Here is a 72,089-nt window from a genome sequence, read left to right on the forward strand (position 1 = left end):
CCGAAGTGGGGCTAACTTATCAGACTTTTACAGAGCCCGAATTACATGAGAAGCGGAGAGAGACCCTTGAAAAAATCTCTGGAGGGCTAACTTACTAAACCATCGAGAAGATCTCAGTGACTCTGAGGTGGGGCTAACTTACCAGACCCCTACAGAGCTCGAGTCACACGAGAAGCGAAGGGAGACCTTTGAAGGAACCTCCAAAGGGATAACTTATCAGACCCTCGAGAAGATCTCGACGACTACGAGATGGGGTTAACTTACTAGACCCTTGCAGAACCCGAGTCGCATGAGAAGTAGAGGGAGACCCTTGAGAAAATCTTCGGAAGAATAACTAATTAAACCCTCAGAATACCATCGAGAGCATAAGATTCCATAGGCACAAGCTCGCTGCTAGCACACACTGCCTCTTGCGTGAAGATGAGAAGTGCTGGATGCCGTAGACATAAGATCACCGTAGACACATAATGCCACTCGTAAGGTATAACTAATAAGACCCTCAAAATGCCACTGAAAAGCTCTGGGTGCCATAGGCACAAAAGTACCACCGACACATACTGTCTCTTTAGAAGAAGAATAAAAAGACGGACAACATATGGTCAGAGGCATTACCTCAACAGTACTCCTTCTATCTGAGGCATTATCTCAGACTCAGGAGTAGGGGGTAGTGTTGAGATGCTTATTATGATGCCTTAGATTCATGGACAGCTGGATTACATTCAAGTTATTCCAAACTACTTTAAATATATTCACTCCAATCGAAGTTATCCTAAATATATCTATGCTAAAGTTGAGCTATCTAGAATCTTACTCGTGCTGAGCTAAGCACTGAGCATTTTCTTATGTTGATCTAAGCATCTACTTGTGCCATTCTCTACGAGCCAAGCAAAATTCACAAAATCTACAGATGTAAATTTAAAGTTAGAAACAAAGCAACGACTTTCAAAATAATTTTTTTTTTTATTTATTAAAGTTTTTACAAAGAAAAAATTGGTGCTTTAAGCACTACAAAGAAAAAGTTGGTGTTTCGAACACTTTACGAGGATGGTTGCTCTAGGCACCATCTTACGAACAAGAAAAGAAAATAAAGAAGAAAAGAAGAAGAGGAGGATAGCAGAAGAAGGAGAAGAAAATAAGATAAGGAGATGAGAAGGGACGTCCCGCTACAATTGACGGAATATCAGATCGATCAAGTGAGCTGGTTCGATCTTCATCCATTAAGGACTTCACCTCCTTACCGTTCGAATGAGCAGATTCAATCTTCATCTAGCGGGATCTCCACCTCTTCATCGGTACCGCCAGCCTGTATGCCATGAAGTTCTAGATATAGCATTATCCTCAGCAGACAGATCTTACAATCATCGAAGTCCTGAATGAAGGTGGCAGCGGTGATGTCGAGCATTTTCCTCCTGAATGCCGTAGAATCCCAGAACTCTGCAATGTAGCACTCTCTAATTGCAGGCAGGATGTGCTCAAGCTGAGGAGGGAGCCTAGTCACAGGAGGTAGAGAAGGGGAGATCCTATGAGAAGAGGATGCGCCGGCCCACCTAGCTCTCTCCCTTTCATAAGCAAAATACCTTCGATGGCCATTCCTTGCAAAGACATTCTGCTCTCTCATCTGATGCTTAATTAACTCCAAGGGTGGCAGATTCGAAGGCAACGACATGGCAACAGACGAAGAAGGAGATTTCTTATCACAGAAGGAGAAGTAGAGATCCCTTTGCTCTCTAGTTTCCTATTTATAAGCACTAGCAGCCACATCAATCGTCAATCGAAGCTTCCCAGGAATTAATGGCCAAGCAGTTAATGACGCGCTTTCTCTGGAATGGGAATAAATCCTTACAATGCTTCACAAAATGAAGTATGCCCACATGCCGCATCTTCATAGGCCCCATACCATTTCTCAGGCGTGGTCTTATCGGATGAGTCATCGACCGTCATTCTCCATAATTATCCATATTTAAAGGAGCAAAATGAGGTTGCCATTCAATTAAATTGCCTCAGATCGGCATGAGTAAGTTCACGTAGCAGAATTTGACAAAGGATTCTACTCATTTTATTCTTTTCAAAATTTTCTTACAATGACCCTAAAGCACAAAAAAGAGAAATACAGAAATTACAAGGTGGTGTCAGGAGCTGAGGTGCTGACCGCTGAGACATCTGCCATGGTAGGATCCTAGATTTCATCTTAAAAATTTAAATCCAGACCTGAATATTTGGCAGCAATTCGAGCTCAAATAGACTATCTTCCGACGTCATAGGCATCGGCAAAATACTCAACTCTTTCTTCCTCATATTCTTTTGAGGTCCAAAAGTCCTCCACAGCCTTAGAAGCGGCCTCGGCTATTCGCTTCTCCTCAACCCCCAGTTGGACCTTCAGCTCTTTTATTTCTTTTTGTAGGTGAGAGTTCTCCTCATTAGCGGCCACGTTCCTCTTCATCTGAGCTTCGAACTCTGCTGTCTTGCCCAGTAACAGAGAATTCTCCTTAACAGCCTTCCTCAACGCCGCCTCAGCATCTTCAACTCTCCTCTCAGTGGCGTCAGCTTTTATGGAGACTTCTCCAACCTCTTTCTCGGCCTTCTCTTTCATTCTTTTGAGCATCTCAACTTCAAGCCCAGACTTCTTCACCTCTTTGGCCAGCTCACGGGAGCTTTCAATGTGTCCGTTCAAGTAATGGATAAGCTGGCAAATGAAGAAAAATTTATAAGTGAGAAATGAGCATACAGTAAGTGCTAAATAGAAAAGTCCCAACATATCCGGATGAGGCAATCCACGGCTCCTCTCCTCATCTTCCTCTGAGGAATGCTTAGCAGCTCGTTCGCATTGGCAGGGAGTAGTTCAGAAAGTAGCTGGCTCGCCAGCGGGGGATCCCTCAGCATTGAAGCCTCAAGCTTCAGCTTGACTGGTGTAATTCCAGACGTGCTGGCAACCTCGGCTAGTGCCTCATCCGAGGAGGATTCGATAGTGGGTGAGGCTGGTCGGATCGCTGAGTTGAGAGGAGCAGGTAGGCTCAAAATCACCTCCTCCAGATCTTGGTCTGCACAATCCACCCAGCAGTCTACGGTAGCTGAGGTGGTAGGCAAGCCGCTTTTTACCCATCTAATCTCATAGTCTTCCAAATGGGAAGGTTCAAACTCTCTGGCCTTCGAGGTCGGTTGTGCGGAATCTCCGACTCTGGCCCGAAGGCTCCGTCCGGTGGTGGGCTTGACAACTCTTTTTCACATAATTTTTTTCTCCTTCTTTAGTGGGCTCGAGTTCTGTCCAGCATCCAGCTCTGCGATCATGGTGATCAAATTGTAAAATGAATAGAGCTAGAAGATTTAAGGCCAGAACAACTGACTCGCGTACCTTGAGAAGCGACTTGACTGATACTGGCATTAAACAATACTTGAGCCGATAGCAGCTCTTTCAACTCTAAAACCCTAAAGCTCCGTAGAGCTGCCATCTCCTACTCCAGGTTCTCATTCATCGAAGGTTCCTTTAGTGTAGTCTTTCGGGGTTCACCCCAAATGGTAAAATTTCAGTCTTCGTCTGATGTCTGCGAGACGAAGAAAAACCTTAACTTCCAACCATACATGGTGGAAGGCAAACTCGAAAATATCAGGTGGAAGTTATCCTTCTTCTTCCATGGAGTCATGTACCACCATCCACGTGAGTCTGGATGCCACTTAAGGTTGAAAAAAAAATAGAAAAATGTGACATTTGGCACAACCCGAGCTAGCACGCATACAGCGATGAAGCCACAGATATGCCACCATGCATTTGGCACCACCATATATTGATGATATTTCAAAGTATTGGAGGAGTGCCACAAAAAACAGGTGAAGAGGAAGCCTTAATCCAGCTCAAAAGTACTCCTCGTAGAAGCCCATATGTCCTGAAGGTAGATGGCAGACTCGATCATCTGATCCGGGACTTCAAGTTGGAATGCAGGAGGTATTTGATATTGCTCATGCAGCACAACTATGTCCCGCTCTGTCAACTCTGATCTGAAGCCCAATGGTGCAAAGTCAGACTCCATGGTGGCCATCTCTCCCTCGTGCAGGAAAGCCATGAAAGGATGAAGAAGAGAGGAACTCACAGTAAAAGGAGAAGACAACCAAAACTTTGCGAGGTCTGCATCTCGTTCTATCTAGAGATTTTAAATAACCTTAGACTTCAGCGGGACCTCCAAAAGCCACCTCCCATCGGCGTATAAATTGCAGGTGACGTGCATTGATAGAAGATTAGCGTACGCGCAACACATGGAGACTGAAAATAGATGTGATTGTTTCGTTGATATTGTAGTTAATGCCAATGGCAGGCAAATCATACTTTATGCTACTTTCAAAGGAATGTGTGCAGACGTGCACCAATTTCTCTCATGCGGATGCAATTCGAATTTCAATCCTTTCAAAATCTATATGATATATATAGAATTTTATCCAGATTGGAATGAGAATTATAATCTCTACTATATTTGCAATTCTAACTATAGCTGGAGCCAGCTCGGATTTTCATCCTAACTTCAACTCGGCTCATGCCTTGCTTAAAGCACAACACAAGCTAAGTATTCGCCTAGGCTATTACTCTAATCAAGTTTTGTAGTTACAGTTAGGGGTCGAGCATATGTTAAAGGACTTTAATTTACATATTTAAAAGTATGATTCATATTCATCAAAAAAAGAGAAATATAACTGTTCCTATGGAGATTCTATTACAAGACCAGGAGCCTCAGACACAGAGAATAAAAGAAGAAGAGGGTGTAAATCACTCCTCGGGGGATCGTCGGGACAGTCATCTGCGGGATGGTATTCCTTAGCATCGATGATGCCTTCGGTCTGGATAGCTACGTCAATCTTGTCCACCTCATCTGAAAAGTGGGACATCATTATAAACCTCGATCAGTTATCGACGACGCACCTGTAAATCTTCATCCAGACAATCGATTTGAAGATACTTGATGAAGTTAGAAAGAAGGTGCATCTAGGCAATAGACTTGCACTTCTTCAAGCCCACGAAGAGCGCCGCCTTGCAAGCTTGGGCTATGATCTTAGCCCCTTCCTTCTCCAGCTACTTTTTCCTCCTTTCAGCACATTTGAGTAAAATTTTTTTATCTATAAATTTGCCTCAGAGAAGTTTATGATTTATATTTCTCTCTTTCAACCTCTTCTTCAGGTGCTCCACCACCGATCTGATCTTCTGGATTCCCAAGAACGGCTCTCGGGAGACCTGAACCTCCTTAGAAGTGGAGTGTTCGTCTCCTCGAGGAGCTCTCTCCCCATGGCTTGTCCCTTCGGAGATTCTAGCCCTCTTGGATAGACCACCACTAGAGCTCTTTTGAGAGTGAGTTTCAAGATAAGGAGAACCTCTTCTCGCTTCAAGTATCCTCCTCAGGTGCTCCAAATCATCACGGGTCTGGTGACAGTCTCTTTCAGCTTCAGACCTCTATCTCTTAAGGGTTTTAATCATCCCTTCAAGGTCTTCAACTTTTCTGTTGGCTCTAGATTTCTATTATTCGAGGCCTCAATCTGTCTTTCGACCTACCGTAGTTCTTCGTTCCGACAGAGAATCAACTCTTAGACCTCTTGAAGAGCCTCCTCTATAAAGCTGAGCTCCTTGGCTAGCTCAGTATTATCCCTTTCTAGATGCTCTAATTGATACTTCAGCAAGTCGATCTTCTCCTTCTCTATTGTCGAAATATCGAGGTTGGAACTAGTAGGCTCATCAGACATTGGCCCACATATGCAAGGGATCTTAAAGTGTCAGTAAATCACTTCACCCCCTTTTATTCGTCGAGAAACAATCTCTCGACTGACGGTTGAAGGTTCCTTAAGTATTCCATCGCAGATTGGAGGCTTTCTACTGTGGATGGAGCACGAGGGATCGAATTTGAGGGTTCTACATGAGAAGCGAATGCAAGAAAGCGCCAAGCAGGAGTTACCATTTCTAGAGATCCCTCAGTCTTCATCATCGTCACCAGATCTTTCTCCGAATTGTTGACCATCTTTTCTATCCGTGCTACCTCAGTCGGATCTTTTTCAGAGTATCTCTCGACGCTCATTTTCGATGCCGTCTTCATCGGTGCCCCATCGATCGAAATTTTTTCTGAAAAATCTTGCATCACGGCTTCCAGTGGTAGGACCATGGCTCACGAAAAGAGTGGTATGTTCTTCTTCTCCGATCATGGGTCTCGTTTCAGCAAATAAAACCATGATCTGCCTCCTACGAGGTAGAATTTGCTCAAGTCTTTTCACGCACTGTGAATCCATCTTGCTCCTAAGAATCATGATGAGTAATCAGTACAAAAAGATTTGTGGCTACTTCTGCAGATCTATGGCTGCCTGTGCCTTCCAAAGCGCAAATTTAAAGAAAAAGAAAATGAAAAGCCACCGTAAAGTAATTAAAACCTCGAAGGGACTGTCATCTGGATAATCCCATCAGTTATGCCCATCTACGTCAATTGCATTAGGCTGACGTCACACGCTTTAAATACAGAAGGCAGGCATGAAGACAGAAGCGCGTGGTATTGGATCCAAGGTATTTTTGGAGTACTTCTTTCATCTGATTTTCAGACTCAAAAGTAGGAGGGTAGTGTTACGGTGGTTTACCTTGAACGCTTCGGATCAGTGCTACATCATTAGGACATTTCAAGTTTTAGGATCATCAACACGACCGCTGACCGTCATATGAATTGAGTCCATCTCCATGCTGAGCTGAAGTATTTTCAAGGTATAATCTGTGTATGAGCTGCTCAGCCGACTTATCTCTTCAATGTGTGTGACAGCTGTCTATCCCGAATAAAATGAAATTTGGTGTAACCGTCTCCCCTTATCTTGCGGGAGTGATTAAGGGCTGAATTATCTCACTCAGTTTGACATATCCCACAGTCCGACAATTTCAGGATCGTGCAATCTCATAGCTAACAATCAAGCTGTCCAGCATCCTTCTATATAAATAACCAGAGCTCCGATGACTCAGGTAAGTTCAATCAAATCACTCTCAGAGAATCCGTTGCTGCTTTTTTGTTCTATGCTTTTCTGACTTGAGCGTCGGAAGGTCTCCGCTAAAACCACAATATTCGGTTTGGGACTTATCTTGCAGATCACTCTAGCATCAGCATCCCTGCATGAGGACCAGATATCCATCTTCTGATCCTGACCGATTTAAGCAGCAATAGTTACTATAGCACATATCAAGGTGGAGGAAAAATCAGAAAAGTATTGGGTTCAGATAGGTCTTTTTTTTTTAAAAAAAATTTGTTGATGGATATTTTCTCCTTTCTGATAAATAAAAAGAAACATAGCAAAACCTACTTGCAATCCAAAATGGATCTCGAGGCATCCAAAAGGATTGTTTAAGTGATGCTATTATAACTACTATGTAAATTGTCATTACCAAAAATACTAACATGTGCAAATAGAATTATGGACAATTGTGGAACAAACCAGTAGTAGGCGAGCTCCACACCACACGCCCCCACCCCCCGGGCCCCACAAAATCAAAAAAAAAAAAAAAAAGGTATTCCTTTTTGTCTCATTAAATTATAAACTTTTGATGTTAAATATAGTAAGTGAAAAGAATTTAGTAAAAAAATATTTTTTTTAAAAAAATGAAACGTAGAACGGAGAAGAAAATGAAGAGATCTCAACAATGTGATCTGTCTTCAAACAAAAGTAAGGCCTGAAAGAATGGATGACTGGTCAATTTTGCTTTCATCCTTGGAGAAAACAATGTCGTGGAGTCCTCTGCCCAACATGGCTTTCACAAGAAATGGAAGGCTTTGTTTTGGTTTCTTATCTTGCGCTTGTCACACCAACGTACGAGGAACGGACGGAGAAACAAAGTGGCACCGTCTAGCCTTTCTTTTTCTTTTTTTTTTTTTTTTTTCCTTTTGTTTTGACACCTACTTTTGTCTTCTTATTATGGTATAATCAATTCGCCAATCCCCATTGCTGACTGCAAACCTAGAGTTTTATTTACAAATGCATGACAACGATATTTAATATATATATATATATATATATATCTCCGTTCTTGCGATGCAAACTTAGATAACGACAAGAGAGAACTGATTTGGATGCTGTGTAACAATGCATTTTGGTCCTTTGTATCGTGTATTACGTTTTTTTTTTTTGAATAGAAAGTCGTGTATGACGTCTAAAAAATCAATCCAATAGTCAAATATATTTATTATATTATTTTTATATTTTTATATTTTAGGTGATGTTTCTTTCTCTGCCATATAATAAGCACCTACCATATATTGCTAGTACATAATATATATCTTGATGATATATATTAGATAAACTTTGAATACATAATTTAAATTTTTTTAATATATACATAGTAGTAATTCAATACATAATTTTAGATAAATTGATGTATAATTTTTAAAATATTATATTTATCAATATATAATCCATAATCATGTGATATATACTTAAGACCAATAAATTTGTGGGGAAGAAGATTGGAAGGAAGAAAAAGGAACTTGGAGAAGAGAAGAAAAGTCTTATGGATGAATGCAGAGGAAAGCTTGACAAAGAAAAAAAAGGATACAAATAAAGGTGCTCTATTTTTTTTTTAAGTTATTGAATAGATGAACATGATTAATAAAAAAAAATTTTGTTCTACGTTGATTCTTTAATATATATATATATATATAAAGAAGATGAGAAAAAAAGGAAGGAATGAAACTGCTCTCAGCGGACGATTTTTGTTCACCACTCCCTCTCTTTCGTAAATAAACCAGATCGGTTTTGACAACAACAACAAAATGGACGGCAGAGTTGTTTCCAGCCGCGGCAGGAGCATCCATCACCATTATTTTGCCCACTCACACATGACTGTCGTAAATTCGTTAAAAACATAATTAATAATAAGACTGAACAAATCAGGAGACGCCGCGTCATCAGCTTTGGACCGCGACATGACGAGCGGGGAATATAGCGGGGTAGGCCCGCTCTCCGGTTTCAAAAATCCCCAAAAAAATTGGCCGCCGACGGCTAACGGCAAAACGTGCCCTTTGTCTAATTTTCTCTCTAACCAGTCCAACGGGGACCTAACGTTCGACAATCCCGGATCTCACGCGTATTTCCTCTGTCTCCAGATCCATGCCGTACGATCCCACGCGCATCAGCTCACGTGCCGCCATCCCAGCAGGCCCTCCCTCTCCTGTCGGCAAGCAGCAAATCCGCGACCGCACACACAAATATCTTCGCGGAACCACACGGTACGACGAGAGATGATGCCCGTGAAGCTTCCACGTGTATGGTCAAGAAGGCCGGGCGCGTCCTGTCAATGTCAGTGGGCGGTGGGGGCACGCTGACATCACGCGGTGGGGACCAGCCTCGCGCGCCGGTAACAGTAACGCGTACGGGAGTCCGTTTTAAGAAGGGAGCCGAAAAAAGATTTAGAGACCAGAGAGCGAGAGGGTTCTCTGTGAGAGATTTTGATTAGAAATTTTTCTCCTTTGTTCCTTGAGATCATCTCTCTCTATCGTCTCCTCGCGTAGGCTGTCGGAATTCGGAAGAGAGGGAGGGATTTGGGAGGGATGGATTGCTGGTGGGATCGGGTGGTGATTCCGATGAGGCGAGTCTGGATCAACGTGACTACTCGCGTCGGCGCTCGGAAAAACGGTAAGCTTCCGATGACACTTCTCTCCAACGATCAGAACCCTCGGAGTCGCATTCGACGGGAGTTGATTGGATTAGATTCATTTATTCGTCTATATCTCTGCTATAGGGTTGTGGAAGCTGAGGAAGGAGGTGAGGACGTGCGAGTATGAGGACGTGCACGTGATGTGGGAGATGCTGCAGAAGACGGAGTCCGAGATCGGGCGGTATCCGCCGGTGGGAATTGGTGGTGATAGCAAGATCCAACGGCGGCGGAGGAGGCATCACCGGATGGGGAAGGCGAGGGGAAGGAGCGGCGTGTGGTCGGCGGTGCTCGCATACGCTCCTTATAACTTCTGCCGTACCTTCTAATGAGATCGGAATATCGGACGAGTGCGATAAGAAAGAGCTGGTCTCGGCAATGGCGTAGCCGTCTTTTCCCACTTTTGTCATCTCCGTCGCATCTGGTAGTCTCTTTTGTGATTCCTATTTTCTCTTGTACATAGATCAAAGCAATCGATGAGGCGGGCTTGTTCCACCCCTGCTTTGTTTTAGAAAGGCACCAGAATGCCCCTCTTTTTATTTCTATATTCTTCTTCTAAAGCTTGTTATAATGCTTTGCTATTGGCAATCAACTTTATCTGCAAGTCTGCAACTCCTGGCTTCTCACTATTAGGTCACGCCCTACATGATGAACCTTATTACAAACTAAATCAACATGGTGAGCTTTCAATGGAATCATCCAATGGAGTTGCATGCTATGGCCTTTCTAGGCAAGCCAGGACTTTCAGCTTTCAGTAGCTTCGAGTTTTGCTGAGGGAATTTCTAATTTTTCATGATGGATGGATAAGATGGGATTTCCATCAAATCATTCAAATATCATTACCAAGACAAACCTGTCATAGAGATAAGACTCTTCTTGGTCTTGGGCAGAGAGGATCAGCACACAGTTCTAAGCCAAACTAGAGTAATTTTCAGTATCTGGATTCCTTTCATAGACCTTACACGTGTCCTTAGGCCTATAATTGCTTGTAGAAGGATCATCACACATTAGACTGTGGACACAACACCCGGGCTAAAAGTTGGTTGATACCGTAGTCCTCCGCCGACAAGGTCTCTGTCTCTATTACCGCTCGTAGCGTACGGGAGTGGCGCGTTAGGCTTTCACCAACACCAACTCTTCACTCTGTCAGTAATTCTCTACTGAAAGATTGAATTATATATTTGTCATTCTACAACAGCGTATCACATTCAGTGCATCCCTGGTCGGGTATAGCATTGTATAATTATAAACATACATTGATGGTGTATTAACAATAATAAATTTCTCATTTGCCCACAAATTTCGTCGGGGGCACCGCAGATTCTACTCCCAGTATATAGATCGTGACTGATAAAAAATTTATAAGGTCGAACCATTTTAAATTTATCAAATCTCAAAATCATGTATCATCACAATATGATATGCCATCATAGAATGATATGCCAATTATGGAGGGCCCTCAAGTTTAGGAAACACCATAGTGATTCATTAACCTTCACTTTGATCTATATGATGATACAACTAGATCATTACCCTCCACGAAGGTTCACCTTTGCTCATATATAACCAAATACTGCATTACCGAGAGTAAATGGAGTCATATTTTTTCCAGGCATTGCTTTCATAGGCATTGAAGTGGTAGCGTCTTCTGAATAAAATCAAATAAAATACAAAAAAGTATAAAAAAGGCATAATTAAACATTACATCGATTTACTATAATTCTCTACCATCGTGATGGCAGTTTGTACGGAACGGATTTTGATTTTCAATTAAATGAGCTAAGTTCGAGTCTCAATGGATGTCGGGATTTTGATTAAATGTCAGACGAAAGTGCCCTGGGCATGGGTCTGAAAGCAGTTTAGCATCATCATATAATGCCTCCCCACTAAGCATGACGGAGAGAAACTATGCAAGCGGTTTAGCATCATCATATAATGCCTCCCCACGAAGCATGACTGAGAGAAACTATGCAACTTCTCATAGCATCTTCTCCTATAACAGTACAATGACAAAAGCCGCTTCCACCGTCTAAAGCCCATAAACAATCTAACCTTCCATCAACCTCAGATCGCGCCTTCAAACAGAAACTTAAATACTTCCCTTATTTACCAAAAAAAAAAAAAAAACAGAAACACGACTTCAAACAAAAACTTAAATACTTCCCTTATTTACCAAAAAAAAAAAAAACAGAAACACAAATTTCACAGTTAGACCGATGCAAATCATATAAATTCCGTTCTCTTTTATTTATTCTTTTGCTCACATCTTACGTCTTAAGACACTTTTTCTCTCTAACCAATCCGTTTTGCTTTCTCCTTTACCTTTCACAGTCATTTCTCACGAAATAGCCGTTCCAGTGCACGAAGATACTCATTGATAATTTGATTCAATGACTCGAAAAACACGGAATAGCTCCTTAAAGTTACCTAGGGTGAGTACATGCTGGAGACCTTGCTCAACTACCTCATTTTGTATATCAGCTCATGTTTTTTGGCATAAATTCTAATTGGAAACTCAATTTATTGCTCAAATATTACATGATACTTAAATTTTGAACACATCTTCAATCGTTGATTTTTTTTTTTTTTCGTTTTCCACGTTTCTTTTTTCACATAATAGGAATGTGTGGAACACAATTCAGCAGAACAATTGAAACATATTGTAGTCAATCTAGAAAAATATTTATTTTTTGGTACTATTTTCTGTAAAACATGATACAAATTTACCAATGAAAAATCAGTATCCACTAGAGGTTTAACTTCATTGCAGTTCTATTTTGAGAAAGTAATATGTTACCACCCCAGAAGGCTCGTTTAGAAGGAAGAAATCCCATATTTCCGTTGTTTTCAAATACACCCCCTGCCCTCATCATGCTGGCAGTGACTTGCGTTGACAGATCAAACAATACATAGACGATCAGTTAACAACAAATTTATAAAGGTTTTAACCATTCAGAAGTCTAAGGAGTTAATGAACAGAATCCAAAAACAAATCAAACTGATGTCAGCAAAGCTAAACTTACACTTTAAGATCATTGAAATTTATGCTTGCTTTCATATTTTCCACACTGGGGAATTTTCAGCAGCACGGAATCACATTCACTGAACGAGGCAAAGGAGAGTGAGAATGCACACAAATAAAAACAAACTATGCAAGTCACATTCTCCAGAAAACATTCTATGTGCATAACAACAGGTTGAACAATTCCTAAGCAAAAGCATTGACCCAGATTGAAATAAAATTTAATGCTTTTTATCTGAAAAGTTCCAGTTGTGTATTAATTTAAGGCCAACTTGTAAAGGATGCAGTTAGTCTAAGTCAGGCAGCAGCATTGTCTTATTGTCCCGAGTATGGAGCACCTAAACCTGAATTTTGCGGAAACAGTGTGCTAACTGCCATTGTGCCCTTAGCTCAAACACGTGGGTAAGGCAATAAAGGAAAGGTAAGTAGATGAAAAAAAAAAAAAAAAAAAAAAAAAAAAAAAAAAAAAAAAAAAAAAAAAAAAAAAAAAAAAAAGGCAATGATAAAGTTTTTGTACACCGCAGGCGGTGCATAACGCGCACACCATTCACGGTGATTGGCTCATGCACGGAGCTAGAACACGGCATGTGAAAAAAAAAAATTTCTTTCAACCCCGCGCATGAGCCAATCACTGCGGATGGTGCGTGCGATTCTGCACCACCCGCAGTGCACAAAGAATTTCACAAAGGTGATATATACATCTAAAATGGGCTGGAATATGCCATCAAGGAGCGGCCTTCAAGCCTAACCAAAGAAGGTAAGGAGATAATTGCAAGCATGAAACGCTAAAACAATCTCAAACCGGACTATTCAAAGTATTCTAAACCCAGTTCGGCCGAGAAAAATGGCACATCAAAAGATGAGGGAAAGAGAGGGGGGGAGAGAGAGAGAGAGGATGGGAGGAAGAGACGCCACAATGCCACCAAAGGCCGACAGTGGCTCATTGAGGCCCCCAGAGGGCCGTAGAGGCCTCTACGACTCGATGTCGCTTGATAAGATATTTAATTGAGTAAGAAAGAGAGAGAAAGGAGGAAGCGACCATACCAGAGGGAGAAGCAGCAAACGAGGAGAATACTAGAAAATGTCGGACGACCACCATGGCCACTGCATGGCCGAAAACACACGAATGGAGCCACGACCACAAAACAGGAGCAACCACCCTAATCACTCATCAAGTTTTTTTTTAAAAAAAGATGAATAGTGAAACCAGCAAATCCATTACGAACTTCACTGTTTAAGAATTTTTTTTAAAAAAATCTAAGAAATAATAAAGCCGGTAATAGAATTGTCCACTTCACTGTAATCAAGATTTTAGAAAAAAAAACTCCATAAAATAGGGACGATTGCCCCTATGCCATGCTTGGATGCTGGAGGCTGCAATTACGCCATTCGATACCACGATGGCCAACTAAAGACCCTCTGATGGCCTCTCTGATAGCTTTTCCTCCCTCCTTTTTTTTCCCTCCCCCCTCTCTCTTTCTCTCGACCAAAGATCGATGAATAAAGCGCAGCCTTGGTGGGCCTCGGAACGCACCAACAGCCCACCTATGGCCACCACCGACATCTCCTCCAGTTGCACTCTCCCTCCCTCCCCCTTCCCCCTACCCTTCCCTCCCCTCTTCTCTTTCTCTATTTTCCTCCCCCCAGTTTGCTTCTTTTCCTCCATGTCGATTTGCGCCAGTTTGATCCGATATAAATCCGTAACCATACCCAACCAACCAATAGGTTTGATACCAAATTCGCGAACTTTGATTGCAAATATTTTTCAAATAGAAGTTCAACATTACTTCATCCATTACAAGATCAAACTGTGCGGTTTTCAAATAAACGATTAAGATTAGAATCAATAATAACTTGAGTTAGATAATGACTTAGATTAGGGAAAAGTGCAGTTTATCAATATTTAATCCTAGAAAGAGTATAATGTGAGAAACATGTTTGTTTTATATACACAAAATAAATGAGGCTATTTTGTCAACATAAAAATTAAATGTGGTCAATAAGTCACGGGAAATTTCAACAAGCAAATCTTTCACAAGTTCAAACACACCAAACAACTTTTTTTGAGTGATTACATGGTTGCCATGAAGAATCCATTGATGTGAACTCATGACAAAAACAGGAAGAAAATTTAGCAAACAAATTATTCACAAGTTTAAACACATGACAATTTTTTTGCTTGATTACTTTGTTGCTACGGAGAATATTTATATTGAGTGATTACTTGGTTACTTGCTCTCGCGCCCCGCCCCCGCCCCACCCCCCAATCCCCCCCAAGCCAATAGATATCCAACGTGATCAATATAAACCAAATATCCATTCATCTAAAAGTTTACTGTATGACATGATTAAAAATAAATTTTTTATATGTATATTCTCTCAAATATTCAAATTTATATAAATATCTTTTTAAAATTAATATCTACATGTATATTTTCATAAAATATTTTTTTTACATATATACCCATATCATCTAATACCATTAAAAATTAATGATTTAAAATTAAAATAACTAAAATATTTTATGGATAGATATGCAAAAAAAAATTATAAGAATATATATACAAATAGCAATTTTATGAGAATATTCACACAAATCTGAATATTTGAAAGGATATACATGAAAATTTTTTAATATAAATACATCTCTCTTAGCTCGTTAATTCTTTCCTTATTATAATAAAAAAATTAATATATATAATTAAAATAATAAATTTATTTAATTTATTAATTTATATAGATAAAATAATTTTTTATCAAATAATAGATCAAAATTATTTTATTTAGAAGTTAAACATATCGTGACCATCCATATTTTCTCTAATACATAATAATATACTCTAAAAAAAATATCTAAATCTGATATTAGATGAATAACTTGTTCATTTATATAGAATGGATATAGTTGTGGATTTGAACATTATGTAACAATAAAAATTTATAATTTTATTATATTTTATTTTAAAAATTTTTATTAAAAATATTTTTATGAAGTGTGTAAGATATATCATATTATTATAAGATAGATATAATCATCCATCTTACATAAAAATAAAATAAAATATAATTATTTAATATATAAAATATTATATAATATCGTCATCGTGTTGTTATATTATATAATATGTTACTACATTATCAAATAAGAGAGTCTGAATTCATCTAGATGAAATACTAAAAATTAAATTAAAATTTTTTACATATATATCCTTCTAAACATTCAAATTTGCATGAATATCCTTATAAAATTGCTATTTGTATATACACCTTTATAAATTTTCTTTTTGCACATCTATCCATAAGAATATTTTAATCATTTAAATTTTAAACTATTAATTTTTTAACGAAACTAAATGATGCGGATACATATGCAAAAAAATAAAAAAAAAAATATACATACAAATATTAATTTTTAAAAAATATTCATACAAATTTGAATGTTTAGAAGGATATATATGCAAGAAACCCTTAAAACATTCTATCTAAAAACTTGAGGTTTAAAAAATATACAGCTAGAAAAAGAATCGTTGCAGTGGTAAAGTGAGGTTTTTTCCCCTTTCAGGGGGTGGGACTGAAATTTTTTTTTGATTTTGAAATTCTTTGAAAAATAAAATTTGAAACAAAAGAGAAGAATGTCAAATGGTTGATATATTATTATTGAGAACATTTGGAACAATAAATATAAGAGGCAATACCAGGAACATGACAGAAAAGAATCAAAACATCAATCGATAAACAAAGCAAGGAACAAATGATATTTTTAATGATTATTTGTGATTATTCTGCATAAATATTTGAAAAGTAAAAGATAGTATAATGGATAAAAGATCAAATGAAGTACTTATTAATAAAATGAGGAGAACCAAAAACAATACTGATGGTATGGACATTCCATTTGCTGCAGCTTCAATCTTAGCCCTCTAAGACAAATACTTGCCAGTATTGCAGCCATCAAACTTATACTGCCCTAGCAGCTTCTAGTCACAATACAGTTATTTGAAACAGTGAAGTCATGGAATATTTTTGAAATAGCTTTGCCCTTCCCAAACTTATCCTGTTTTCATTCTTCAGGTTGCAGAACAAGCGCAAGTTCCGGTCATTTCAAGTAAAACAGACTAAAGCCTCTCTAAATCAAGATTGAGGCTGCAATGGTAGCAAAGTGTCCCTTGTTCCATACTAGTAGAGCTGCCATACATGAGCACCAATTGGCTGCGCCTATCTAGAAGTTTCAAATAGGCCTACTGCCTTACCCCAACACCAAACTCAAACCCAACAAGCTGTTGCAACTAGAACATTAAATTAGGGGACTTGATGTAACCAATCCATCAGAATCCAATATGGTCCGAAGAAAGCAGCCTTTTAAAAGAACAAATGAGCCATGCCAGCATCCATATAACCTGAAGTGCCCGAGAAGACATGCATAACTATAATTATGTTGGGGAGAAAGGTAGTTCTGCCAAGGAAAATCAGATGCATTTGACACCCATATAGACAGCTTTTCTTCAAGTATGAAAGGAATATTATAGGACTTGGTTTTGGTTTTTAATACAACAGAAACTTATTCTCTCGCACCACTCAAGTACATACTAGTTCAGCATTTGAGAAATATCAGCCAGGGAGAGTCAAGGAAATGTGAAAAGATTGTCAATATTTCACAAGAAATTACAAAAAAAGTAATTCACAAAATTTTCTAAAGAGGAGCAAGGTTTAAAACAATGACATGTCCTTGTATTAATATATTCATAGACATCAGAGAAAAAAGTGTAGCTGATAGGTTAGTTAACAAAGACCCATCTCTTTCCAATTTTTTTTAACGTAATAAATCCTGAGATCCAGCTTACGAGTCGGGGGAAAAATATATGTATGTACGGATACACATGCACATATACACATATCTACTATTTATAAAAAAAGAACAAAACAGTTGGACATGCAAATGTGAAGCCTCTGCAGCATATAACACTTGTATCTCACAGGGACCCCATATGACTCCTTTTTTTCTCATGCCAATCCTCCCCCATGAAAATGTAATACATATGCATATACATGTATGTGTGCTTGCATCCATGCAAATACATGTATGTATGATTAGTGGAAGCGCATGGATGCATTTACATTTATGTTTAGCTTACAGTCACTAACCTTAGAACTACATCACAAGTATTAGTGTAAATAAATCATAAAGACAGAATTTTGTTGATAACATGATTAACAGGTAACAAATTTTACTGCAACCTTATATTCATTTCTATTTCAATAAGAACAGCATTACATATGCTTTCACTCATGCTGATTTTTTCAAGCAATTATCATCCAAGCCTTCTATCATAACTATGGATATTTGTAGTGAATCTTAATCTTAGAACATCAACTAATATCATACTACCTTTAAATTACATAACCATGGAAATCCACCTGGATATCAATAGTTGGTTCCCCTATAACTAATCTAAAATAATTTGGTCTTTAATATAGGCCCCCAGAATTTAAAACCATATGCTTCTCATGACAATACAACACTCCATACATTTCTGTAAATAATTATATATAGTGTGTTGTATACCTTCTCAGTTCTGACCAGTGTAATTTCTGCAGTACTTTGCAGTATGCTTCCTCCATGACAATAAAAACCATTAATGATTATTTTGCTTATCCCCAAATATACATCATTTTGGGTAAGAAAATTACCTTCATGATAGACCTACCAGACAAAAAGCCAACATGATTCCATACTGTTGGCATTTGCATTGATCATTTTTCCATCACCATCTTCAATAAATCTGTAATATAAACAATATATTAACTTCACAGCAATAGTGTAATTTAGCATATCACATTTTCTTACAAAAAGGAATCACAATGCCCATTCTAATCATTTAGGACATCTTTATTTTCAAGACTGCATTACACAAGCTGGCCAACCAGATTAATTTATTGGTTTCATGATTTCATCAGTCTTCAAAGATCATATCACCCTCACTTTTAAAGAATCTAACCAGAACACATCAAATTGCTCAATAAGTATGCTTTTCGCCTTCAAATTCCACAGAATCTTCCCGGCAATTCTTTAACAAAATCTGTTATCTGACTCAACATAATAAATGTCTTTCAATTTCAATTTCTTTCCTTCAGTCATCTCTAATGAATGTTAGGTTTTCCATTTCTTTTAAACTCCACTAACTTATTTTTGGGGGTCTTATGATTTCCTTGCTTTTCTCTATACATACATATGCACATACATACCTATACATATGTATGTATACACATCCATAGGTACCGGCCTATATTATCAGTCAATGAATGTTGAAATTATCATTTCTTAACTGTACAACCAAATTGGTACATTTAGAAGATGTGATAGCAAGAATTGAGTATATAAAACATTGCTAATCAGAGGCCCAATTTAAACCATAAATTTAGTGCTGCCAAAGGAACAACTAAATTTATCATATTGTTTTTCAAGGGCTAGTCTAGAGCCACAAAAATTAGTGTGGGTCAAAATAAGAATAATAACCAAAAAACCAAAGAACCCCTAAAAGGGGTTTACCACATCACTGAAAAAGCACCACAACACATGTAACACTGATACAGAACAAGAACTTAGATCAAGAAGTCCTTGCATCATAACTGGACCATGTAAATTGTCCATGATACTCGAGAAACATCCTACACTTGGTTATCTATTTCTTGAATATGAGTGGCCATAAAACTCAAAGATACATGGACATAACAAAAAAGCTGTTTGCAAATTAATGGTCCACAGAAAATAAAAATATTGTTTTCTGATAATAGTGGTCCTCACCAACATGTTAGTCATGAACATTTTATTTGGTTTCACTAACATCTAATGCAATAGGGTTCATCAAATCCTCTCAACCGTGGCACCACCCATTCCATGTGAAGAAGCCATGATATGCTCTTAGTAGCTATACTAGTTTCAGCTTGATGAACCACGCTGACTACCAAACTTAAAAATACTGTACCACAGATACTCGTGATTTGCATGATGTCCACAAGTAAAAATGTCTATTAAGGTGACATTTGTCGATGACATGTTGTCAATTTATGAGAGTAAGGTCAAATGTTGATAAATGAAGAAAAACTTTAAGGACCTAACAATCAGCAAAATATTAAGTGTACACAGATGTCTTCAATTAAATTGAAAATATTTGAAGGACACCCAAGTGAAAAAAAAAAAAAGCTGATGGAAAAAGAGATACCATATCGTGATCGATATTAACCCGTGACTTGGACAAACAAATCTATATAATAGAAATAAGGCTTTAAGAAATGCTAGGCAATAAGAGAGTCCAAGTAGATGAAGAACAAAGGAGAAGATGAGGATTTTCATTTGGATATGTTAGTTAGTTAGAAAGGATAATAGGATAGGAGTTAAGAAGAAGCATATATAACAAAGATGTGAGTTGGCCCAACAAAACTTAGTGCTTAATTTTGTGTCTAAGTTCAGGAATGAAGGAAAAAGCTTAGGAAACTTGGATAGAACTTGCTTGAAGTTGGAAAAAGTTGCTCATAAAATCAAGGGCACTTTTAATACAAATTCTTTTGGTAGCAGATTCAGTACAAATCATAAATGAATAAGGATTTATGATGCCAACTCCTGATAGCTCGGATAATAATTCATGGATATATTTATGGTAACAAATTTCTAGAATATTATGAATATCTTAGAGTCCATTCACAAAGCGTTACTTAAATTAATAATGAGAGTACAATGAGATCATGCTGTCTATGAGTCTTAAGTTTCCGTAGAGATTTAACACATGAATCTCAATATAGAACCCTGTAACCAATTGAAGATTATTATATTAATCAATAATATTTTTCAGAAAAAGATATGAGACCTCCAGGTTCTTTGGTAGTGCAAAAAAGATTGCAGTCAACATTGTTGGCTAGGAACTCAGAGATCAATGCATTCAATGCCGTAGGCCATTGTTAAGCAAATCTGCAAACATAAAGCATTGAAACAATATTTACCACTTGGAACATGGAAAGTGGACAATCGCTATAAAACAAATGGAAAAAGAATTGATGGGTGTGTGTGTATCTATGTCTTTATATGACCAAATCTTCTAATCAGAACATCGAGATCATACTCCGGAATGCTTATGGATGAACTTAACAGGTCAATGATGGTCTTCCACCTACCTGGAATTAGACATTCCTAAACTTTCAACTGACTAAAACCTACTCTCGATCACGTACAAGACAATAAGCTACATAAACCAATTGCTCTGAGCTCTGACATTTAGAAAAGAGAGAATTGGTGCCTTCAACTACAACAGATTTGGCTTTTTAAAAGATCACACCTTTTGAAAATTAATTAAAATAAGAAGTTTGCAGAACGAAGTCTAAAAGTTCAGGTGCAAACTAAAAGGCTTGTACAATATGTTCTGATATTGAGAACAACCTCAGCTAAAAAATAATCAGGCAAAACCCACAGTTTATCAAGTTAACCCATCCCAGATCAATATGAATACATGGTTTCAATTAAAAAAAAAACATACGAACTAAATTATTAAAAGCTGTACCTCATGACTCCAGAAAAATATTAACCATTTCTGCACAACTAAGAGTACAATAGACATAGTTATGAAAAGTAAACTGATTTTTTCCAAATTCTTATTTGCTTATTTCTTGCTGTTATATTGCTAATTGCATCTAAATTGAAGACGGCTAAAACCTTGAGATGAGCATGCTTGTTATTAATGGATTATAATCTCAAAAACTGTGCTGAAGGCAAGTAAATGAAACTTAAGCATAAGCCCACATCTGCTGCCAGCAAGCAGAAATTGATCAAACCAACGGATATTGCTTTTCAGCACTGTGTCCAATAAAAAGAAATAGGAGAGAAGAATACCTAAATACTTGGAGTAAAATGAGCAAAGCCTCGAAAAGTCACCCTTTGAAGAGGCAATTTATAGGACTGAGTCCATTGAATGCAGATCGTACCAGCTAGAAAGGTACTTTTCAGACTTTTACACTCCAATACAAATTGCAATATTCTCTAAGACTTGCATGTCTAATCAGCAAATTGTATGCCGTGTTATGTTGTTGGGACAATTTTTTCCATGTTACTAATGTTTTGTTAGTTGCAGATTACAAACAAACAAAAACAAATTTAGAATATAATTAAGCACAAAAGTCAAATGCTTCTCAACATTTTTCCCCCTTTGATGGCACTAGCACTTTAATTCATGATTTCCATTTCTCTTAGCTCGAGCAAAATAACTAAATGCAATGGGGCAATTTAACTAGAAATTAATGTTCAAACCTATGCTTGTCTATTGGAATTATCGAAAGAAAAAGCTCAATAGGAATATTCATTAATGAGATCCCATCTCTTTAAATAGATGAGAAATAAGTACATAAAAAAAGAAGTACATGCTTGAAAAGCAAGCACATACCATGTTTAGAGATATACGAAGTTTAGAAATATACTAAATATGTCCTTCTTATATAAGGACTTATTAAATAAGCATATTTCTAACACTCTCCCTTAAGTTGGAGCATATATATCAAACATGCCCAGCTTGTTACACGGAATTGAAAATACTAAAACATGGAGACTTAGTCAAAATATCAGCTACTTACAAGATGATATGAATAAAGCCAGCCAGTCGTCATAGGTAGGATCTTTGAAATTTGGAGGATCTTCAATTAGGTATCGCACCTTTCATTAGACATCAATAAACAATTTGAAAGATTGAGCCCACAAAAGATAGTGCCATTGAGCTTTACCATGGTTGCTATTAGATTTCTTATCACAACGTCAGAACTGGGAGTCAGAGGTGTCGAGAATTGTTTATTGTCGTAATTTAAGAACGCCATAGCAGCCAGAGAGGAGAACAGAAACAACCAAACAGCCAGACAATAAAAAAGAGGGAAGAAAGGATACCTTTACATGGCAGCCAGAGAAATCACGGGTAGTGTACCGCTTCCATGATTAGTAGATAGCCAGAAAAACAGCCAAAGAACTTTTGCATGGCAAAGGAAAGGAACCTATGTTGATTTGTTCAAGAATAGTTTGTTTTTCGAGATGCACAGAAGGTCCCTCAGCCAATCTTGTAGAATCAAAAGCAGATTTCAACAAATAGCAAATAGAAGTATTAATCAGACTTTCAAGTTGATAAAGGATGAACTGCTATAGCATGAACAGATTGATTTCAGGACTATAGTAATAACGATCCAGCAAGGACAAGAATCCAAAGTCCTAGGCAACGGCTAGGATTTCAACAAGAACCAGAGACAACCATCGCCAGATATCTTTAATGGAGGAGAAAGAGGACGATGAAGAAGATTGACGAAAGACTAGGAAGTGTTAGCGGCGGTGGTTTAAAAGGCTGTGAAAAAAGAGGAGACAGGTAGGATTTTTTAGAAGAAAGTTGGAACCTTGGTGCGGCTAGAGATTTAAAGGTTGCCGGCGAAGAGGAGGGGCTGTGATGTAGGTTGCTGCGGCTAGGGCTGCTTAGAAGGAGGGACAGCGGAGGCTAAGGTTGTGGAGAGGGTGCAGCAATCACTCTGATACCATGTTGAAAAGAAAAGCTCAATTGGAATTCAATTCATTAATGAGATCCTATCTCTTTAAATAGATGAGAAAAAGTACATAAGAAAAAAAGTACATACTTGGAAAGTAAGTACATACTATGTTTAGAGATATACAAGTTTAAAGACATACTAAATATATCTTTCCTATATAAGGACTTATTAAATAAGCATAATTCTAACAGGAATGATAAAGTAAACATCCATGGAGATGCACCTTGAACATCTATTGATCGGCTCCATGTGCAGAAACCAGCTGTAATACTCTTGATTCTCTGAACTCCTAACACCATTGATGCACCATTTTTGCTTTACTAGTAGGCCAAAAACCTTGGTACATATAAAAGGTATTTTTTGGAAGTCCAGTAGTTTGAGATAAGCACTTCAACAGCTACATGAAGCATGAGCAGCCACAGGAGCAGATTCAGGTGCAAATGCACAAAATTAAATCTCTTAGGAAGAAATGCTAATGAAGTGGATGAGGAGACAACTTTTTCAAGAGATTCTAAAGAGGGTGCAACACCCTAAGCAAAAGTTTGCTACTAATAAGTTTCCACAGTTATACATAGTAACACATGATTCTTAATAATTGGTGATTGGAAAATATTGGGATGAGTGGGAAAAAAAAAAGAACAAGCTTTACGGCATCATATATCCCTTGTAATGTTAAAAAAGGCATGTTCTCCAACATTTTTCTGTGTTGAACTGTATCTGGCACTAGAGTTACAAAAGCTTTGTAAAAGAGACACTAGAGACATGGAAAGATAATTTATAGCAAAACTATGCATCTTTTTACAGACTGCAGCAATATGAAACTTTAAGAAATTGCAGCACATTTTATAAGGTAAACCTCCAATGCTTACAGAGATATGTAAAAAATGTTTTAACATTAACCATCCAATTTTATACTGAATTCTGATACTTTATATGATACACACATCTGAAAAATAAATCAAATTAATTTATCTATAGTGCACAGTAGGTTTGAAGGTAGATCTAAAAGCAAATTTACAAGAACAACTAAAACTACCCAATTTCACAATTTCTAAGATACATATCAGAGATCAACTCCACTTTAAAATGCAATAACTACATAAAAGGAATATATTTTCTGTAGTGAAAACCCATAAACTTTTCCAATGTTGTCCTTCATTAAAGTGTCTAATATATTTGTTTTTCTTGTACAACATTATTAAAAAAGAACATAGCTTAAAATTGTCCTTCATTAAATTGATCTTGAGATGTCTGTGAACTGCTGCAAGTAAGAAGACATTTCTCCTGTAACACAATATTTATCTGTACATATAAAATATTAATAAATATGTTGAAAATGGATTTTACATATTTATAAATATATACGGTGATTTAACCATGTCAATCGATGCCTTGTTACTTGTGCTCTATTACTAAAGAATCATAGTGCTAGAAAAGGATCTAAGGTTCAAGAAGTAGGTACTGATGTTTTTTATGATGGGTGTGGGTCACATGTTCTTTCATATAGTTTTCGACTGTCCTGAAAAAGATACAATCCAGATCAAAGTATATCCAGTAGACTTGGCCATGTACTGTTGTAATAGCTAAGAGCATTATCAAGAAAAAATGATTTTGTGTCATGAACTATCTAGCATATCATGACCCACACTGGATGTTAAGTCTGAAAAAATTACAGGTTTGCAACCTACCTAGATGGTAGTCGTTACAAATGAGTAGTTAAATTGTCCAAGTACCATAAACATTATATCCACTAACAAGGTGCATTGGTAGAATATGTTTACATCGATGTTTAAGCTGAAAAACAAATCCTCCAAATTTTCATCTATATTAAATCATATATTTCAAATAAGATGGTTTCAGAAAGTATGGCTCCAAAATAATGAATAAATGGTTAAGGAAACCATATTGATGATGAAGAGGCAAGAGTAATATACAGAAATAGAGTTCTAACTCCTTAAATGGACTAGACATGAAATTCAAATAATCTGCCATAACTGATGCAAGTCTTAAGGAAAGAACAGAAGAAATCTTGCAATGGGAGTTATACATGATGATATTCAAATTGAAGGTGTATTCAATATTATCTGACCAACATTTTTTTAAGCAACTGAAAATTCTAAAACTATTCAATTATTTCTCATTTAACCTAATTCTATGAGTGTGTCAGAAATAAATATAGAGTAATGGACTCTCCTAATACTTAACAATCTTATGGTTTACGATAAGTTACAAGTAGCTCCTATCAACATTTTACAGTAGGTAAACTTTTGAATCATGTATATTCCAATGCTTCCTGACTTGTTACTAAAGTTTTCCTAGTTTATAGAATCTTTCTCTTAGCAAAATACTTTTTGTAGCTGACTGAATAATAATTTCCAAATCTCATGAATGGATAAAGAAATCATTAGGCCGCTCCATTCAGTGCAACTCAACAAGATTTTGGAAGCAAATCTCCATAGACTGCATTTCAAAAATGCCAAAATATCATGATTTTCTAAATAAACAGTAGGCTGCACCACTTGTTTCGAAGTAAACAGTAGGCTGCACCACTTGGTGCACCACTCACTGCAGAACTGCATATGCTTGCAGCTGATCCAAAAAATCAAAATTGGATACATGTTACAATGAAATTATATGCAATCATACATCCACATATTAGCAGTAAAATTAATTCTAATATAATATACAAAAATAAAGAACTTATAATCAGCTTATTAAAACTGAAAAATAAGACTATAAATAGTTGCAAAATCAGCTAACACTTTATTTACAAGAAACATAAAGATAAAAGGTATACATCAGAAGATTTAAAGCCATATCGATTTCATAAACTGGAAAGTAATATAAATTGGGTCGAAAGGTTTACATTCAATGGGCAGGACATGGACCCATCACAAAAATAAAATGGAGGCTTCAATAGTGACACCTATCTGTCACTTTGATCGATAGGGAAGGCATATGGCATTTATTCACCATGGCAGGCATAATGAATTTTTGTAACCTGTGAGTAAACTCTGCAGTTTTCTACTCATGTATTTTCGGTAATTTGCATGCTAATGATGAACTCTGTTGCTTCAATTGTATGAAAGGCCCATGAGGGATCTTTTACATGGGACTTGCAGAGTTGATGTCAATGCAACAGTGAGACTGAAATTGTGTTCAAGCTATGTTTCATTCTTCCCAGAGACGAAAGCATGTCTTCTCAAGCTGTACAGGCCAATCAACACCAAGCAACCGAGGATTCAATTCCATTGCCACCTGAAAATCTAGTAATGAAGCATAATAACATGTGTTTGACCCTTGCACTTTCTTCTCTTGCCAAACACCATTTATACCAGGAAAAATCCTCCCATTTGCTCGACCTATCCTCCTATTGCTGCACCTGCCTCTAGCTAAGTCCATACAGGGTTTGATCAACCTCTTCAGAAATGCATCCAACCCGTTGTTCAACAAATTAGTACAGTCCACTGATAAACCAAGGCCTTCAAGTTCCAATTTATGCTCCAACTGCTTTTTTAAGGACCTTGTATCAGGCAGTTCAGAACTGCCACGACAAGACTCAGGAACATATGACTTCGAAAGATGAAAGCCACGCACAGAACCACTACGAAATGTCTTACGGGGAAGAGCGCAAGCAGTCCTTGGAATGCCCAGAGGAGCCCTTACAGGGCTTCTGCTTTGAACACTTGGACTAGCTCTCACTTGTTCAACCTCTTCTCCATCTTCCACAGATGCAACTTCTAACAAAGCCTTACTACCAATAGATATCAACTCTGGAGCACTTTGCTGCTCTCGTGACCTCTGCAAGTCACATGAATTAGTGACTTCTTGCATATGCCCAGGAGGCATCTTTCCATAAGGTCCAAGGGGGCTCGGACGGTCACTGCATCTCCGATCCCTGCTGCTTATAGACCTTCCCCTTCGAGGGGATGTTGGGAATGTGTCTCCAAAGCTTGACAATTTGCTAGTCCGTGAGTTCCCTGTGACTGTCTCTTTGCTTGGCGGGCCAAGAGCAAGACAAGCATTGCCAAGGATAGAGCGGATGAGCATATTATGAAGAGCAATATTTTCCTTCCCAACAGTACTATAGCACAACTTGTCAAATTCCAACTTGCTAAGCTTCAAATTGAGCAATCTTTTCAGATTATAGAAGTACTTCTCGGCTTTTTGCCGCCCAATCTTCTTAAAAAGCTGAGATTTTAGCTCCATAGTATCAACTCGAGAATACTGCTGATAAGATGGCATTCTGACTTCCAATTTTCAAACAATCACCAAAATGCAGCTCCCCTAATTTATCTCTTACAGACCATTAGAACCCAGAAAACAAAACCCTAATAATAAAGCTATCTTCTTGTTTCCGAGAACATAAAACTCAAAAATCTAGTCTGAGTATTCGGGTAGTTACAGCAGATCAGATCGCTGGACAAAAAGAAAAAAACTCAAGAAAATCAGAAAAAGAACTAGGTTTTAGAAGAAAATCATTCATTGATCAAACGTAAAAAACAAAAGGGGCAACAGATATCAAATTCCCGGTCAAAAAGAGGAAAGTTTATACTAATTTAACGCAACTAGTAATCAAATGCTACAAACAAACAAATCAAATGAACTCTTGAGAGGAAAATCGGATTCCGACAGAAACCCTAACTAGAAATCGGCGATCAAAATCAACTAAAGCTACCGATCGAACAGGTGATCAGGAAAGGAACGAAGTGAATGGCGAAAGAAAGAAAGAAAGAAAGAACGGACCTTTGGCGCCGAAAAGCAGTGGGATTGATGACTCGATCGGTGAAACCGGGGCGAAGAGGGGTCAGAAGGGTTTCGATTTTGCCCTTTTTAGCGCTCGCGGCGTGCTGCTTCTATTTATATAGAGGTGGGAAGAGAAGAGAGGGTGATTTGGGGGAGAAAGGAAAGGAGCCTCCTTTGGGCCGAGCTTGGAAGCTTCCAACTGCGCTCTTTGGGTCAAAGGCTCGTGACATTCTTCCCTTTTTTTTCTTTTTTTTTTTTTTTTCTTTTTTTTTTTTCCAAGGCAAAAGGGTTCGTAAGAGTTTAGGCATCCAGGACGGGGAGCGGGGACTCCCGGGTTTTTGGTGGCTTGAGACTTTCTTAAGTTGTGCTCCGCTTCCAAGCCTCCAAGGCTCCAACCAGACAAGTATGAAGTGGACGGGCCTTTTAATTGGAGATTAGATATTTTAAATATTTATTATTTTGATACAGTTTAATTAATGTTGGATTTTATTAAAAAAATAAAATTGAAAATTTTTTTAAAAAAAATTTACTGCTTTTTTTTCCCAATAAATTACCATGAGCGAATAGACATTAAAATCTCATTATCTAACATATAAAGATAGTTGATTGTTCATTATTTACGATGTTATGCTAGTACATAGCACCACTGGTTGCATTGGCATTATATCATTGCAGTCTAAGCTCTCCCGGATCAAGGACACGGCCCTTATGGCATGTTTGTATTTTTATGCCATATATTACTTTGATCCAAGGATAAAATCCCGATAATTTAAGATCATTTTCCAAATCATAAATCATAGAATTTGAACAATTATGGTGCCACATCATTGATTTAAACCTATTTTTATTAAAAAAGAAAAACTAGTTGACTTAAGTCTTGTGATGAAGTCATTGATTAGTTGTTTTCCATTGTCATTGAGATTGCAAACATTTTTTTCTTTTTTCTTTTTTTTGTTGAGTAGAATAGTTGCAAAGAATGGAAGCAGCGAAATATCTCAAATCTATAGATGTTGTGGACTAGGAATCAATGATTTATTTTTTTTCTTTAAATATATGAATCCTAGGAGATTGATGGCTATAATATTGTATGCAAGTTCTCATTTTAGTTTTCTACCCGTTATTGTAAGTGAATTGAAAAAACAAATGCAAAATTTTTGATATAACTCAACTTGCATCACCACAAAAACTATGAAGGCAAATCCTCAAGTAATTAGTTAGCATCCCCCAAGAAAATATCAAATCCATGTTCAATATAATTGTCGACTCGTTTGGTCCACACGAAGAGAAAGGGAAAAGTGTGGGCAACGGACAAATGGAGAAAAACCTCATATTTCGTTAGAGTTTTCAAATGAGAGTAATAAAAAAGTAGTATTTCTCAATATAAGAATGTCCAATTTTTATGGACTATGAATTGAGATAAATTTTTTTCCAAATATGCTTTTAACTTTTTAAATAAAATAGAGCAAGATCTTTTTTTATTAAAAATAAATAAATATTTTATATAATTTTTTTAAAAAAATAAATACTCGATCAAATATAAGTTATTCTAAAATATTTTTTTTTTTATAGTTAATCAAATATGTAAAAACTATTTTTTCAAACATCATACACCCGAGCATCAACTTTCCAAATGAGAAAAAATTTTTCACACGAACCAAAAAAGTTAATTACTTAAAAGGCCCAAACTGCGATATTTTAGGAAAGATATCCTTTTATGTCAGAATGATGAAATATATGAATACAGCCTTTAGTTACTGCATGCACCGTATATTTCTAGCCACCTTGGCTAGGAAAAAAAGCTAAAGGATAAATTAAATTATGGAAACATCTAGCGACAATATACATAATCCATCTAATGCTATCAACTAGAAATAAACAAAATGTTTGATGATATACTTTGTGACCCTCTGCAAAATTGTTCTTTCTTTCCCTCTGCTTCTATTGGACATTTCATTATGGGATGATTCCTTATTCCAAGACTGCCAACCACCTTTCCATGGAGTGATCTCGGCGTAGGTCTTATGTACACTAAATCTCCATACTTCCATCTTTCATGAACTTCCCACAAACATCACATGAATTCTCTCATGTAGGTCCCATGCATTCATTCAATATTAAGGACAGGAAACACAATAACAAATGAAAAGGAAAAAAATATTTCTTCAAACGGTATTGCATCCCAACAAATAGTTCTTGATAAGTAAATATCATAATCATCTCTGTGATCACAAATTACACCAAGGTTCCTCGGCCGCCCATTTCTTTGATAAATGCCAGCCCACAGGGGCATGAAATGTTTGTTGGCCAAGTTAAATGAACTGCCACAGAGTCGTTTCACTGAAACCAAGCCTCAGACCAGGAGTTATCTCTTGTGGTTCGAGTCCTTCAAATACTGAACCTAGCATCTACCAGACCTGCATTAAAAAGCTAGTGATCTTCACGAAAACCCACACCTAAGAGAGTAAATAAAACCTTTGCAATTGCATGAAGTCCCCATTCTGAACTGAATAAGCTTGTTAAGGAAGGGGGAGTGGTGGTGGGGGGAAGGCACTGACATGCATAAAGAAAGAGGATTCCTGAAACTGCAGTAAAGACTGGCCCATATCAGGGTGTAGGCATGGAACAATGCTTGGATAACACAAAAGTCAAACACAAAATTGGTTAGACAAACAGTGCAACATTCCACTGCTCCATTGACTGGCAGCCCATATTAAACACAAGGCAGGCTTTCGAACGAAGCATTCATAACTTTACACTCAGTTGTCTTACATGATTGTCTGAGTTTTCTACGTTCCGGTAGGCTAATGGTAGTAGGCCAGTGTTTTTCCTGCAACAAATCCTCTACCTGTTCAGAACTCTTGGAATTCATAGGTGATTCATGACCTAGATTTGTGAAAAAGAGACTGCTCTTTATTGTGCAAGAAAGAACGAGGAACAAAAAGCTTAAGAATAAACACTGAAGGAGGAGGGGGGAAAGAGAAGGAAAAGAATGATTCGACAATCACTGAGGATTCAAGATTTACTATGAACTAGGCTCTGGAATTTATTAAAAAAGAAAAACTATCTTTCTGATTTTGGCATTTTGATGTAGAAATTATTTAGGATGAGTTTCTTATGAATTAGAAGAGCTCCCCTGTAAATGTCATCTACAAATAAAAAATTGCCTGTGTCATCAGATAAAGCAATGTTTATTATTTTCACGATCTTTGAAACAGCAACTTTGACGTAAGATCTAAAATATAGACATTCTCTCTAAAGCCAAGATTCTTGTTGGCAAATCATTTTTGCTGCTTCATTTATTAACTTGGGTCTGACTGTTTTAGGCAGGAAAATTCTACATGTAAAAGCAAGTTTGGCTTGGACATCAATAATCAATGGAATTACAAATTCAACTTTTGCACTTGCTTCTAATATGTAGGGAAAACCGTCAGATTGCCATCACCCATGTACTTAAAGCATGATGACATACCATCAGATTGTCTTCTGTTATTATGTCTTTCAAGTCACACCTCAATCTCCAAAGCTCATTGTATTCCAAGAATTCTTAGTTTATCAAATCATTCATAATCCCTCATGAGTTGAAGAGTCAACGCTTGATTATGTTGAACACAAGAAACAACTATATCAGCAGAAGCTTTTCTATATTCTTCAAGTTCTCGTACCTTAAAAGAGATCCAACTTTGTTAATAAAGCTGATGCACCATAGAATAATCCAGTAAAAGTTGGGAGAGCTCCTTAGCATCAGGATTGGATGGATGCTGCTGTATAGCTTAATTGCTTAATATCAAGCATAGAAACTTCCAAATTAGTAAATGAATTTGCAATCAAAGTAGCTCATATAACATCAATTTCTAGGCCAATGAGTAGCTTCAGGCCATGATAGAACTTCTGTTTGAGTTGCTAAAACCTTATATAATACATTGGCCCTCTTTGCATAATTAGAAAATGTAATTGGAATAGTTTCTAGACTTAAGCCATCAACTAGGTGACGGTGATAGGAAATTCCATTATTTATCAACCAGTGCAGAAAGTCAAAACTGAAAGATGAATTTCATCAAATCTGACTTTAAAACTAGAACAAGAAAACCCAGAGAATCCTGCCTCTATCTATCTTAAGAATTCATTGCACTAACCAATATATCTCCTCTCAAAACTGCTTTATACTCCTTCCTTAAATTTAAATTGTGTTAAACAGGAACTGATTACAATATTTATCTGCTAAAAAGATGCCAAAGATTAGATATCAGTCTATTACTAATCATATAAACATGCATTGCATCATTAATTTTCCTAATATTGTTTTATTTTCTCATTTGGTTGGTTACAGCCATACAATGTTGACTCTCCTTACAATTACATGTATTAATTTTCTCTCTTATCTCCTCGGGCAATTTGATTTTTTTTCTGCTATTGTGGTATTATTTTCTTTTATTTGTCCTCATTCCTTCTGAAGCATGGACCCTTATCTTGTCACTCAAACCAGGCATGCTTGCAACTTGTTCCCAGAAGACACCCTAACTGTTAACCATCCTTGAACATATTACCAGTTGCAGTTAACTATTCTATGCTGCAGTAAAAAAAAAAAACTTGAAGAAAGGTTAAAATTTAACTGGATGGATATGTTATTTACAGTATGGTGAGAACTTTAAACAACTAATTGAAAGAGTTCATGCACATGCACCAGAAATCCAGAGTTTCACTGAAACCAAGATATGCAAAATATAAATAGGTGGAGAGAGATAAATCTATACAATGAATCATCCGACTCATAATAAACCTTTTCTTTAGTCACAAAAAATATAAACATTTCAGAAAGTGCATTACCTTACAGGCTTAAGTATCATCAATTCTGCAAAGATACATGGTGTACGAAGTGTACATGGCTTTACTATTCTACTTTTGAAACCCCTTCCAAGTCAATTTCAGGGTCTTCTTCCTCTGTTTTGCGGCTTTTGCCAGATGAACAATCTGGCAAAAGATTCACAGAAGCCTCATCTACAGCTTGCTGTTGTGTTTGGGCAGATTCAAAACTACTCTGAGAATGCACAGATGTGGAAATAAATTTAACCCAATTTCTGCTCTTCATGTATTCAATAGCAGGATATAGAAGAGCTCCGAATAGCATTACACTTCCGCTTACAATAAATGTCCTGGCAGAGGCCAAACACATGACAAGAATGAGCAGGAAAGCAGGAGGCAAACAAAGCAGCACTGCACCTAATGTCCCTACTGGAACTTTATATGGCCTGTGAAGATCTGGCTTCTTGATTCTGAGTTTTATAAAAGCAGCAAACTCTAGAAGCATCCCCAATGCATATAAGAAGTTAAGGAATTCCAGAATCTCCTGAAAGCTCATCCATGAAAGGAAAATAATCCCACTTGCAGAGAATAAGATGCTAATGGTTGGGGTTCCATACTTTGATCTACAAAAGCATCATTTAGACAGAGGAAAAAAAGGTCATGTCATAACTTAATTTTCGATGTTTTCCTATATAAATCTACAAAGAAATATTACCGAGAAAACAAATCACGGCCTTCAAAATTTTCCTCGAGAACTCTAATTATCTGAAAGTGGGTAAACCCTGTACTCCACCCATATGCTAGTCTAAATCAAAGAAAACTTACGAACCTATATCTGAGCGTCACTGGATCTACGTTAGTAACTAGTTCATCAACTTCTAAGCAATCAAAAAACCAGATTCGTGATCTTTATGCTCTCATAACATCAATTTTGTAAAATAACAGTGTCAACAAAAGCAAATTGCAATGCAAGAAATTGCCATTAAGAAAGTTCCACAGTCAGGTAAACCCTTATCTGCTTCTACAAATTAGTTTGAATAGAAAAGAGAAACAGTCTAATCTCTCACTGCAAGAAGAAGTAGAATGAATTGCATCTAAGAACTCAAATAGCCAGCTTTAAATCAAAAAAAATCTCCCTTTTAACCAAATCCTCACTTGGAACTTCTTTATAGAGAGGAACTCGTTTATCACTAATGCACAAACTAGAAACAAAACGAACCTGTTTGTTTCGGATAACCATTTTTTTTTTTTGGCCCATGTTGTCCATCTTTTTGATCCATCATGGCTGATGAGTTTAGATGTTAGTTTTATCCTTTAATGGTGCCACTGTAGTTTATTTTGTTGTCCGCTGTAACTGCCCTGAGGATCAACCACGTCTGTTGCTCAACCTTTGGTCGAGTTGGTGTTGGGATTTGGATGGTTTCCCTCTTCTGAGACCTTGGGCTTGGTCCTTGGAATTATTTTTCGAATTAAAGGCATTATCCATTTTTCTAAAAGGAAAGAACTGATCTTACTTGGATTCTTAGAGAATTACCATCAAAAGCTTCCATTTTTTGCCAAATATGGATCATGAGAGGAAGAGTAGAGGAAAGTCAACCAACCTGATAGCGAAGAACGCCGGAAGCATCCCCATCTCACTCATTCCGAGCAATTGAAACGAATCACTACTCATCTCAGCCTGAAACAATCCCATGTTGGACATCGCCGCGGCAGCCTGGATCCACCATCTGAGCCAGGGTCCCCCAATCACCATCCCGACCTGAGCAAAGTAGCCATCCGTCCACTCTCCTGTCCTCGACCCATCCATCGCCCCGGTGCCGGCGAGCAAGGGGATCAAATAGGAGGCCACGACGAGGACCACCGCGCCGTAGAGCGCCCGGGGGAAGGTCCGGGTGGGGTCCTCGACCTCGCCGGCGAGCGTGCTGGCCTTGTCCCAGTAATTGAGATTCCAGAACATGCTGTTGAAGTAGCCGCGCCAGTTGACGCGGCGGGGATCGAAGGCGAGCCAGCGGCGAGGCTGGATCTTGGGGAGGGCGAGGAGGGCGAGGGCAAGGAATGGGGAGAGGGAGAAGGCGGCCAGGAGGATGGCGGAGAGGCCGACGATGTGGAGGCCGCGGTAGTTGAGGAAGGTGAGGGCGGCGGTGATGGCGGCGAGGGCGGCGGCGCGGGTGGCGGGGGAGAGGGAGGGGCGGAGGTAGTCGAGGAAGAGGACGGGGTAGAGGGCGTTGTCGAGGTTGCCGCTGGCCCACTTCCAGAGGCCCTCCTGGAAGCCCCAGAAGGGGCCGAAGGCGGAGGAGATCCAGAGGACGTAGCCGCCGTTCGCCGGGAAGCCAGCGGCGAGCTCCGCGGTGACGAGCGCCTCCGGGACGGACCACAGGAGGGGGAAGAGGAGGAAGCCGAGGAGAGAGAGGAGCGGGCCGCCGCCAGCGCCGACGGAGTCCTCCACCCCGAATGGGCCGCCGGAGACGTCGAAGAAGATGAGGGCGATAAGGGGGAGGATGGTCAGCTTCGGCCGCGAAGAAGAAGCCCGCGGGCCACCGGCGGGCGCCGGGTCCGCGGATTCCTCGACCACGTCGCCGCCCATTTTAACTTAATATAAACGGAGCTCCGATAAGCGGGCGATCTCCGTTTCTCTCCCTTTGTGGAGCCGTAGTTTTTAGGCTTTTTCGATCTGCCGGGAACAACGAGAGGAGTCAAGTCGTACGCGTTGCGAGGAAGGGAAGAAAGGAGAGGGGTGGGACCCGGGGGATCCAATTATTAGCGGAGAGATGGGAATTGGGAAGAACTTGGATTCCGGACGCAAAATATTTCCTTCCTTTGACAAAGTTGAGTTGAATGAAAAATCTTGGTTTCCAGTTGGAGAGTATATAGTATATGCCATGCAAAACAGAAACCTGACAAACCGCTCTCGACGTGCTGATGTGGTCCCCTTGTTCGGTGCACCGAACAGGTCCATTTTTGGTATGTTGTTCCTCTTTTCGCTTTTTTGGTAACACTGTTCCTCCATTTGTTGGTTCCTTTCAAAAGATCCGAACCCCCTGCTGCTGCGCCCCTCCTCTCCATGGCCGGACCCTCGCTTAGGTTTGGGTAGCGCCACTGGGTTGAACCCAAGTAACCCCTTTCGAGAATTTTTTTTTTTTTTCTTTTATCAGCCATGGTCGGACCCTCGCTTAGGTTTGGGTCGCGCCATTGGATTGAACCCAAGTAACCCCTTTCAAGATTTTTTTTTATCAGCCAAGAGACCTCACGGTCCATATCCTCCTTTCTACACAATAATATAACCTCTCAATCAAGAAAGATTCTGTATATAGACACGATGGCGGAGTCTGACATCTAAAGAAGGTAATATCTTTATTGAGGATAATTTTTGATTCTTACATTTCATTGTTCTCCAATAGGAGTATATATAGATTACAAGGTCTAGCTATTGTAGCAATTACAAGAAGAAGGAATATCTCGATTACATGCTAAGACAAGAGAAACCAAATGTAGAATAGCTAAACAAGGAGAAAGACCAAATAGGAGTGCCAGCCAAATATGAATATGTGTTGACTTGCTAAACATAGAAAAGAGCCAAATAAGAGTGCAAGCCAAAATAGAATGTTGGGTTGGAATGAGTGTGTGCTGATACACCCCCTCAAGATGAAGAATCGGGAACACGAATCTTCAGCTTGTCCCTTAGGAACCTAAAACGGGAGGTACCTAAGGGCTTGGTGAGAATATCGGCAAGCTGATCTTGGGTGGAGATGAACTGAACAGATAGTTGATGTCTTGCAACACGTTCACGAACGAAATGAAAATCGATTTCGACATGTTTCGTGCGAGCATGAAAAACAGGATTGGCCGACAGATAAGTGGCCCCAATATTGTCACACCATAGAATCGGGGGACCATGTAAGGGATGGCCAAGTTTCTGAAACAATGACTCAAGCCAGATAAGTTCAGCTGATGCATCTGCTAAGGCTTTATATTCAGACTCTGTGGACGAGCGGGCAACTGTTTTCTGTTTACGAGATGCCCAAGAAATGAGGTTGGGACCGAGAAAGATTGCATAGCCCCCAGTGGAACGCCTATCAGTCCCACTACCCGCCCAATCTGCATCCGAGAAAGAAGCTTGGAGAGAGCGAGAGGTGGATCGGCGAATGTGTAACCCATGATCAGCTGTAGCTTGAAGGTACCGTAAGATGCGTTTGACCATAATCCAGTGATCAGTATTAGGAGACTGCATAAACTGACATACTTTATTCACTGCAAAGAAAATATCCGGACGTGTCAATGTAACATATTGAAGAGTCCCAACAATGGAGCGATACTGTGTGGGGTCCGAATGGGGAGCACCCCCTGAATCAGAATCCTTTGTCATGACCATTGGGGTCTGAACAGGTTTACAATCAACCATGCCTGTCTTTAAAAGAAGATCTTTAATGTAGCGATTTTGAGATAATAATAATCCAGTAGAGTTCCGAACAACCTCAATTCCTAAGAAAAAATGGAGATCACCAAGATCCTTAATAGAAAATTCCTTAGCAAGTTGTTGAAGGAGAAGAGAGATCTGACTGGAGTCATTGCTGGTTACCAAAATATCATCAACATAGATGAGCACAAAGAGGACATGAGACCTCATCCTTAAAATAAATAATGAAGGATCAGTTTTGCTGGCAACAAATCCTAGTCGGAGAAGAAACTGGGAGAGACGGTAAAACCAGGCACGGGGTGCTTGTTTTAACCCATATAAAGATTTGTGGAGATGACAGACATAATCTGGATGGTCACGGTCCTCAAACCCTGGCGGTTGGGACATGTAGACTTCTTTTGTTAGGTTGCCATGTAAAAAGGCATTATAAACATCTAATTGCCGGATGGACCTACCTTGAGAGATTGCAATACTTAGAATAGACCGAATGGTGGTAGGTTTGATAATCGGACTGAATGTCTCGTTGTAGTCGAGGCCAAGTTGCTGATGGAACCCTTTAGCAACTAGACGCGCTTTGTAACGCTCGAGAGACCCATCAGCTTTTCTCTTGATCCTGTACACCCATTTACATCCAACCAAATTTTTTTGATGAGATGAACGTGGAACAAGAGACCACGTACCATTGCGAATTAAGACATTAAATTCTTCAGTCATTGCAGCACGCCACTCAGAGTGTTTAGAGGCTTGAGTAAAGCAAGTAGGTTCTATAGTGAGGATGGTGGTGGTGAGGGCGGATGGCTGGTTGGAACAGGATCGAAGTACCATGGAATGTGTACGGATGGGTTGGGCAGGTGGGTCAAGAGAGGTTTTGCTGATGAGGGGGATGCAGCCGATGATAAGTTGGACAGACGATGCAAAGGAGAATGTGAAATCGGTGGAGGAACGGATGGTAGTGGGGTGGCCTCTTGTAGAGGTTGAAGTAATGTAACGCCCCAAGGTGGGGAAGAGGGAGATGATGGTGGTGGACAAGTTAATGAAGACTGAGATTGAAAAGAAAAGGTAGATTCATCGAAGCGAACGTGCCTAACGATATATGTACGATTTATTTTTAAATCGAGACATCGATAGGCACTATGAGAGGGACTATAGCCGAGAAACACACACGGTTGAGACCGATACTCCATTTTATGCCGAGTGTAAGGACGAAGAAGAGGATAGCAAAGACACCCAAAAATTCGTAGGAAGGCATAGGATGGTGGTTTGTTGTGAATGAGTTCGAAGGGGGATACATCACTAGAGACTTTAGATGGCATTCTATTAATGAGAAAAACAACCGTTTCAAAGGCATAGTGCCAATATGACATGGGCACGGATCCATGAGCAAGAAGGGATAGACCGATTTTCGTAATATGACGGTGACGATGTTCGACAGCCCCTTGTTGCTCGTGGGTGTGAGGAGCAGCAACACGATGGGTAATGCCAATTTTACGAAAAAATTGAGGAAGAGAGCAAAATTCTCCTCCCCAGTCAGTTTGGATTGATTTAATAGTACGAGAGAAATGTCATTCAACCAAGGCTTGAAATTGTAAGAAAGTAGAGAATACATCAGATTTGCGCATTAATGGATAAAACCAAATATATTTACTTTGATCATCAACAAAAATTATGTAGTAGCGGTGTCCTAACAAAGATGGAGTAGGGGAAGGACCCCAAACATCACTATAAATAAGATCTAATGAAAACTGACTGCGACGATGGGACGGAGGTAAATGCAACTTACTAGACTTGCCTAATTGACATGAGGGACAAAGGGGACGAAGATGTGCAAACTTGCAGGGTAGATTATTGGTCTTCACCATGGAGCGAAGCAAGCGATAATGGGGATGGCCCAAACGGTTGTGCCAGCCATCAAGAGTGGTGCTCTCAGCTACGTGAACAGATGCAGACAACGGAGAAGGGCTGGAATGGAGAGTGTATAATCCTCCTTTACTCGGATCGGATAACACTATGGTCTTGGTAGTTCGATCCTTCACAAGAAAATGAGAGGGGTGAAATTCAAAAAAGACATTGTTGTCTTTTGCAAACTGTTGTACGGAAAGTAAATTTTTAGAAATAGAAGGAACGTGTAAGATGTTAGATAACTGAAAAGAAAGAGAAGAGTAGGGAGAGGAAAAAGAACCATGACCAATATGTGATATATGTAATCCCTTACCATTACCTACATGCACCTGTTCAGGACCAGTGTACTCATCATAGGAGGACATAGAATGAATGTCAGGAGTGATATGGTGAGATGCTCCTGTATCTGGGTACCAAGTGAGGGCAGTGGAGGGGTGAGGGGTAGGGAGAAGTGGTGGATTAGGGTGACGTTGAGATGGATTTGGATTTGGATATGGTAAATATGAGAAATTGGCATTGGGTTGTGGAGAGGAAAAGTATGGATATGGTTGCTGAGGGCGATAGAAGCAGGTGGCATTAGAGTGGTTGTTACGATTGCAAAACGAACACCATTGAGAACCACGGCCACCAGGTGGATCAAAACGACCACGACCTCGACCAAACTTGCCACGTCCTCCACGACCTCGAGTAAAGCCACGGCCAATAGAGGGCCTAGGGTCATTAGAAGAATGGACGAACCGTTGAGCAGTATTGACGGTAGGATTGGTAGGAGTGGCATCAGCAATAGTTAATTTTCTAAATGCCCGCATGCTTTCATGGCTAAGTAACAGCCCATGAAGTTCAGTGTATGTCGGAGGGCATTACCAGAGGCAGCAAGTTCATCAGCCACAGCTTTGGCACGTCGGAGCAGAGAGGTGACGGTCTCATCTGGTTTTTGACGTAGATTCTGCAACTCTAGATGCAGAGACATGAGCCTGGTAGGAGATGCTGAACCAAAGGCTTCATGAAGAGTGGTCCAGCACTCAAAACTAGTATCTTTGTCAAGAAGAAGAGGAACTAAATCTTCAGATAATGAAGCAACAAGAAGGCTTATGAGTTGGGCATCTTGTTGTTGCCAAGCAGTAGCGGCAATCGGATCGATGGGCTGTGGGTGAGAGCCATCAAGGAACCCAAACAGGTCTTGACCCTTTAAGAAGGGAGTAATTTGCTTTCTCCAGATCAAAAAATTGGATGCATTTAATTTGATAGATAGAAAATGCTGTGCCGATGAAAAGGTGAGAGGGGTCGTTGTATTGGGTGGAGGAGGAGAAGAAGGATTGGAGGAGGTGGAGATAGATGAACTGGTGGCCATGAGAGAGCACAGAAGGAGGAAGAAGAAGAGATGCTCGTTGGAGCTTCAAAGCTCTGATACCATAAAGAAGGTAATATCTTTATTGAGGATAATTTCTGATTCTTACATTTCATTGTTCTCCAATAGGAGTATATATAGATTACAAGGTTTAGCTATTGTAGCAATTACAAGAAGAAGGAATATCTCGATTACATACTAAGTAAAGAGAAACCAAATGTAGAATAGCTAAACAAGGAGAAAGGCCAAATAAGAGTGCCAGCCAAATATGAATATGTGTTGACTTGCTAAACATAGAAAAGAGCCAAATAAGAGTGCAAGCCAAAATAGAATGTTGGGTTGGAATGAGTGTGTGCTGATAACATCAAACATGAAAAAGGTAAAATAATAATTTATTAATAATTTTTTTAAATAAAATATTTTATAATAAATAATAAAATAAAAATATATATATCTAAAAATATTATAAAAATATCAATAAATATTTAATTTTATGTATAAATAAAGATAAGTAAGAAGCATTATCTTATGCCATCTGCAAAATAATTTTGATTGTGTAAAAATCTCAATAATCTCTTCCACATTAAAGGTTGAAGGATAAATAAAGGATTAAAGAATAAATAAATAACTGTTCTTTCTTTAAAAAAATATTATTTTAAATAAAAAATTAATATATAAATTAATCATATAGTTTTCTTTCAAACTGGTGGATTCGTAATGTGTGTAAGACTAAAATATTGGGGGGTATCATATATATAAATATATAGGTAATAAGTATTTTAAAATTTTTTGGAGGGACAGTGGCCCTCATGATTCCTCTTACGCTCCACTACTGTATAGATGGAAAGTATCTCCTCCTTATTTTTACCATAATCGCCCTAATAAATGGGGAGTCTATATATGGAGATTTTGTGTATAGAGGTGCCCTCTGCCACTATTGCGATCAAAGACTTATGGCTCCATAAGTGAGATATTGTCCACTCTAACCCATGGACCTCATGATTTTGTCCTTTAAAAGATGCCTCATATGGAATGAGTTATCTTTTTTATATAAGTCAGAGTCTTCATTGACTTACAATCAATATGGGACTAATAATACTCTCTATTCTATACTATAACAATACCCATATTGCTGATGAGCTTCAGGTGAACATTTTTTTTTTCAAAATTTTAATTAAAGAAGGGATTTTTCCCTTAATCTCATTTGAGATTCATTTGTTGGTACTAATTCACCCTAGCTTTCATCTTTTACATGTTCCATGATTGAGTTAAATCTTCTAAATAATGGATGAGAAAATGAATATATAGCAAGGTGATATTGATAATATTTGACACGTTTGTTCTTTGACATGTTCTTATTAAGATCTTAGTAGGTGTTTAAAAAATTTTTCTTAAAATTTTGAAATGTGACATCACGTATGTCTATATGATGAACGATGTGGTGTGACTTGGTGAGATTAGCCATACATGGCTACGAGAGAAGCATATCATGGCATATGTTGGCTATTATTTTCTCCATGTCACCATGTACCTTATTAGCTCATCCCATATTTTATAATTTTAAAAATATTTAACTAATTAGATTTAACCTAATTTTATTAAATTATTATTTTTTTATATACTCATATGAGGTTGCCATATTTGCATGATGATTTGATTGGCTCAATCTACTAGCCCTTTATTTAACTCAGAACTAGTTATTCCTTGATTGAGTAGCCTAAATAAATGGACAATTATAGGAGCATCACTCTATAAATATTAGTGTCTTTGTGAGATTATAAATTGAAGTTTTGAGCCTCTTCTTCTCTATGCTTACTTCTATCCAAGTTCTAGATGATTACTATAATACTATTCAAATTTTCAGTATCATCTATTGCATGCACAATATATAGAAATATTGTTGTATCTTGGAAGAAAGCCACAAGCAAACCATGCACTTTGTTGAGACATATCCTTCTCTAAAGATAACATCTCAGGAGGTGCCCTGACCAATATATTTTTTAAAAAATTAGAGATAAATCTCCAACTTTACTTTCAACTTAAAAGCAGATCTCTAGATAAGTTTTATGTAAAAGTAGCTACCTATTCCAAATATAAATTAAAAGCAACTACCCATTTTTGGCTAAAATTATCCTTATACTCTTATACCCTTTAAAATACTATAGTATTATATTATCATAGTATAGTATTCCTTTATAACAAAGCAGTATTACATTATATTAGTATAGTATTCTTTTATAATAATGCAGTATTGCTTTATTGTATTATATTAGTGTAGTATTCCTTTACAATAAGATAGTATTATATTATATTAATATAGTATTCTTTTATAATAATGTAGTGTTGCTTTATTATATTATATTAGTACAGTATTTTTTTATAATAAGGTAGTATTATATTATCATAGTGTAGTATTACTTTACAACAATACAGTATTGCTTTATAATGGTATAGTATAACTTTATAATAGTGTAGTATTACTTTATAATAGTACAATACTATTTTATAATAGTATAATATTATTTTATAATAGTATAGTGTTGCTTTATAACTATAAGGATAATTGGATCATTTCATCTCATTTGGGTAACTACTTTTAAGTTATGTTTCAAATGGAGAAAATTTTTTACTTGAAACTTAAATAGATAACTACTTTTAAGTTTAAACTCAATTGAGTATTTCTCATTAATTTATCTCATATTTTTTTCCATTTATTATTCTTGCTTACCTTTTTTTCCTCTTTGTTTATCTTTCATTTTCTAATAGCTTATTAACTATGACAGCAGTAGCGGTAACCTATAAAGAGAAAGGTAGTAAGAGAAAAAGGGCTCTTTGATCTCAATCACATGTTTCTACTCTTTGTTGTTTCCACCTTGTATAATCTTATGTTGGCTCTATATATCTCTCTTCATTTTTCCAAATTGTAGTATTTCTTTACATCATCCTATTTTGGTTTTGTTCAATCTTTTTTGGGGGTTTTTTGTGATTAGATTTGGTTCTATTATGGTTTTGTCCAATCTATTTGGATTTTCTAAGATTAGATTTGATGCCCTCCCATTTCTTTTGGGGATAAGCACCTCCTATCATAGTCAATTTTCTCATGAAATAAAATTAATATCATTATTTACTATCATAGTCGGGAGAATTCTAGTATCATCATCTATTCTCTCATATGAGATCCACATGAGATCTAGAAAAATTATTATCTAATCAGATTTAGTGGATTAGTCCAAATCATGGGGCACACGTGCGTGCGTTCATCATTTGATTTTAAATTATTTAAATATAAAGAGATAATATGGTGGGTGACTATCAGAGTGATCCACTTGATTTTAACACGATGAGGAAGAAGACTAAAAATTTTAAAAAAATGATTATTATTATATTAAAAAAAAGGAAGGTAAGAAAAAACAAAAGAAGGCATCTGAGGAGAGTTAGGCCCACATATTTTCTCTCCTCTTAATTAATAAAATTAATGCAACTATTGGTTTTTTTTTAATATTATTTTTTTAAAACTTAATTTCAAATCTACCTCTCATCCCAACTTATTTTACAAAATACGGCACTTAGGCTGATTAAAGATAGCTACGTGGTGAAATCGCATATTGAACATGCGATTTTGGATTTGAAATCGTATGTCCAACATGCGATTTCATGTCCACATGGCCTAATATAGTTGAAATTTAAAATTCAAATTTAAAATTGAAACCGCATATTAAACATGTAGTTTCAAGCTGAAATTGCATGTTCATCATGTAATTTCAAGTGTTTGGGACTTGGTCCTTGGCTGCTTCCTCATGGTCTCCCGCAATTGGTCTCCTCCCCACCTATGGTCCCTCCGCTTGCGATCGATCTCCTCCCCACCCAACGACCTTCAGTCCCCTCTCCTTGCGACCAACCTCCGCCTCCTCGACTGGGCTTCTCCCCATCTCATGACCAGCATCCATCTCCTCAATCGATCTCTTCCCCACTGCACGACCAGCCTCCGTCCCTCCCCGACCGGCCTCCTCTCCCTCTTGTGACCAGCCGCATTCTCCTCTCTCTTGTCGTGGCCACCTCCTCCCACCCCCCATCCCCTTGAGCAATGGCTTTCCACCTCCGACCAACCCCCCTTGTTCCTTTCTTTTGATGTATTAACTGCAAGTAATTTAATTAATTTTTAAATTATGCTTTAATACTTGATGTATGAAAATAATTTTTTTAAAATTGCATGTTACTTATTGATTTAAATTGTAGTGTAGCTTAAAATCAAATTATCTTTTTAGCACTCGGATATTATCAAGTTAGATGGATAGTCTACATATATGTTTTATGTGTCCTGATATCTCCAATTATATTTCAAAAAACATAGCTTACCATGTGAAGTATGAGTCCTTGATAATGTTACCTAGATGCCTGACATAGATGTCAAACACCAGGGCATTGAAAAGCATCTGATATGGCAACTATTTTAAGTATATGTTTCATTATGCTGGTGTGTAAAAATACATGTAGTTGGATTAATATTCATGCAGGAGTTTGCATTAAAAAAAAAAAATCTAATGTTATGTTTCCATTTTAGCTCTTCGATTGCTAATGATGTCATTTTAGCCCGCCCAAACTAGTTTAGGGATTAAGACTTAGTTAAGTTGAATACACTATTTATGTCGTTTTTAGTCAAAACTTTTTTTTTAGTGGTCAACACTACAATAATCCATGCAATGCTCATAATTAAAATATGTTAGTCGATTGTTTAAATTATTGTTGGATATACCATATTTTGTTAGAAGTTAGGTTATTATTTTAGCATATTGAAGAAAGTAATTTTCTTAATTTTAGCAAATTAAGAATGGATATACGTATACATATATGCATACATGTATGTTTGCATGTATGTACATATATGTACAACTCTATTTATCTAAGTATATGTATGTACGTATGTATCTGCATATGCAAGTGTGAATGTATGTATGCATGTATATATGCATATAAACCCTCTAGAATGGGCATATACAAGTTTATTTGTAATTTATATATATATATTTAATAGCAAAGCTAAATTTACTCTCTTTTTTTGTATATATTGTGAAATATGGCAGAAACTGTGACAGCCTTATGTTATATTAATGGTTCGATAGTTAATGGATCGTATGGCATTAAGTATAATAGGCAACCACAAAAGGCCATTAAAATTAAATATGGAATGAAATACGAAGCGTTGGAGGATAAGTTTTACAAAGTCTTTCATATCGATAGAAGATGAAATAAAATAATAATAATAATATATAGATATCCGTAAGTTGTGCAACCATCAGTAATCAAGTATGAAGATGTTCTTATTATCGATGATAATGATATGGAGATAATTTTTTTAATAGTAAGCTTCCATCCATATTTATCCGATATAGAGTTATAACTAAATGTGCAACCTATAGAAGACACCAGAGATATTTGTGATCGGGATAATTTTGAAGTAGATGATCGGGATTTAGGAATGACAATGCAAGTTCAGAGAATAGATTGTTTGCTCTAGTCCATACATTGTAAATAATGTCCCAATGAATATCGGTTCAAGACATATGGAGGAGCAGTTTGGTATAGTAGACGATGATGTGACACAAAATATCATCAGACAAGCATCACTATATACAATTGCCATTGATACGGTTCATGCAGATAATAGGCTTTTTTAGGAAGATGATGTGCCAAGCAAAGGTGATGTGGAGGAGAATGCTTAGCAAGCGGGTATATCATATGATGTGGAAAGCCCATATGATATTGGAAGCTCATGTGACGTAAGAAATTTAAATGACACAGGAGTCCCAAATTTTTATGTGTTAGAAGCTCCTTCCAAAATATTTAGTCATTTTGATTAGGCAGCTGCTAATGTATTAATGTATTAATGTATTCTGCATTGCAAGCACAGTGTAATATGTGAGAAAAAAGTGAAGAGTTATGTAAAGGGCTCTATTTTGGAGATAAGGTAGAACTATAAACTACAGTAAAACAATATTCAATTGATACGCATCGTGAATTCAAGGTTATTAAGTCAGAGTCAAAATTGTGGATTGTTAAATATAAAAATAGAGAGTCGGAATGTCAATAAATGCTTCAAGCAATTAAGCAGCATGATAATTTTGAAATCACATGATATGCTAGTCCGCATATATGTTTATGTACTATGCTTTCTCAGGATCATTGTGGGCTAAACTCTAATTTTATTGCTAATAAAATATGAGATTTGATAAAAAAAGTACCTATAATTTTCATTGTTGGCATCGGTGTAATATTAAAGAATAGATTCAACCGTATGTTTGGTTATAAAAAGTTCTAGGAGGTCAAGCAAAAAGCAATGGCCACAGTATTTGATGATTGGGATTCGTCATATGAATTACTGCCGAAGTAGTTGCATTATGTAAAGGAATTCAATCTCGGCTCTTGGATTAAATTCATCAGCACTCCTACAGGTCATCCAGCATGCGCTGTATTCGATCGTAATTTTTAGGCATTTGCACTTTTCATTGAAGGGTTCAAATATTGTCAACCAATGATTAGTATCGATGCTATATTCTTATATCGAAAGTACCGAGAGAAAATGATGATTACAACCGTTGTGGATGAAAATAATCAAATTCACTTGCATTTGTCATAGTAAATGAAGAGTCTACAGATATCTGGGATTGGTTCTTAGCTTGCATAAAAGCTTTTGTTACTACACATTAAAATATATGTTTAATCTCAGATCGACATGCTGATATTTTGTCTACAGTAGATAATCAGTTTTTTGGTCGGCAACCACCATATACATCCATGTATATTGCTTGCATCATCTAGTAGGTAATTTTAATACACGATTTTGAGATTCAAAACTAAAGGATATGGTGAAGAAGGTTGGCATGTATGCAGACACAGATAAGAAAGTTTGAAAAATTTATGAGAAAAATTGAAAAATTTAAATCAGATGCAGTTTAATGGTTAAATAAAATTTTTTAGATAAATAGATCCAAGCATATGATGATGGCCGATGATATAGAACAATGATTATTAATTTATCAATGATTTTAATTTTAAATTTAAATTTTAAATTTTAACTGTAGCAAGCCACGTGGATTTGAAATTGTATGTTGAATTTGTGATTTCAAAGTCCTACAATGTATATTCAACGTCCGATTTCGCTACGTGGCTGTTCAGTCAATTCAAATGTTATATTTTAAAAAATAAGTTGGGATGAGGGATAGATTTGAAATTAATTTTTTTAAAAAATATAATATTTAAGAAAAAAACTGCTACCCTGAAATCATGTGAAGTAGTTCCGCATGGCTAATTCCAACAAGGGATGGAGCCCACTCATCCTTCTCCATTGAGATGCGTAGCGACACAAATTTGTATGGATCTTGGATGGGTTGATGGCAGCTCCAAAAAATCTCGGGATGGGATAGAACAGCCCGCCGCAGACCCAGCCATATTATTAAAATAAATAATATTAAAAATATAATAGCTATTACTTTCTGTTATAATGGACTGTTATAATATAAATAACAGTCATTATTCCCCTCATATTTTCTGTTCGAAAAATAATTAGATGGCAGAAAGTATTATTATATCTAATAAAATATATTATTTTTTATATTTTAATATTATCATTAGATGCGAATCCGACGGTTTTCTCTTATCAAAAGTGTGATATAATAGCCATCATATTTATGTAGTACTTATGTGATATTAAAATTTTAAAAATTTATTGATAAAGCAAAAACAATAATTATTTCTTCTTTCCAATCTTATTATTTTTCTTCTTCTTTGGTTTTTTTCTAGTCTCTCTTCTTTCTTCCTTCTTGCTTAGAAGAATCATATTTTCTTCTTCTTTGGTTATTTTCTAGTTTCTCTTCTTTCTTCCTTCTTGCTTAGAAGAATCATTATTTGAGAATATGAAGATTGCAATAGGAGAAGAAGACGATGAAACAGACACTAGCTCGACGGAGGGCATTAGGAGGAGGTGACAAGAGATGAGTGGAGGAGAAGAACCGAGCAAAGGAGGAGGATGGGGCTACGGAGGGAAAGATGCTTTTCTTTTTTTTTTTTTTTTTCATTGGGTTTATGGGGATGAGAAAAATAAAGATGAGAGATCTAGGGAGGGGGTGGGAAGGAAGAATTCAATGAGATGGAGTGGTGAGAAGAGTAATTTTTTGTGCACCACATACAATGTAGTAAAATTGATATAGAGCGCACCATTCAATCATATTGGACCACATAGCGTCATTAATAATAAAATAAATATTTAATGCCGTTCAACTTTTTTCATCGGATTTTTACTGATGAAAATATCATTTTCCTCAGTAAAATAAAGAAAGAACAGTATTATGACTTTTTGATGCTTTGTATGACTTTCTGTAAATATATATAATATTCTAAACAATATATTTAATTTTCTGTGCCTTTATATGACATCTTGAATAATATATATGACATCTTGATATTTTATATGACTTTTTGTGAATATATATGACATTCTAAATAATATATAAGACTTCTTGTGAATATATATGACATTTTGAACATTATATATGACTTTCTGTATCTTTATATGACATCCTGAACAATATATACGGCTTTTTGATACCTTATATGATTTTTTATGAATATACATGATATCTTGAATAATATATATGACTTCCTATAAAAATGTATAACATCCCGAACATTATATATAATTTTTTGTACCTTTATATAACATCCCGAATAATATATATGGCTTTCTGATGCCTTATTTGACTTTCTATGAATATATATGATATTCTGAATAATATATATAACTTTTTATATCTTTATATTATATCCTGTTGGTTATTATAATCAACAGAAAATCATACAAGACATCAAGAAGTCATAATAACAAATAGGATATCATATAAAGATACATGAAATTATATATATTGCTGAGGATGTCATACATATTCATAGGAAGTCATATATATTATTCAAGATATCTATATATTGATAAAAAATTATATAAGGCATCAGATTGTCATATATATTATTTAAGATGTCATATATATTCATAGAAAGTCATATATATTATTTAGGATATCATATATATTCATAGAAAGTCATATAACGCATAAGAAAGCCATATATATTATTTCGAATATCATATAAAGACACAAGAAGTCGTATATAATATTCAAGACGTCATACATATTCACAAGAAGTCATAAATATTGTTCAAGATATCATATATATTCACAGAAAATCATATAAAGCATTAAGAAGCTATATATATTTTTTAAGATGTCATATAAAAAAATAAAAAATCATATATATTGTATTGTTCAGGATGTCATATATATTCATAAGAAGTTATGTATATTATTCAAGATGTCATATATATTTATAGAAAGTCATATAAAGCATCAAAAAGCCATATATATATTATTTAGGATGTCATATAAAAACACATGAAATCATATATATTGTTCAAAATATCATATATATTCATAGAAAATCATACAAAATATCAGAAAGTTATAATGACCAACATGATATCATATAAAGACGTGAAAAAATCATATATATTATTCAAGATGTCATGTGTATTCACAAAAATCATATAAAGTATCAGAAAATAATAATACCATTCTTTTTTTGTTCTATGAAGAAAAATAATATTTTCATCGACAAAAATCTAATGAAAAGAATTGAATGACATTAAATATCTATCATATTATTAATGACGCTACGTAGTCCAACGTGATTGAATGATACACTCTACATTAATTTTACTGCATCACATACAATGCACAAAGAATTACTCATAGTGAGAGATAAAAAAAATATTATGATAAAAAGGAAGCAAGGGTCATAGGAAAAAGAGAGCTTTCCTTCTCTTTTTTTTTTTTTATTAAAATTTTGAAGAATAAGAAGAAAATAGATGAGAGATGAGAGATTAAAAAAAAAAAAAAACTAAAAATTTTAGCCACATCAATAATATTTTTTAAAATATTTTAAACCATGCTAGTGCTGATTTAAGCTACACGAGCAAAATTTATTTCACATAAACACTGATAGTTGCCACATCATACTTTCAATAAGAGAACTATCAAAATTATGCCTAAAGATAATATTAAAATAGTTTAAATAGTTCAGAAACTAAACTTTAATTTTTTTAAATTTAAAGATCTTTTAATAAAACCAAACTTAGTTCGAAAACCAAAACCATAATTTATCCCCTTTTTTTTTATATTATTGCTCATCATTTCCCATTATAATTATAGTATTTCAATGATTACTTTAATATTAAAACTCTTCTTGTGATAAATAATGACCACTGGAACAATTATAATGATTGATTGGGGTTTTGGTGGTATGAATATAAAAAAAGAAAAGAAGATTTAAATTCTAGTGCATCATGACTGCATACTAAATCAGAAACTAAGCCATTCTCTCTCTCTGGTTTTTTTTTTTAGCACATGTATCTGTATTCAGTTAAATGATGACCCGGGCTCCAGATATTCTCCCTTCTATTCAGTAATTTCAGTAGGTCTATTTTATATAAGAGAGACATATGCCAGCCAAATTTCTAACATTAGACTGATGCTACCACATTACACAATTCAGTGGATTAATAAAAGAAAACCTCCCTGATTTAGTCTATCTGCTGCTGCTTCTCTCATGAGTTGCAATTGAAACTTTGCCTGCCCCAAGTTGCCTACAGATGTGTTTTTATATGTTTCTTGGTATTCACTTCAATGATCCGGCGACCAGAGAAACAAGCTCCACGCTTGGATAAGCCACCTGATACCTGTCAAACAGTGAACAGGGTCATATTTCATCTCCTAGTGTAATCCTTCTCCATGATACGCTAATGGGATCACTCAAGCCTGCAACATATTAAGTAATAGACACTACTGTCACAAGCAAGCCCTGCTTAATTCATACAACTAAGGAATCTCTGGAAATCTTGGACTAGACTTGTAAGAAGTCATCAGACGCCAGCAGTGGGGAAAAACGAGAGGATAAAAGAAGATGCATTTAAGTGTGAGTTATCCATCAATCTGCTTTTGAGGTTTTGACAAAACCATGGCTCAGTTACAAGATTCAGTCTGCTTATTTCTATTACTGAAACTGTTTCTGCTTCCAATGCATGTACAAATTTTTCAACATAACAACGAATTCACCTGTGAAGGAATTACTTGTCACCTCCTGTTTCGTAATGAGAAAATTTGCTAGAGATAACTATTCCTAAAAGGCTTCTGCAAATAACCAGAATAACTGATCGAGTGAAATTGACATACCATCTGTGACCGCACCACTGGCCTCTTCAGCACAGTGGCAGAGTACAGTAAACCTATTGTAAACACGATGATGATGTGGCTGATTAGTTGACTGATCTGCAATAGAAAAACCAATCGCACAATATAGCTCTTGGAACTCCCGCAGCTTCACTGTATAACATTTCTCCAATCTCTCAGATATGGGATTGCAAACTTATTTTCTGTGTCTTCCAGACATGGTAGAGCAAAATCAATTCTCTTTTGAGTTCAATCCTCACGAGAAGCTCTTGCGGATTGCTGATGCCAGCCAAGTGGATAATTCACCACCATGCAAAATGAGATAAACTATAAATGTTGCATACACAACTATGGCAATGCACACAATAGAACCAAGCAATGGGCCATCTATTTCAGAAGAGAAGAATTCCAGCAAGAGGTAGCCATTGATTATTATTAGCAAAGCAGTGACAGTCCAGGTTACCATCTACAACAAAAAAGCAGGAACAACGTATAAGAACACCACAGCTAGTCAGTAATAATGTTTTAAAAATGCAAACATACACACAGCTCTATAAGGCATCAACATTCTAGTGCAGTAGCAGTAAATTACATACTACTTGAGATCAATATCATGATCTAATTCTGTTATAAAAGAAAAGAACAGTTAATGATAGAAAAAACACATAAATATATAAACATGGAAAAGCAGAAAGGTAGTTACTTGTCTCAGCTCTTAAACTAGAAAATTTAAAACATCATTACAGTTATGCCATTGGTTGTGTGGTACAATTCAAACTATCAGAAGTTCACATCCAAATTTTATGGCATAACTTCTCCAATGTCAACTCCAAAGTGAGATAGAAAGCATTACATTTGATGTAATCTAGTGCATTTTTGGCAACTTAATAGCATAATATTCATCACTTTGTGCTGGAATCAAATGAACCAGTTGGAATGACGAAACTTGCAAAAGATGAGATAATGCAAGCAGGCTTCCACAGTAAATTGTCTAAGACACAAACATACACCTGCACAAATTCACCCACGTGCATGCATGAACACATCCAATGCTCACACATGAATGCATACGCACACAGGCACCTCCATAAGTTAGCTGCAAAAAGTAGTCCTCAGACCCATCTAACTCAATTTGACACCACTAGGCCGTCAATTCAAGGTCCAAATTTTAACCTAGTTCAAGGTTCTAGTTTCTAGACCTCAACCAGACTATATAACCCCACACAAAAAGAACTGCTAAGGACCAAGTAAGAGCAAGGAAGTAAGATGAAAATTGTCAGCTTTATAAAATGAAGTCAACGAGATTACATCACTGCCACATGTCTAATACTTGTTCGACCGTCTTGTTAGGTATGTCGCATAAGTTTAACTCCTAGAAATGTTATCACGTATGGTACATCCTTACTTTTATACATCCTAGTGGGAAAGTAATTCTCTAATACTTAGACAGTTATTTAAGATTATAAAAAAAAAATGCAAAATAGAATAGTTGACCAAGCCAACTTGGTTTCTTAACACAAATTTATACAATTGTATTGGATATCAAATAGTCCGATCACCAAGCATTTTTCTTGCTTTTAGCATTAATTAATTTGTCTTGTAAGTCAAGACCTGTATGCATTATTCCTGCAGAAGTACTTTCCCATATAGATTCATCTCAAAAAGTTCCTGTTCACAAGTATTCCTTTAATAGCCTTCTTCATATTGTGAATGGACATACACGCTAGCAATTTACAGAGGCATATGAAATTAGATGATGCTGCTTACATGATCTATAATACGATACCATTTTAATTTATTTTCTGCTCTTTGCATGTCTTTCCAACATTTTCATGTTATGTTATTGGCCTTCCTTCAAGAAGGACTTTTTTATTTTCTTTGAATCATAGCCTTTTGGGTCTCCATACTCCACAAGACAAACCATGTAATAAATTGTGAATGTCAAATCCAGTAGGTTGAAGAAACTTACAGGATCTATGCATTAAAGTTAAAAATTAAAATTAAAACTACTTTGCAGATCTAGCTCATTAACCTGTATATTTCCAGATATATTTACATTCTAGCCTTGCAAGAGGGAATGTTTCTCTTTCCAAACATGTTATGTGCAACATTTCACATATGAAATACATATGCTGATATCCCTATATCCCTACTAATATTCCTATACATCTCAGAAATTAATTGATAGTGATGTAGGAAGTAAAACGTCAAATAACTGAATATCTAGCATCAATATAAAATTGGGTGCACTATAATACATCTTTAGTCACCTTTCTAATATAATTAAAGAACACAAACGAGCCTTAAAATATTTTGAAATTGACGGTAGTAAAGAAAAAACATTTTTAGTTTCTAAAGCAAACCTGAGACTTTTTTTATTAAAAGTTTATATGAAAAAAAAATGATTTACTGGGCAAGAGGGGACATATTGCCTTAATCCTTGCAGATGCCATAAGCTCTTTGAACTGAAGTTTTATTTACTATTGAACCTTTTTAAAATTTCTTTCGGGGAGGAAAGCCAACTGACATTTAACAGGTGCTTAACTCCCTGATTTCCTACGCCCTTTCCCTTCATGCAATTTTGAACATTTAGAATCACATATTTTTCACAGATTTCTTTTGACCATATTCATATTAAAAATAACCAACAGCAAGCCCAACACATTTTACTATAAAAAAAGCCAAGAATGCAAACAGACTTCATCACTTCATCAGTAAATAACACCTAATTGTATTAACTTAGTAAAAATGAGCATATATCATGCAATACAAGTACAAAAAGCAACATTTGGGATCAGCTATGGCAAGCCATCTTCTACTCATTCACTGGAATTTATCCACATATTTGTCCTCTGTGTGTGTGTGTGGTGTCTGAGAAGTATAATGAACATGCCCCCATTGCAAGTCAAACTCCCCCACCACCAAAAAAAAAATAGTATGAGAAGTGAGAAGAAGTGTGCCAACCAGCTGAGACAGGTCCAGTTGGCAATTTCAACTTTTACTTAACATAAGGGTATTGGGAATGTATGCCACAGGTCCCTATATACTATAGAGACCCACAAAACAGAACAACACAACTGAATAAAAGACAACAAAATCATCCTTCCCCTTACAATAAATAATTTCCAGAGAGAACCAAACGTGGAAATATGAGAGAGAGTGAGAGGAAGGGATGGACGAGGGAGCCGAAAGCAGTTGTCTAATTTAAATCACCTTTAAACCAAACACTTTGTTTGAAAGTAAAATTGGAAACAAACTTTTGAATAAAATTAAAAATAATACAAATAAAAATAATTTTTTTTTTAGAATCATATGCCATCATGTTCTTGCTTTACAATGCAAAGAAGTGAAATAATATGTACTCTAACTATTTATATGCGGACTTCAGCTGAACCACGAGTATGCGATAGTTTGGAAAATTATGATGCAAATTTTTCAAGAAACATCAGTTAGTCAAAGGCTGATTTCAGCACATCTCTCTCTCTCTCTCTCTCTCTCTCTCTACATGGTCTAAATGGAATTCAGTGCTTGACGCCTTGAAATAATTAACCATCACTTCCCATCAAAGTGCAAGGCTGCAAACGATTGAAACAACCAGTTCTTTAACTAGTTAGCAGTGAAATTCAGTTAAATAAAATCGAGGACACAAGTTTTTTGCTGACAGTATATATCACTATTTTTTTCTTCGAGATAGCCAAGAATTTTCTTCTTTTCTTTATTTTCCCACCATTAGTAGATGCCACTTTAAATAACTGGTTTTCAAACTAATGATGGTGAATTCTAGTTTGACTATAAAAGAGCATGGTTATAATGTTCCTGAAGGTTTACAGTGTTTTCCTCTTCCGAGAAGCAGCAGACAGTTTCTTTTCCGCAAGAAAACATACAAGAGCGAAGGAAGAGGAGGAAGACAGAGCACACAAACCGGTCGCAAGGGAAAAAACATAATGTTCCTAAAAACTCATGACAAGTATGAGGAAGAATCCTCAAGGATGCTTCCTTTTCTTTCTCCTTTACTTCCCACATAATATATCCAAGAATCCACCATTTCTAGAAAATAGTGACTTTAACAAACAACTTAATAATAGATTGAGAATTTGCAATGTCAGAAGAAACGTGCTATATCTCATCCTCCAGGACATAATAATTGTTTAGGAATATGACTTTCATCAAGAACTTAATCTTTAAATATAAGACCCTCACTAAACACCTACTGACAAAATAGCTTGAAGTTACGGAGTACTGCAAGGTTCTGTACCATTAAAACCCCCAGCTAAGAATTGAATACAAAAGGAACGGGCATGAGCACATATACCTACTAGTGCAGCTATTATAGCTCCACAGCATAGTGCACAAAGGCACACGAAATGCCTAGCATTATTAATAGTTAAAGCATTCATATTTGATGGACTGAAACAGTCCATTCAGATGACAACTTAGTTCCTGTCTCTGTTGTAACAAAAAAGGCACATTAGATAGAGTTGCATCCAGAGCAAAAATCTGTAAGCATGGTTTACCTAGATAGAGTTTCCTGGGTTTACAAAACATTCCATTAGGTCAGAGTTCTTTTGAAACTAATCTATAAAGCTAGCATGCGTTATGTCTTCGTCCAGAGCATATTTCAGTTGTACCATATTCCAAAAACAAAGTTATGGCTGTACATCAAGCCAAATGCTTTTAATACAGAAATGCATGTTAATCCGGTTAAAGTTTTACAAGTCTCTGCATGTAGCAAGAGAAAGATGAACTTCAATCTGCATGCTATATCAAATATGTTTACAGTCAAGTAGGGAGTCCAGCAAAGAAAAACTGATTATACATACACATGTGTGTGTGTGGTGTGTGGTGTGATGTCTGTGTGTATGTATATATAGTTATAAACCCACTAACCCAGTGTTGTCAGTTAAGATAAAGTTTGACAAGCCTAATTAATGTTTCAATAAATGTTATTTCCATACTAGGGAGATCCTTTTCAGTTCAAGTTGCCAGATCAACTTCCATAAAGTACCAATGCTATGGTATATGCAGGGGATTTAAATTATATAACATAATGAGCTAGTTGTATTCAAGGTTGACACAAAAGACAACATAAAATAAATGCCCAAAATATGGATGCATCAATGTGGAAGGACAGGAAGCAGTGCTGATAGATATGCTAAAGCAACGTAAGATCCATGTAAGAAATTCCACAACACAAATCCTAGATCCACTTCCAATTGTTTTATACTGAGAATAGATGTACTTCTAAACCTAAAATTTGATGAACAAAACTAACAAACGAGGTTCAATTTTAGTTAACACTCTTGCTACTTAATATGTTCTGCACAATTTGCATAAAGATTCATCCAAGTTTATGTGAAAAAAAATGATACATTGGATTAAATATTAAAAGAAAAGCCAAAATGCATGAAAGGGAAGATTTGAAGATTAGCAAGATTCAATCATCTGTAGGCCACTCCTCTTTTTTTTGAATGATTTTGCTACTTCCAGAACATTAAAAATTAAAGAAAACTGTCTGCCATAGCTACCTTAGTTTTAGACTAGATGTATAGCTCTCTTTTAAACTCTAAAACTGTATACTGGAATAATGAAACTCTTTTTAAGAAGATTAACTGAAAAACTAAAAACCACTGGCTAGACAATAAATAAGAGGCAAGGAGCTAGCAAAAAACAGTCACGAAGCAAAATATATGTTAGAACAACACATACTTAAGTAACAATTTAATAGAGGAATTATGTTCATAACTTACTTGAATAATAGGGCCAATTCTAAAAATTCCCATAACATGCTCCTTTGATACCAATGTAAGGAGTGGGATAAGCGCAAATGGGATCTGAACAGATTGCAGCACATTGAGCCACTCATTTAAAATATCCAATGCAGAATCAGACGTGTCAAAAAATAAAGCAACAATGATAGTCGGCACAATTGCAAAGCTTCTAGTAATCAATGCCCTGATCCATTTCTTCAAGCGAAGATTCAGAAATCCCCCCATGATAAATTGTCCAGCATAGGTGCCTGTTATCGTACTACTCTGCCCAGCTGCCAATAGCCCAACTCCCCAGATGTAAAGAATAGGAAATAACCCTCCACCATACTTCTCTTGTAGAAACTGCCCAGCATTCTCAAGACCTATACTGTTAGCTTCTTTAGTACCATAAAAGTCTTTTGCAAAAACTGTTGTAACAAACAAATTTATTGTGAAGGAGATGATCAGGGCCACAGTAGACTCTATGGAATAATAATTTAATGCTTCTCGAACATGGCTTTCTTTGTTAGGATCAATCTTTCTTGATTGTACAAGAGCAGAATGCAGAAATACATTGTGCGGCATAATGACACAGCCCACAACCCCAACAGCCTGCCTTATGGTTTTTGAGCTTAGTTTTGGAACCAATACCCTGTAAAGCAACAAGGGATCCGCTGTAACTTGAAGGGCTTGATGAAGTAAAAAAGGAAGCAATACAAGAACAAAAGGGTCTGTATAACAAATTAAAGTGTCTACCAATCAGAAGCTCCTTCCCACTGGGCTTGGTTTCACCAAACATCCAAGCAAAGGAAAAGGCCATCGTTGCAATGAGAAATGCAAAAACAGCTTCTAGCTTCCTCACACCATAGTTCTCAAGAAACAGAAAAATAAAGCTGCCAATAAAATAGTGGATGTAAGATCTCCATTAACAATGTTATGACGTACCTTAAATGCTGATGAAAGAGAAGTAGGGCTTTAGACAATGGAAGTGGTTATTGCATTGACCATAAATCTATAGGATATTCTATCTCAAAAGAAAATCATCTCAACTGTATCAAAAATATGAGTTTTAAGATCTCAGAATACTCCATTCAGATTCCATTAGTCATTTTTTTTATCACAAAAATACCATCTTGCTATGGATAAAATACATGAAATGCCTACGTGGGGACCATCTGTGGCTGATATTAGGAAGGATTTGAGAAATGAGATCAAGCGAGTAATATTTGAATATTATTCAAAATTCAATACTGAACCAGCCAAAATTTGGAAATTCCACAAATAATTGATTTATGCAAGGATTTCAAATGAGGCATCGATTTTAAGACTTAAACAAAAAAATTGCTAATCTATTTAGGAAAGAAATTTTTAAAAAAAAAAATCTAAAATTCTAGATGATTTTAAGACTTAAACAAAAAAATTGCTAATCTATTTAGGAAAGAAATTAAAAAAAAAAAATCTAAAATTCTAGATTCAAAAAACTAAGACCCTTCAAAAGGGGTCACTATCTATCTGGATTAAAATAGAGTGAATATGGGCTGGTTGTAAAATTGAAGAAAGTTGTGGTGTAAGAAAATTTAGAAGTCATCATCAGAATAAAGAAAATTTTCTATTAAGGTTCACCGTACATGTGCATACCACTCCATACCACTATACTAGTACCAAATTGAGATGTGGGGGATGTATCGAGTCTTGGTACGTCGAGCTATACTCATTTCAGGTGTACTAATACTGTACTAGGATAGTATCGATATCGCGTCTGATACCAAAATGGCGAACCTTATTTCTACGATATTTATTTAAGAACTAGACTAAACACACCGCTATCTATTTAGGAAAGTAAAATAAACTGAATATACAAATAATATTTTATAGTTGTATCATAATATTCTTTTTCCATTTTTTCTCCCTTGAAAGTGCATTGCATGTGGTTGGTCACTACTTTAATCCAAACCTTCTTGCTGGCTCTTCAATGTGGTAGAGCCCTATGGTTTAAGTAGCAGGGTACCAAGGGACCTTATCAAATTTGTACTTCAACCAAAAATTCTTTCACAAGTCTTATACTCTTTGAAGGATGCCTCGCTTAAACATTCTTATAAACATCAAGATTGGAGGTGTAACTAACAGCATAGACTAGACTTATAACTGGCATTAGCTTATAAGTCTTGCATTTTTAATGGCCGAGACTCTAACTGCGTAGTAAAGTTTACAAATCACCAAGCAAGAAGCTATAAAAAGTGAAATTTATCAAATAGATCCAAGTTTCTGTCCAGGTCTTGATAGGATTAAACATAAAAGATACAACTTCAAAACAAGTTAAGCTTAAACAATAATGCATGATTTAAGAAGCAAAGCCAAATTATATCGAACATAATAAATGACTAGATCAGTTTTAGTGTTAGGGTTGAAACTGGATTGGATACCAGCATATCCATATCCATATTTATTTTTTGTGACAAATACAAATACAGACACCGATATTATTTGGATGCAAAAATTCATTTCCATATTTGTTTTAAACAATTATGGATACAATTCAGATATTAGAAGTATGGAGATAATTAGGAATATAAATTGGATAATTAAACTTTATGATCATAGAATCAAAGATATTACTGAATAGATGACAAATCAAGTTTTAGCATGTTTATATGGTTATATATTTTTCTTAAAAATTAATAAGTGCTGTATAAAATTATATAGGATTATAGGTGGATTCGGATATTTGGATATGGATCGGATAGCTGTCTATCCATATCCATATCCATATCCATTTTTCTTTGATGGATATGGATACAGATATGGATATTAATCGAATCCTCCAATTTTTGTCCATATTCAGATTGATTCAGATATGAAAACGGATTTGAACAGATATTATCCATACCACTTTCACACCTATTCAGGGTGATCTTAGTCCTACAAGAGAAACAGAAAACACACACACGTAGAGGGCTTCTTATGACGCATAATTTCAAAAGTCTCTATCTTTTTAACAAGGAGAAATAGACAGACAAAAAAATCCTGATAAAAAAGCAGTCATAAATTAAAATAGAAGAACAAAAAGCATGAACTTAGCTTCCATCTCATTCAAAGAACCAAAACTCCGAAAGAAGGTAGAATTTTGGCATCCAAAACAACAGGATCCGGCACAGATCTAAACCAGGAGAGAATAAAATACCCAGATCCTCACCAATCCATGGCGGTGATAACGACCCCAGCCCAAAGCGGCAGCACTCCGTGGCTCAGAATCTTGATAGCAATAGCGCTTCCGATAACCTCCTGTATATCAGCCCCAATCATCGCCACCTCCGCCATGAACCAGAGCGCCAGCCTTGCCCAACCGGGATACTCCTCCCGGCAGAGCTCCGCCAGGTGCTTGCCCGTCGCAACCCCCAGCCTGGCCGACAGCATCTGGATCAGAAGCCCCATGGCCGTGGCCCAGAACAGCAACCACAGAAGCGAGTACCCGGCGATGGCGCCGGCCTGGAGGTCCCCTTCCAGATTCCCTGGGTCCAGGAAGGCAATGCTCATCAAGAAGCCGGGGCCGGTGAAGAGCCAGAGCTTCCGCCAGGAGAAGGGCGGGACGTCGCCGGCGTCGTCGTCTTCGTCGTCGTCGTTGGAGATCCGGACGACGATCTTCTCACGGGCGTCGTAGGCGCGCTCCTCGGTGTCGTCTTCCTCGTTATTGGAATTGGTGGAGCGGGAAGGGAGAAGGGAGCTCTCCTCCTCGTCCATGGGTTGGGAGGAGTCCATGGGGGAGAGGACTCGGAGAGGGAAAAATAAGGGCTTTGTATCGGTGTTGGGAGAGGGAAGGGCTGGGGAAGTAGGAGTGGGGACGGAGAGATCTAAACCCACCGCGGGGGGAGGCATTTGTTGCTTCGGCCTAACCAGCGATGTACGTCCTCCCTCGCCTTTTGTAGACGTCTGTTTTTACCATTTTTTTTAAAAAAAAATCACCGCTTTAGTTAACGACGGATGAGGCCCACCTGTTTCTCCATCACATCTAAAATCCCTCCATAAATTCATCCTATTGCGCGTATCTTGCAGAAGACGAATAGGACCATATATTGGGTTGCACCGTATATGGAGATCGGATCTGAAGGTTGTACGATGCCTACTTCTAGTCCCTGTAAGATTTTTTATTTTTTAATTTTTTTAAATTATATTCATAGTGATATGATTGTCTGTGTATATCTAAAAAAAAAAAAAAAAAAAAAAGAAAGATGGATTCGAGGGCCAGAACGGTGGCATTTTACCGCATAAGCCTGACAGAATATATTTTTTTCGACATCACGACATAAAATAATGAAATTCCAAACACCCATCGATGCTATTTATATTACTAAATTTTTTATTATTTTTTTAAATATTTTTAATTAATCAATTTTAAAATCAATGTTTAATTATATAATTGTTAATTTTTAATTTACCGTATCGACCAAAATTTGGTACCTCAATCAAAAATATGGACTACAATTTGAAAAAATTATAATCGTTTCAATATGTTTCTACTTATCATATCCGCCTAAACAAATCAGGATCTCAATTCATTCTGATCTTTACCACTCTAAAGATAATTGACATATCACGATTTAAAAGAACATGCTCGTGGGGCACAATCAGGAGTGGATGGGGGTTGTTCTACTCGCGCATGAGGATTGTATGGGTGTGTACCGAGCGACAGTGGCATTGCTAGGAAATTTCCTCCTCCTCCCTCTTGATGGTAGTACCGAGCACGTGTATTGCTCGTGAAAATATGCATGATTGTGGTTTTCACGACGGCATATATTCTACTTCCACTTCCAATGAGCATCCAATGTTGCTTGCGAAAAAAATGACTACATCATGATAAAGGGTCTTGGCTCTTGGACTTGGACTTCAAGTCCAACCATCTTTAATTGAGTTTCCTATATTTTGATATCTACCATTAGTGTACGAATCCTAGTGGCCTGTCTTGTGTGTTCCAGGTTCTCAAAGATAAGCTGGATTGCATCCTTCTTTCTTGTCGTGGGGTCGTCACCTTTCTATTGTTATTACCTTTTTTTTCTTGTTTTTTCCTTTTTTTTGTTCCCTTCCTGAGCAAGCTACTTCATCGCATGCAAGCACTCAAGTGTATGGCATATGCCAAGTTCCGGTAGTAGATAAATTTAATTTATGGTTATTATATTCCAAACGGTTCCTTTTTTTTCTTCTTTATAAAGTTTAATGGATATTTTACTATAAGAGTGTGAGAAAAGGAGGATACACAACTAATGATTATGTGCATAACAAATAGAAAAGGAGGACATTAAAAGGAGTCTTTTACCTAAATAATTTTTTTAAAAAATTTATTTATAAAAATAATATAATTTTTAACTTATTTATCAAACTAATGTAAATTCTATAAAACGTCGTTAAAATGACGTTTTATAGTGTCCACGTCACCACCCCTTTTCCACCTTTTTTTCCACGTAAACGATGAAAAAAAAATTCAAAAACACCATTTAAAATAAACGAAAAAAATATGAAAAAAATAAAATTTTAAATTTTAAATTTTTTAAAAAATAAAAATTATATTTTTGATTCAAATAAAAATCATCATTTCAAATTAGTATCCCCATTTCAAATTATCTTTTTAAAAAATATTTAAAAAAATAAAAATTGGTGTAAAAAAATATTATAAAAAAAGAAAACAGGAAAAAGAATTGAAAAAAGAAATTGTAATTCTAAATTTTAAGAAAATAAAAATTTTAATTTTAATTCAAATAAAAATTATCATTTCAAATTACAATCTCCTTTTCAAATTAATTTTTTTAAAAAAATATCTCAAAAAAATAACTTAAAAAATATAAAAAATAAAAAATACCATAAAAGAAAAAAATGAGAAAAAATGAAAAAAAATAAAAATTATAATTTTAAATTTAAAAAATAAAAATTTTAATTTTAATTCAAATAGAAAACATCATTTCAAATTACTTTCCCCATTTCAAATTATTTTTTTTAAAATATTCCAAAAAATATCTTAAAAAATTAAAAAATATATATCATTAAAAAATGAGAAAAAATAGAAAAAATAAAAAATTATAATTTTAAATTTAAAAAATTTAAAATTTTAATTTTAATTTAAATAAAAAATATCATTTCAAATTACTTTCCCCATTTCAAATTAATTTTTTTAAAAAATATCTCAAAAAAATATCTTAAAAAATTAAAATAATATAAAATACCATAAAAATAAAAAAAATGAGAAAAAAATAAAAATTATAATTTTGAATTTAAAAAAATAAAAATTTTAATTTTAATTCAAATAAAAAATATCATTTCAAATTATGATGTTTTTATTTGAATTAAAGTTAAAATTTTTATTTTTTTAAATTCAAAATTATAATTTTATTTTTTTTCTATTTTTTCTCATTTTTATGGTATTTTTTATTTTTTTAATTTTTTAAGATATTTTTTTGGTATATTTTAAAAAAAAATTAATTTGAAATGAGAAAAATAATTTGAAATAATATTTTATATTTGAATTAAAATTAGAATTTTTATTTTTTTAAATTAAAAATTATAATTTTTATATTTTTCCCATTTTTTCTCATTTTTTTATGATATTTTTTATTTTTTAATTTTTTAATATATTTTTTTTGAGATATTTTTTTAAAAAATAATTTGAAATGGGGAAAGTAATTTGAAATGATGTTTTCTATTTGAATTAAAATTAAAATTTTTATTTTTTTTTAATTTAAAATTATAATTTTTATTTTTTCTCATTTTTTTCTTTTTTTATAGTATTTTTATTTTTTAAGGTATTTTTTTGAGATATGTTTTTAAAAAAAAATTAATTTGAAAAGGGGATTGTAATTTGAAATGATGATTTTTATTTGAATTAAAATTAAAATTTTTATTTTCTTAAAATTTAGAATTATAATTTTTATTTTTTTTCAATTTTTTCCCTTTTTTTCTTTTTTATGGTATTTTTTATTTTTTACACCAATTTTTATTTTTTTAAATATTTTTTTAAAAAATAATTTAAAATGAAGATACTAATTTTAAATGATGATTTTTATTTGAATCAAAATTATAATTTTTATTTTTTTTATTTTTTTTGAAAATTAATAATTTAACTCGTCATTTGAAATGACATTTTTGAAAAGAAACTCTGCTCTGACTGAAAAAGGAAAGGAAAGCGAAAGATTCAGAGTAGAGCAGTAGCTTCGATGCTCGATATCACCGGGCTAGAAAATAAAAAAAAGTAGTGGATTGATGAGAGACTTTTCAAAGCTCGACCTTGAAAGAAGAAGTTGTTTTTCACCTCCCTAACTCACTTCATTCGTTCACTCAGTACCAAGAGGTTTCGGTCTTCAATAGCAGTCACAAGGTCTTCAGAGAGAGTTCGACCTGTTAAAGAAAAGAGAAAGAACTTTCTCCACGTTGGATGAGTAAACACCTTGTTAATACGTAGATTCATTTTAAGACTGAGAAATTATGTATAAAACCATTTCTCCGACCGTGCTTATCTAGAAAAAAATAGAAAGTAATGAAACCGGGTCGTTTTCTCTTTGCCGTGAGTTGAGCGTTGGAAGATACTATTAAAGGACCATTAAAATCAATTTATTTATAATACAATACAAGGAGAGCTAGAGCTCTCTGAGCCAATTACAACTTAGATAACGGACCATTAACCATAATAATACTTACATTCATTATGTCTTAGAAAATATTTGACCTGCATTGGGACAGATATGTAACGGGAAGGAAAATAACACTAGCTAAAAAAAGGATAGAGCTGCTGCTAGCTCCGCCACTGGGCCGACTTAAAACTACTTCCATAGGTCCCTCTCTATCTATCCGGGTCCTCACCCTCCACCGGAACTCCTGCGGGCTAGAGAGATGGAACTACTGAAGCTGCTCCCTCTGCTTCTGGAACTGTAAAAAGGTTGGGGGGCAATCACTTTTTAGATCATGGCTTGTAATCCTGGAGCCTTTCCCTTAACAACCGAGCTTGCCTAAGGACGACGTAGAAGAGAAAAAGTCTAGGATTGAGATCTGAGCAGGAATTTTTCCCAGGCGAGTGTGGCTACGTTTTAGGGTGGTAATTGGTTGCTTGGTCGAGCAGCTGCCCCTGGCAAGGAAGGAAAGGTGTTCCATAGCATCTGGGGCCGAGGCCCTGTTCTGGTTACTACAATTAGTGTAGCACCTTTCTTTTTAGGGCTTACTTCGGAGAGTACCGCTGCTATTGTTTGAGTATAATCCTGGTATCTTTCTATAATCGTCTTTGTGGCTCCTGTTGCTGCAGAGCCTCTGCGCTGTTGGTTTTACCCTGCCGGGTAACGAGTCCTTGAATATTCTCAGGTTCTTCCGATTGTCGACAAAAAAACCAGCTAAGTTATTTTTTTTCTTCTTCTAGTAGGTAAGGCAATAAGTTTTTCAAAGTCCAATAGACATTATTAGTAGCATGCCCGTGGTACCTGTGGAATCAACTGTATGCGTTTGGGTGAAAGTTGTGGGTTTGGTGTAGTGAAAGAGAAGAAGTAGCTTCAGTTACTGAACAGGGCAAGCATACCTAGGAAATCGAGATTGGGATCCCATTGATCCAGCGGAAGCAACGGCTAGGGCATGGACAATAACAGATCCTTTTCCATAGCCGGGGCCGGAGGTTCCTCGTAGCCGCAGAAGCTACGACATGGGCATGGCTAGGTGCTGGCTCAAGTACTGGTGAAAGTACCTGAACCAGTGGTGACATCGGCAGGAGAGGCTCCAGCACTGGTAGGTAAAGGCGAAGTCATCATAAGTGGTTTTCTGGGCCTAGGAACGACCATCGGTCGGGGCCCGCAAGCTTTTAAGGCAAATTCATCGTTTTTCGCTCGTGTTTCATGCGTGCCTGTATGAATTGCATAAGTCATTGTGTTTTGGCAATGGAGAAAGTACAGAAGTGAACAATGTGTTAGTATTTAGTTGTGCGAAGCGTTGTTGACAAGACTTACTCAACTCACTGCTTTCGCCTGCTTCCGGTGACAACTACCACTCTCTTATGAATGGGAGGGTAGAGTACCAAGACATAGGGGTTGGCCAGCGGAGGTGGTTTATTTAGTACCAGATATACGTATTTCGAATTCTTTTCATGGCAGTTCAAAGACACGAGAGATAAGGAAAACTGAAAAGCTTCTCAAACCAGAGTAGGAATTCGATCAATCGCTATCAATGCCAGGAGGCAGATTAAGATTCATGGGAACGAAAACCTTTTCCGAGAAGAGTAAAGCGAGGGATAGGATAGATGAATAGGTTTAAGCCTTTATCCGCTTGGAGGGATGAATTTACAATTTATAAGGCTTCGTTTTTCTCCGGCAAGCAGCTAGGGAAGCATTTATTCCCAAGCGATAGGGCCAAGCGATCTATATTGCCAGCCTGTGGGAATCTATAATAGCCTTTCCAGTCAGTGCTTTGCTCTCTACCGGCTAATGGGAGTTCTCTTGCTAGTGCACTGAATTCATTGCGAAAAAGCTTACATGGTGGGCCACACGGGATGAAAGAAAGAAAATGGTACACTCGAGCTGAAGTAGAATCCGGGACTTCCCCAATACCCATGTCATATTCCCCGCCTGCCCCAATCTAATACTTTATAGTCTTAAGCCTTTTTGTAAGCGGTAGGGGTTAGAGGGTGTAAGCGAATATCTTTATCTCTTGATTTTCTTCCAGCCATTTCAAGTTCTCTTGTGGGGACAGCCGATCGAATAAGGTATCTTGGGAGGTCTACCTATGGACCCTCTTTCTTTCCTTCTGTTTCGCTTTTGCTCTATAGAAAAAAGAATAAATAGTAGGTTCCATAAGAGGGTCCATATGAGCGGTCCAGGCGCAGACGAGCTAACAGTCTAAGGGCCCCCGCTTTCTATCTCCCATTCACATCAGTAATCCCAGGAATCCTGAATAGGACTGAATACCTGTACTAAGGCGGCTAAGGAGAATTCCATTGTAGGGCTGTCTAAAATGGATAGCTTTCTTCCTTGATATCCTTTCTGTTCTTCCATGCTTCCCCTAAACGAAGATGTGCTTTCTCTCCTGGTCAGTTACTTTTAAGAAGTGAAGCTGCCCCTGTCTTTTACTACAAATAAGGTGACTCCGCCCTTAGACACCATTAGAAAGGAGGAATATCTCAAGCTAGTTTTCAATCCAGCATGAAAGGGAAAGCTAGCAGTCTCTACGAATTACCTTGCATATAAGTATTTCCAAGCTACCCAGTGGGACAAGCATAGTGAGGGCCTAGATTCGCCCCAAGGAGTGGGAGTTGGGGGTTCTTCCCTTCGCTCTTTCTTTTTGGCATACTCATACCTTCGCCTTCAATTGCTAAGGCCTTAGAGCGAGTTGTAAGCATAGCATATTCTCTTTCGAGTGCTTCATCGAATAGAGCCATTGGGAGTTCTTCCGCCCTGTCCTCTTTCCAGTGGTGAATATGGCCAGTACATCTATCTTGAGGTTATACCGTTCCAAACACAAGCTTGTATATTATTGATAAACTAGTTAGAAAAAAGAAGAGTACTAGAGTATCTGAATAAGGGTTGAATACCATATCCTATTACTTAACGAACTCGTATAAGTAAATAAATAATGAATACTATTCAAACTAAAACTATCAGGACTTCCAGGCATAAAAGTCCTAACCAGGGGTATCATGTATCTCATTACTAGGCTTCCCCGCCCTAACATGAAAAGTGAACGTGTACATAAGTAGGGGGTATATATGCAGTTTGAAGCCCCTATAGCCTGTTCAGTTCCATCTCGTTCAATTCTTTTGGCTTCTGTTTCATTTTCCTTCTCGCGAGTGCAAGCTAGGGTGAAAAGCAAGATCATAGGGAGACACTGAATCTGTGAGTTCCCCCACTATTCTTTCCAAAGTAGAATATTTCCGTTTATCAAGAACATCCAATTCAATTGCAAAATAAATAACTCTTTTCCTTCTGCTTCTCCTTTCAAAATATATATCTTTACCTTGGAGAGCTATATAAGTACATCTCTTTCCTTTGGATCTTGCTTTCGCCCCTAACATTGAAGACTCTAATGAGTAGTCTACCTTACTTGAAGTGCCCCTTTTTTGCCTAGTATGTGGACGGAATCGCTTTCCAATTAACGAAGAGGTACTCTATCATTAGCTAGCCCTCGGAGTACCTTTTTTTGTCTAGTTGAAGCTCCTTATACTTTCGCCTAACTAGTGAAGATTACTCTCCTAGCACTACTACCAACGAATAAGATCACCCGGGAGGCCTACCCGGAGCTAATAAGATGAAAGCTAAAAAGATGACTTTTAATAAATAACGTCTGCGGTAGAGGAAGATGAGAGATAATAAGTAATTACAATCCAATTATCTTAATGCCATGACGAGTACCATAGCGATAGACCGGAATAGAGCAAACAATAGGAGCTTTCCTTAGGGAAGGGAAGAAGAGAGCGATTAGGGGACTCAAGAAGATTAGGTGGAGTAATGGGGTATGGTGAGGCCGAACAACCTCACCATGTTATCACCGACCCCCCAGAGCCTTACGGCTCCAGTATTTCCACCCTTACCCTTGCGGGCTTAGGTGAACTCGGTGATATATTGACGATCCGAGATGCCTAAAGTCTTATAGTGGATGGTCTTTACAGACGGGTGCTGCTGTTCATACAAGAGGTTTACTCCTGGACAGACAACAGAACCTTTCTTACCTGTCGAGGGTTGTTCAAGCCCCCAAGCAGATATTAGGAAGGATCCATCGGCCCCACCTAAGACATATCCTGACGCTGAAACTGATGAAGAGAGGATATAATCCCTCCCAACTAGTTCCATCCTATGGTATAGATCATAGATCTTCTATAGGAACCGAAGTGAACCAAAGTAGGATCGATTTGATCCGACCACCACTTATGGTTTGCAACGGGATCCGTTAAGATAGTCATCGATGGTAGGCTGGTAGCTCATCTGTAAAATATGATACCATTTAAGGTAACCAATCCATTCTGAACACCAAGAATGGAGACACATCCAATCAAAAAATAGACCACACTGGAGAGAGAAAATCTCTTCAGGAGGAACGATCAACTCTCTTGGTCGCATCCGCCGCCTTAATAGCTCAAGAATTTGGCCATGTAGATAGGGATTTAGGGGTTTTCCCCTCCCAATCCACAGGTCAATGGGTAGACGGCCCTTGTTGTAGACAGCAAGAAAATGGAGAACCCATTTACTAGTGCGTGAAAGAGGACGGGAGATGGTTTTAAAATCAAATCCATGTACCCTCACGCACGCATTCGATCTTGTCTAATTGAAACGTTTTGAGCTTGTTTTTAGACCTTTTTCAAAGAGGTCTATACCAGAGGGATGACTAGATGTATGTCTCCGACGGACTCGATCTAATACTTCACTGCTCACACCTTGATGATTGATTATCAAATCATCATACCGATCTGAGAGTTCTTCCTTTTTGTTGCTTTCTACAACTGATAAAATAGGACAAAATAGATAAGCTTCACATCGACTCAAGCTAAACTAAATCCTCAAATCTCCGTGTCAAACAACATAACCTTAAGAAAGAGAAAGAACTCCTCCGGCCTAGCCGTCAGGCATGAGGTCATCATCGCACCTAGTTGGCCTTTGCTATTGATTTAAGTTCCACCTGTTCTCTTGAGAAAAGTCATTCCATTTCTGCTTTCTCTCCCTCTTAAGCAACATCTTTAGAAAAAAAAAAACAAAGTGGATTCGGGAGAAACTCGAGTTGTTGGTTCGGTTGAGACTGATGCTTCAACAAAGAAATTGACTCTTCCTTTCATTTAGAAAAAAGAAATCCACACTTTCGGAGGATCAGTAAACTTCGTTTAGTCAGGCTTTTTATTAAGATAGAAGATATAGGGAGAAGAAGATCAGACATGCAAACCAAGTCTTTCCAGTCGGGGAGTTAGAGGAAGGATTTTCTGTTACTTTCTCACCATTTGGTAGGCATGCCAATAAGATCTCATGAGAGCTTTGAATCAATCAGTAAGCTCACTCACAATCTACGGCTCAATTAGCACTTTCCAAAAAGAGAATTCTTTCCATCTCAGGGAAAGGTAGTGATTGAGACAATCCAGCGGTGTGATTCTATGCTCAACTCAATAAAGAAGCCTTTCTTTTAGCGAGCGAAACTCTCGCCGCACAGCTCTTTAGTCTCTTTTCTTCCTACCCTACCTTTAGTTTAGCCCAAAAGGTAAGGCCCATGGAAAATCATTCTTTTCCTCTCCTTTCTCGGCTCGTTCGTTGGCATCAATTCAATCAATCTCTCTCTTTGAATTGTCGAGTTGGAAGATCTCTCCTTATTCAAGAGAGAGTACCCAGGAGAAGGCAATCCAATCTTTGAACATTTTTTAAAACTTCTGCTTTGTTCATAAAGGTAAAGTAGTTCCGATGAACAGTTCAGTAAGCAAAGTAGTTCGGGTGAGCAGTTCCTTTCCCTTGGAGATCAGATCATGAAGAAAATCTTTCTATTCGGTGGGCCAGCTACTATCTAAAGTAACGACTTACTTTGATAAAGACAGAAAGAATGAGTACTAGCTTCAACAAATCATTACCTTGCAATTGGATAGTACCCTTGTTTCTGCTTATGAAAAATAGCAACTGGCTATTTTTGCTACCCTTCTAGCAATGGAAGTTTTACTTGAAATGCTCCTAGAGAAAAAACCTAATGTAAATAGAATGATACTAGCAACTCCTTATAGAACTCCTAGTTAGCTTGGCTGGATCGACGAATCCACTTTTTTTTAAAAAATGTACCAGAAGGTAGAACCCAGAAAACTGTATATAAGTGAACTCAAACTACATCGAAGAGAAATAGCCTGCAAACCATTAGCCTAAGGATAGAATAGATTCCCTCTCTCTTCCTTTTACTCTGGAGAATGAGACTCAGAACTACTGGTACTCTTATCTGTTATACCGTTAGCGCTCTTTCTAGTCTGATTTGCTATCTTACCCGCTGACTAGAAAAGTATGCTTTCAAACTCACTTGCGCTTACTTACTTCATTGCCCCTTCGAAAAGGAATTTTGAATACAAAATTTCAAACTGACTTTCCAAAAACAGGCTAACTTGCCTAAGACTAATGTAAAGGATTGAAAACTTCCTAGCTTGCAAAAAAGACTCCCTCTTTCGCTTGAAAACTTGCCTACACTCTATTACATCTTTTCTACCTATTTTTTCTACTTTTTTTTTTAACCTTCAGTGAAAAGGAAGATTCTTTGAATAGACGAATAGTTTGTTTCCAGCAGTTTCTGTTCGTTAGGCACCTTCACTTCATCCCTATCTATGTCAATCTTGAAAGCAGTCTCTTTTCAAACTGATCATTCTATAACCGCAGAATTCAACTAGCACTCTACGGGAACTGACTAGAAAGTAGTTGATTATGGTTGGGCCGAGATACTTGTTCTAGCATATCCATATGCTCTAGAGATTCTTATGAGTCAAAGGAGATCCCCATGCATATCGTATAAGCAGTCTCATGTTCTACCTTTCAAAATCTAATTCTGATGTATACTCTTGCGAGATTATGGCCAGCGCTCACATTTATTTATGCTATACAGTGGATAACGAGCTAAAACTTCTAAGAAACTAATCTGACTAGCAATCCCCTTTCCTTTGAGGCAGCAGTATCGAATTTTTTAAGGAAAATGAAAGCA

The 72,089-nt window shown here is 36.6% G+C and overlaps 4 protein-coding genes across 10 annotated transcripts; 1 reads left to right on the forward strand and 3 right to left on the reverse strand.

The window, feature by feature from the left end:
- The first annotated feature begins 9,378 nt into the window (after positions 1-9,378).
- LOC105058472 (uncharacterized) lies at positions 9,379-10,252 on the forward strand. Its single transcript, XM_010941424.3, has 2 exons — positions 9,379-9,621; positions 9,728-10,252. The coding sequence occupies exons 1-2, from the start codon at positions 9,537-9,539 to the stop codon at positions 9,967-9,969; spliced, it is 327 nt and encodes a 108-aa protein (XP_010939726.1). The 5' UTR covers positions 9,379-9,536; the 3' UTR covers positions 9,970-10,252.
- A 6,211-nt stretch (positions 10,253-16,463) lies between these two features.
- LOC105058463 (uncharacterized) lies at positions 16,464-28,273 on the reverse strand. Of its 6 annotated transcripts, XR_012138589.1 has the most exons (5): positions 27,966-28,271; positions 26,086-27,638; positions 23,443-23,616; positions 18,351-18,442; positions 16,490-17,059 (listed from the first exon to the last, which is right to left on the reverse strand). XR_012138589.1 is itself a non-coding variant. In XM_010941412.3 (2 exons), exon 2 carries the CDS (start codon positions 27,462-27,464, stop codon positions 26,391-26,393), a length of 1,074 nt encoding a protein of 357 aa, XP_010939714.1. In that variant the 5' UTR covers positions 27,465-27,638; positions 27,966-28,273; the 3' UTR covers positions 25,960-26,390. The 6 variants fall into 6 exon arrangements, 1 of the variants encoding a protein (XP_010939714.1); XR_012138587.1 differs by having other exon boundaries at positions 16,464-18,442; XR_012138586.1 differs by lacking the exon at positions 23,443-23,616 and adding an exon at positions 20,525-20,625 and having other exon boundaries at positions 16,465-18,442.
- A 4,458-nt stretch (positions 28,274-32,731) lies between these two features.
- Positions 32,732-35,533, reverse strand: LOC105058443 (probable polyamine transporter At3g19553). Of its 2 annotated transcripts, none has more exons than XM_029268592.2 (2): positions 34,367-35,533; positions 32,732-33,115 (listed from the first exon to the last, which is right to left on the reverse strand). In XM_029268592.2, the coding sequence occupies exons 1-2, from the start codon at positions 35,347-35,349 to the stop codon at positions 32,854-32,856; spliced, it is 1,245 nt and encodes a 414-aa protein (XP_029124425.2). In that variant the 5' UTR covers positions 35,350-35,533; the 3' UTR covers positions 32,732-32,853. The 2 variants fall into 2 exon arrangements, with proteins under 2 accessions (XP_029124425.2, XP_010939690.2); XM_010941388.4 differs by having other exon boundaries at positions 32,732-33,388; positions 34,367-35,509.
- A 15,140-nt stretch (positions 35,534-50,673) lies between these two features.
- LOC105058435 (metal transporter Nramp6) lies at positions 50,674-61,325 on the reverse strand. The gene is made up of 4 exons (XM_073251847.1): positions 60,637-61,325; positions 58,198-58,336; positions 57,444-58,094; positions 50,674-52,162 (listed from the first exon to the last, which is right to left on the reverse strand). The coding sequence occupies exons 1-4, from the start codon at positions 61,314-61,316 to the stop codon at positions 51,953-51,955; spliced, it is 1,680 nt and encodes a 559-aa protein (XP_073107948.1). The 5' UTR covers positions 61,317-61,325; the 3' UTR covers positions 50,674-51,952.
- Positions 61,326-72,089: the final 10,764 nt, after the last annotated feature.

This window comes from Elaeis guineensis, chromosome 2 (assembly GCF_000442705.2).
Source record: "Elaeis guineensis isolate ETL-2024a chromosome 2, EG11, whole genome shotgun sequence".
In the NCBI taxonomy this organism is placed as follows: Eukaryota; Viridiplantae; Streptophyta; class Magnoliopsida; order Arecales; family Arecaceae; genus Elaeis; species Elaeis guineensis.

What these genes read in the sequence shown, in the direction of transcription:
- LOC105058472 (XM_010941424.3), top strand. Translation starts at nt 9,537, where the DNA reads ATGGATTGCTGGTGGGATCGGGTGGTGATTCCGATGAGGCGAGTCTGG. An exon ending in CGTCGGCGCTCGGAAAAACG is followed by an intron (nt 9,622 to 9,727) that starts GTAAGCTTCCGA and finishes TCTCTGCTATAG; the next exon opens with GGTTGTGGAAGCTGAGGAAG.
- LOC105058463 (XM_010941412.3), bottom strand. Translation starts at nt 27,464, where the DNA reads ATGCCATCTTATCAGCAGTATTCTCGAGTTGATACTATGGAGCTAAAA.
- LOC105058443 (XM_010941388.4), bottom strand. Translation starts at nt 35,349, where the DNA reads ATGGGCGGCGACGTGGTCGAGGAATCCGCGGACCCGGCGCCCGCCGGT. An exon ending in CCGGCGTTCTTCGCTATCAG is followed by an intron (nt 33,389 to 34,366) that starts GTTGGTTGACTT and finishes ATGCTTTTGTAG; the next exon opens with ATCAAAGTATGGAACCCCAA.
- LOC105058435 (XM_073251847.1), bottom strand. Translation starts at nt 61,316, where the DNA reads ATGCCTCCCCCCGCGGTGGGTTTAGATCTCTCCGTCCCCACTCCTACT. An exon ending in GTTATCACCGCCATGGATTG is followed by an intron (nt 58,337 to 60,636) that starts GTGAGGATCTGG and finishes TTTTATTGGCAG; the next exon opens with CTTTATTTTTCTGTTTCTTG. An exon ending in GGAAGGAGCTTCTGATTGGT is followed by an intron (nt 58,095 to 58,197) that starts AGACACTTTAAT and finishes TTGCTTTACAGG; the next exon opens with GTATTGGTTCCAAAACTAAG.